Source organism: Limanda limanda, chromosome 18 (genome assembly GCF_963576545.1).
Source record: "Limanda limanda chromosome 18, fLimLim1.1, whole genome shotgun sequence".
Lineage (NCBI taxonomy): Eukaryota > Metazoa > Chordata > Actinopteri > Pleuronectiformes > Pleuronectidae > Limanda > Limanda limanda.
In genome coordinates, this window is record NC_083653.1 from 21,691,540 (window position 1) to 21,763,628 (window position 72,089).

A 72,089-nucleotide genomic window follows, 5' to 3' on the forward strand; every position below is an offset into this window, starting at 1 on the left:
TATCTCCTTATAGCTCTTGTCAGGCATATGGAGAAATATCCTCAGTTTCACGTTACACGTAACCTGAGTTTTTCAGGTTTCGAGTGTGTCACTTGAATACTGAGGAAGAAGAGGAAAACAATCTCTGGAGCTGTGGAGATCTATGTGAGCAGCCTGCTAGAAATAAGTGAGCTGAGAACCAACTGGTCGAAGCAGATGGTTGAATCTGGTTCTGCTAGAGGTTTCTTAAAGTTATTACTCTCCACAGTCGCCAAGGTGCTACTCATTGTAGGAATTGTAGGAACTGTTGAGATAATGCATATTATCATATGGTGCTATACAAATAAGATTGAATTGAATAGTTCTCTGAAAACCTCAACTAGCTCCTTGATTCGGAGGCTGGCTACTCTGCTTATGCATGAGGTCAAACGCAGTGGATGAAATGTGTTCTAACTTTCATCATACAAGCATGCACATATGGGCTCAAGATAATGCAGGTGTACACACATGCAGGCACACATCTACTAAAATATGGGGTGCAGCTCTGAAATCAGCTATTCCACTGTGTTTAATTTATCACCTGTCAGCACAAATTTAGGCTGCCTCTGAAGGGGCTGGAATTTACATTTTCAGATTGGCCATAGAAATCACCTGCCCTCACCCCCTCCCCTGTCATCCATTATAAAGTACAGAAAATTGAGGCCTAGCTTTCAATTTTCCTCATTTCCTTTTAAAAATTACAGTGATTTAGTTCAGTCTGTGTGAGGCAGCAGTGACTGAATGCCGGAATAGGAAGACTAAAGGATTTAGAAAAGCAGAGTTTTCTTCCAGCTAGAAAATATAGAAATGGATATATCAGTGCCATAGGGTGTAATTTTACAGTTTGAATGAAGATTTTCTTTGTTTAGGTGAGGACACTCACTACCTTTTTAGTACGAATATAGTAACAACTTTGGTGTCGTTTGGACCAACTTAGTATAGACACAAGCTTTTCTCAGTGCAGTATCCTGAAGCTTCGTTCACGTCCACTTCTTTCTGTGTTTATTGGCAAGTCGAACTGTGTAGATGCTGCCTGCATAGATGCTGCCTGCTATGTCCCAAGAATTTCACTGCTCCAATGACGCTGTCATTGTTGCATGTGACAATAAACTTTGATTTGATTTGATTTGAACAGTTTGATGGAGGTTTATCTCTGTTTTGCTGTGAGAGCACATATGCTGCAACACGTTTTTAGTGTTACCTAGTGACATGAACAAAACCATATTGGACCCAGGGGTGGACTGGCCATCTGGCATACCGGGCATAATCCCGGTGGGCCGTTGACCCAATGTGGGCCGGTCTGGTCCGCTATGTTGTTGTTTTGTTTTTTTTCTCTTCTTCCTCTCTAAATTCCCTCCAATTGGGCCGGCCAATTGGCTACAGAGGGCTAGCAGTGTGTTGCCAGCATCGACACATATTATTGGTCTATTGTTTGTCATTGTCAATCAATCATGGGCTGACAGGCTCAGAGAGCCCCGACAGTGCTGTCAATCACAACACAAACCGGGGGCGGGGGGGGCGGGACGTCATGGCATTGGCGGGGGGAGTCGCGGGACGGGCTGCTGCTGAGACAGAAACTTAAAATGGATAATAAGAGTAAAAAACGCATCGGGAAAAAAAGCTGAAGTCTCTGGAGGTGGAGGCTGCTAAATATGCCAAACTGACGGACCTATGTGGTGCCGGGTTCACCAGCCCAGCAGCAGCAGGTGCGCCGGGAGACGAGCGAGGAGGACTCGACAATGATGAGCGAGTGGAGGCAGACATGTGAGCGCGCATTTTCAATTTTCAATGCATTCTCAAAACTGGCTCATTACTTGAGCAGCGGAGGTGCGCCTCTACCCACGGCGCACCTCTCTCTCTCTCTCTCTCTCTCTCTCTCTCTCTCTCTCTCTCTCTCTCTCTCTCTCTCTCTCTCTCTCTCTCTCTCTCTCTCTCTCTCTCTCTCTCTCTCTCTCTCTCTCTCTCTCTCTCTCTCTCTCTCTCTCTCTCTCTCTCTCTCTCTCTCTCTCTCTCTCTCTCTCTCTCTCTCTCTCTCTCTCTCTCTCTCTCTCTCTCTCTCTCTCTCTCTCTCTCTCTCTCTCTCTCTCTCTCTCTCTCTCTCTCTCTCTCTCTCTCTCTCTCTCTCTCTCTCTCTCTCTCTCTCTCTCTCTCTCTCTCTCTCTCTCTCTCTCTCTCTCTCTCTCTCTCTCTCTCTCTCTCTCTCTCTCTCTCTCTCCTGAGATGTGCAGGTCCGGTGGCGTGTTTGCCGTCGGGGGGGGGGGGGGGTGCAGCGCGAGAGGTTGGTCTATCCCTCCGCAGGTTCACCTTCAGAAATCGTGTTACGACTTTTACTTCCTCTAGAATAGAGATAGTGTCTTATTTTGTGTGCCTATACTATAGTGGTTATACTGTGGTTTATTAATGTTCTTGGGCAGACACAAGAGGCACTTGTTTATAGTTAATTAGAAGTTCAGATGCACTGGTCCATTACTATTTGAACCTCAGCATCTAGGGTTCAAAATTGGTAAAATTTTTCAGTCAGTTGAGATAAATCTTGAGGAGAAACATTTTGGGTTGTTTTGTGTCTGTATAGGCCTACTATAAAAAGCACTTTGCATTTTTAATTTTAGTTCTTGTACTTTTGATACTTAAGTACATTTCAACACCAGATACTTTTGATATGAGCTACTTTAAGACATTTAGAAGACATAAGTTACGTCAATTTAATGGCAGATGTGCTCGGCTAATTATGTGGGTTAGGGTTAGGGTTAGGTCCCTTGCAATGAAGCTGTGTCTATCTGTCTGTTACTTATTTCCCTAAAGGAAGTCACAAATTCAATCAAAGATCATGTCTCTGTCTCCTGTGTAGGCCACTGGCAACAAGAAAGTGGTAATAATTACAATGACATCATTACCTCTGATTCAATGCAAACACCTAATGGCGCCTTACATCCAGGGCGCTCTTATCAGCCCCAGGGCAACGAAGGTGGCTGCCCTGTCATGGCTTAAATGTCTCAGGGTAACTATAAAAGGCTGAACGCTTTCTGCTCATACACCTTCGGGCATCCAGATATTTCACCCCGACATAATAGAAGACGTTGGGTAGTCGGCTTATTTATGGATTGATGCCGTTCCCTTCTAGCTTGTAGGGCAGAGCTCCGCTACGGTCTAATGAGGCATAGGACAACCTGAAATCAATACCTGCTCCCAGCACAATGGACCAAGAACAGTCCCAACAGAGGAGTCCAGTAATTAAACGTGTTTCACCGTGCATAACGTCTAGCTGGTTAAAGGTTGGAGAGCAGGAGTACTGTTTTGCAAAATTTGTCTGCATATAGATTTAGTCTATTTTTAGCTCTTACTTGTACCAGCTGTGCAGTAATGCATATTCTGGCCTTTTTAAACTAAACACATACAGGCTAAGTGTATTTCTTGTATTAGGGCTCTGATCCCAATACTAGATCTAACACAAAGGACTGCGAGCTGTGTAGTATTTACCTTGACAAATACACAATGGACATACACTGGCCTCATTCACTGATAATAGTTTTGCAATATGGGCGGCTTTTTAGCTGAAAACAGGTGTATGCTGCTGCTCCAGACTTGAAGTGTGTCTACACAGAAAGCATTTCAGACATATTGTTCAGCCAGACCTTTCAGATCGATGGATATCCAAGATAACACTGCCCACTTTACTACTCAGTACATGATCACACTTTCATTACGAGGCAATCGAATCACTCTTGTGTTGCTTGTGATCATAGATGTATTCTAGCTTTAGTTTCTACACTGGGGTCACTGTATAGCTTCACTCCTAGCGAGTCGTCCCTCCTCCCTTTTCTAAGAATCTGAAAGGCAATGATTTACAACAGAAAAAGGACAGACACCGATATCCATCTATTTACCATCACTGTCACTAATAGTTCTTGTCGAAACATTAAAATGGTTTACTCATGTTTTGTGTTTACAGTGATTATTGTGGAAATGTCCCCATTGTGCAAACAAATTAAATAAATGGAAGAAATATGCTGATGAAAATCACACAAAAGCAATATTGCCCGGGGCTCTGTGGTTTTTTATTTTTTATTATTGTGTGTCGCTGCTGGGCAGTTGAGACAAGATGCCATAATTGAAGTTGGTATTAAAAGACAAGAGCAGTGTGTAAGTCATGAGATGGACGCAGCTGGGTCATGCCAGCCAGTGTAACTGCGGTCACCCACTCTGTATACATGACAAACCTTCGCCACCAGGTTACACAGGGAACAGGAACACTCACATAAACCACTGCTCTTCCCACAAGCCCTTGACTTCAGTGCTTTGGCATAATGACAGTGTCAACATATAAGATGTGCTCACAGGACAATAACTAGGAGAGAATAAAATGTGAAATGACATCAAGCTGTTTGTAGGCTACTTGAAGGGTAACTGCTGCGTTGCTGAAACACCTGCTGGGAATGGGACAAAATATAGCTCCACCATCATTATTTTTCAGCAACATTAATCTTTGGCGATGCTGATTTCAGCCTGTATTGTGCTGATGGGAGGATTCCTACAGAAAATAGAAAACAGTGTAGTTCAGAGGCCAAAAAACCGGTGTGCAGCAACACAAAAGGCTTTACAGTCCCTATAGTCACACATTCCCAGGGTCACATTTATAATATATCTGCAATTCTTGCGCTGCATCATATGGTGCGCTGACTGCTTCTATTTATAGAGTCATGTGCTGTGAGATGGGCGGGCTTCAATCTGACATAGTGGTCTTCTAATGTCATTGGCATCCTACTCCAGCAAAACATCTCCCATAGCGTTGCAGTTTAAAATTCAGAAAATATGCTTTTCAAATGTTTTGACAAATAATTTAATCTCAAGCCTTTAAAAGTCATTTTTATGAAGAAAAAAACAACAAAGTTGAACTCAGTTTTACTTTTTTTACGTTGTTTGATATGCTCACGAAACAACTTTGTTTGCTTTGGGAAGTTGGAGCACTTTATTAAAAATTAGATTAAAGCCTTATTTGCTCTGTAGGTGCTTTTGAAATGTAATTAAACCCAAAGACATTGTGATGCGTCATGTCTCGGACTGGCTGCTAGAATCAAAATTACAGCTGTGCGTGATGGGACTTCACAGCACTTCATTCTGATATCAAGTCCTGAGGGTGGTTAGCTAGACATGACATCATCAGCCTGTCTTGCTGGTACTGTGACATTTATTTACCTGGAATTCTATGAGCTTACTCTCAGCTCATTCTTTGACACTATATATGTGTGAAACATTCACGCACAAAATATGTTGATTACTGACTATCATCCCATGAAGAGAATAGAAACCATTCTAAATGGGATGCCATCTGCCTGTGTCCATTCTGTAATTATTATACCCTCGCTTTGCCCTTTGGAGAAAATAAAAGGAACTATTGATTCATTTTTCCAAAGAATAGGTTATCCAGACCCTGCACACTACAGGTGGAGGTGACTTCAGGTTTAACTCTTAAACATTCAGTCCTACACAGCCAGTTCACTACTTACCGGGGTTCATCACCATGGCAACTTGTGCGGAACCACTAAACTGATCTGGGGCGGTTCAGAGGATCAGATAAAAACCTATCCAACAGCCCAACTACTGACCAATCAAATCACTGGTAGGCCAGTCATTTATCTACAGGATCATGACAGGGATAAAGTGAGAGATAATAAAGCTGAGTGCATATTTTTATAGATGACTGAATTGGTTTAACTGTATCAGACTTTCACTCTAGTTTTAAAACAGAGCTTCTAATAAACATATACGAAGAGTTTATAACACCAAGTGAATACATCACGACTGTTGAAGCTTCATTTAGATACAACTTTCTTTGATGGTGCCAGAATTCCCGACAGTGTTGATGCTTTGATTCTCATTCTTTCAGTACAGCTCAGAACATGATGAAAAATAAAAACTAATCCATCTGTTGTGTTTTGTTAAAATTATAGAACCACACACTCTTCGTAATTACAAATGAACAGTCAGATTGACATCATCACACATTCACTACTTCTCTTCTCTCTGCAGCTGCAGAAACACTCTGACATTACTTTATTTTATTTCTGCATCACATGTTCATGATAGTTTGTTCATCATCATTTCGTTGTGCTGACCGCAGACTCAGCCATTAGTCACCCGCCAGTACAAAGCCTGTTTTTTCTTATTGCATCCTCACAGGAATGTTAGTGTCACTGTACAGAAGGATGTACTAAATGTGCACTCTACACATATTGTAACATTTCCTTGCCTCACAGCAAAGCCCATCATGGACCAACATACCACTGTGGTGGCACAAACATTGAGAAAAGACTTATCATTGAAGCAGGAGACCTCTTGTGTGTAGCAGTTTGACTGGAAACTCGATATATATATATTAGAATCTATTTTTTGCAATGAGGGAGAATTATTGGATGTAATTATGTCCCTTCACCGGCTACAGCCAGTGGTCTGAGCCATACTGTTTTAAGGTTAACCATTTGTCAGTCCAGCGCTCTGTGGGAATTTCTTTCAAATTAATTACAAACATTTAATTGGACTCAAAGATGACCTGATTAGAATTTGGAGGTCAAAGGTTACTGTGACTACACAAAGCTCTTTTTTGCCTCATGAATGTGTTAAGAATGCTTCGAGAGGATCACATTTAGCACAAGTGTTCACTTAGATCCCCAGTTTAGCTGATAAGATTTGAGTGGTCAAAGGTCAAGGTCACAGTGGCCTCGCAAATCATGATTTTTGCTTCTTGATATCTCAAGTCTGGCTTTAAATTTTGACCATTTGGACTCAAAGATTAATTGATGTCAGTGGTCAAAGGTCACGTCGAAATAGAAACAGTGTGGTATTTATAGTTTTAAGTATATTTGAACTATACAATCGACAATGTAACTTAATGTAACTTTTAAGTTACGATCTGAAATTTATGGTAGTAAAATTTCATAAAGCAAAAAAAGTTTGCTGACCAGGCATTGCTGAAAGCAGCAAGTTCAAATTGTCATTTAAATTAGATTCTTCATCAACACAAATCACCAGGATTTACAGTCCAAGTCTACATTACTTCTTTAGTCCAGCTTTTCCCTGCAGTCAAAACTATGTCTCTGCTTCCAAGCCTTGCAGAAGTGAGAAATATTAATAGATTAAAGTGTTCAAGACAAAGAAGCATGATGTGTTGTGGTGTGTATTTATTTATTCTTTCACTGTCTCTACCTTGTGTGTTATATTGAATACTGTTGAGATTAAAAATAGTCCATATGTAGCTGTACCATGTTCAGTGAGCTCTGTGGTGATGCACAAAACAACACAGATGGATTTGTTCACATTCGACATCTGCATATGCCATCTAATATTCATAGTCCCTACTTTCTGCAGTCTTCATTTGTGGTAACAAGGCATTTTGATTCCATCTGCACCAGCTCTGATGGCAGTGCTCCTGCCTTCAAAACACACACACAGACACACACTATGCCTGCAAATTTGAAACTGTGGATTTTACCAAGTTAATGCACTCTGTGACATTACAGAAATGGCAAATGTGTCTCAGAAAGACTAAAAACAGTTGAGGTTTGTTTCCTCTGTGACTGAAAAACCTCTTCACACTCGAATGAGACTCCCAGTGTCTGGCTGTGTGAGACCTGGAGCATTTTAATGGCTTTACCTTCATTCTCTGCATTATAATCTTATCAAGTGTTTATTTAAGGGCAACAAGAATACTTTGCAGAGTCCAAAGGCTAATGCAGCCACTAAAGTGGAAGTGTGTGTTGCTTTGGGCACTGCAAAACACTCCTGAAGATCTCCAGCACAGCCACCTTTGTCTTTTACAAAAGATGCATTATCATCTGTGGAGTGTTTCTCTGAGGATCGAGCAAGGGCTGGGTGTTTAAGATGGATTCTTCCCCTTATTGTTACTTGCATAAATGTTTTCTCTTAAGAACTTTTATTTATCAGAGGCAACTACAACCTACCCATCCAAACTAACAATGGATCAGATCGAGGCGGGGCAGAAGCAGCGTCTGTGATTTATTATCCTTATCTGCTTTTTGAGCTCTCGCATACTCATGTCTCTTAAAGCTAATCCAAGCTTTAGCCGAGTTAAAGAAAATATAACTTTTTGTCCAAGAAACAAAAGTACAAATGAAATTTACTAACTCTGTTCCAGAAACTGCTGAGTCTGGTATAGACACAACACAGACTGTAAGGTAGTCTGTGTCCTAGGTATCAGCAAGGATGAATAACATTTTATCATGACTGACATTCAAAGAAAAGTAAAACATAGGTGTATATATATTTGGATGCATTATAAATGTAGAATCAGTATTTGAAGTGTGGAGTAAACTATAAGCTCCTGGCATAACTGGAAATGTGTTGTTCATTTCCTGCTCAAGAATTATACACAAGATTCAACTGTGAAGTTATTTAGAGGAGAAGTTGTCAAGAAATTTGCCGAGAAGAGAGACAAAAAGATTCAGTGATACAATGTTTCAAGACCCAATGATGCATTTGTAAAACTATTGTATCTTGGGCAAAACATTTCTTTTCCAGTTGTGTTTCTGCTTATCTGATTACATTAAAAGTTACTCAAGCTGATTTACTTTTGTTTACTGTTTTGCACTAAACATATTATTTATTCCCCTGTGCTCTAACCAAGTGCAAGTGTTGAGGACATTCCACAGTTATGCAGATAATATTCTGTTTTATATGTTATTCAGACCTCAAAACACAGCCATAAAGTGCTTTACCAGATTCACAAATTAAAACAATATAACATAATATGAAATTGTTAGAAACAAATCCTAACTGTTAAAAAAAGGCCATTTGATGAAAGTGAACCTTAAGACCAGATTTAAAATAAGATACTGAGTTTTGTCATTAACAGAACCTCTATCGATATGGTGTAAATTACACCGTTTCGAGTTAAATATGAATTTAAGGATATCGAAATAAGTCACAGAAGTCAAAATTGCTAAATATCCAACATTACATGACTAAAATACTAATGACCTAAATATTTGTGTTTTGTCACTGTGTCCTTGAGCATGACCCTATTCTTCCTGCACCCTTCACTGTACATCTCTCTGGATGAGTGTTAGCTGAATATAATTGAAATTCAGAAGATGATTAGTCCAACCAATCTGTGACTGACTGTGATCGAGACAGCTCTGGTCTGTAAACTTATTTATCTAATTTTAATAAGCTAAGATAATAACTTTAAACCTCAAGGTTTCCTTTGTAAAATGAGACCCAACAAAGAAAATGTAATAATGCTTGAAAAGATCAGACAAAAGAAACAACATACAAACAGCTATCTACAAAGATGTTTCCAATGCAATTATAAAAATCAGTTGTTAGTCACAGCCCTAATCGGTTCAGTAATAATCCATCATTGCAGGAAAAGTGTTTTCGCACAAGTCTTTAACATGTATTTTTAATGAGATGTTTCTCTGATTCTCTATTTTGTCAACACAGTTGTTGTTTTTTGCATCTGTCTGATTGTCTAACTGTTTGCAGTCGAGCTGTACTCTAATATCTGGCTTTTATCTTCAGTGTGAAGGAGACGTTCATTGCCAAGTCAAATTATTCTTTTAATTTGAAAGCTTCAGGCTCTGATCTGCAGAAATGTAATCAGGTCCTGTACCACTAAGCAGGATTTGCGGTTATCAGGTTAACTTTAAGTCACTGTCAGTGTTTAAATCCTACGACGCTCATTCCCTTCTTATCGGGGTAAATCACCATGGTAACTTGTGTTGTACAGCTAAGCAGGTTAAGTTGGAGATAAGAGATCAACCCCTATAAAAGCACAGAGCACTGACCAATCAATTGCTTTGAAACATGACATCACCGTTCTTAGAGGATCCCAGGGAGCTCTGTGCTTGGATTGTTGGAGGGGTTTGGAGAAGGACAGGGGTCTTCAGAGAAATCCTTTTACCTACGCCAATGAGAGTCTCTACGAATTATTTAAGTTTTCATTGGAGGGAATGATTTAACACAGTCAACTGCTGGAGCTCTATATATACAACTTGACACATAGGAGATATGTGCTCACAGTACCACTGACGGTCTGAATGGTTCAATTTTTCTTCACTTGTGGGAGTTACTTGTTAGTAAACACCACCCCTTCTATATGCACACGATCATATCTATATAAGGAACATTTGGGTTGACTCACCCAATTGATTACCAGCATCGTGTTTGCACTTGGCCTCATTGCATTTGCTAGGGGAAATCAAGACAGATAACGGAAATAGATCCTGGGTGTGTTGAACTCAAATCGTAATATAGGCCTGTGGGTGGATATGCTGATTTCATCCGTCTTTACATGCTGTTAGAAAAATTTATGTGGCAGAAATGAAGTATTCCAAGCAGCCACTGGCCCAACAGGTCCCCCAACATCACTGAGACCAACACACTCCTCCGGCACAGTTGACATTATTTTTAAAAAAAATCCCAAACTGACACAAAATGTTGAAATCAAGGAAGAAGAGTATTGGACCAGCTGAGTAGTGTGAGAAAGGGTTAATGAAACACAGAAGGTAGCTTTGTCCTACTGAGTCCTGCTACTTGCCAGCACTCTAATGGAGCAGTGATCCCGGGCAGTGATAGGCCTCTGCTGAGAGAGGTGGATAAAATTTTAAACACCCAAGCTGTCATCTTTATGCAAAGCAGAGCAGAGGGCCTGTCAGAGGGAATCACAAGGTGCTTGATGGCTGGAAACAGTTAAAAGGCTTTTGCGTAAGCGCTGTGTGGCTAATGAGCTGCATGCATATGTCTTCTCCCACCGCAGGGCTGCTCTTACACCGGGAGCCTCCCTTGCTTCCCTCAGCCCTGTCCTGAGCAATCTGCAGGGCATTCACATAGACTACAAACACCCGCTAACATCATATCTGCGTCAGTGTCACTTACATTTGTGAAAAGTGGATGGACACGCCTTGGCTCTTAATATGGTTTCCAAAGGGAGCATGCATACTGTAAATTATCTACACTGCATGATGGGCCAAGGTTGCTGCAGTTCTCACCAACAAAGGGGAGCTGATCAGAGGCTGAGCTGACAAACAAGGAGGTGAATGGTGTGAGCTCACTGTTCAGCAGGGAGATATCTCAGCAATCCCCGCAGTGTTTTCATGACTCAGAGATTCCTCACTTACACATTACTCAGCTTTAACCTCTGCCTGCCACCTCCCTCTCTCTGTTCTCCCCCAGGGCCTCTGCTAGTCCAGCTATGAAATGAGGTGACAAGATTTTTCCTGTGTGGATGGGCTGACCCTTCTTCAGCCGTAAAAGAATACTGATTTGATTTGTGTGTGCGAGCGCATGTGTGACTTTGTTTTACTACATTTGTGGTAAAATTTGTGGTTTATATTTTCCACCAGGTCAAAACTCTGCAACTCCCCAAAACTCCACAAACTGATCTCCAATCCCTAACTGGAAAATATTTATTGATTGTAGGCAATCAGAACCTTGTGTAATTTGTCAGAAATATGAAATCATTTAGGATATTTCTTAGCAGAGCTCCAGATTCAGATATTTCTGAGGTGTGATGCTAGGGACATTTTTTTTCCAACAGCTCTAAATTAGTCTTAGACACCAGACAAGAAAATAAGTATGTAACTGGTTTATATTTAAAGATTACCAAAGCCCTCAGGCATTAAATCAAATTGGATTACTACGTTGGAGGCCTGTCTAGCAGCAGTGGGCTGATTCCCTGCTGTGCCCACTATTTAACCTCCAAAATCTTCTTTCAACCCACATGGGACTTCATACAGCAGAATATCAAGTCACCCCCCCCCTTCCACCTGAGGCTACATACATAGCCATGTTTTTGTTTGCAAAGGCATTAACTCGACTAAAATGGAAAAGTTGGAAAACTCCACGACTGCGTTTTAGCTTGCACAGGCAGAAAGAGATGTTTGGACAAAAATAAAAAAACAACTGGCATTAACCAGTTGAATCAAGAACCATTTTAAACCGAAGCAAAACATAAGAAGTGTTAAACAGCAAGGTGCTAGTTGAGATGTTCTGAAAGCGTAAGAGAAATCTGTGAACTAATGAGTCATTCATGATTACAGACTAGCTGTCCCGTGACCTCCTTGTGCACTGCAGGAACCTCAGGGTGTAAAATCTCCTGCCCACAGACGTGGATCATCTTGGTGATGCAGTTGTTGTGGGGACAGTGCATACTGCTCACAGGTGTAGACTCTCTCAGTATTTTTTTTAACTTGTCATGTTTACAATTCTCATGAGAGATGATATAAGAATAGCTCCTAAACTAGGTATATATCTTCTGCTTAGTGGAGGGAGCGGTCAGCATCAGCGCCATGGCAAATAATGATACTAGTAAAAACTGATGGTAATATGGGTAAATAACAAATCCTGTAGGGGGGACACTTCATAATGAAGACACTTCTGCAGAAGCATGATGAGCATACCTTGACACCTTTTGTTCATCAGTGTGGGAGGTAACATTTGGAGCTTGAGTGCTTACAACACTTCATGAGCTCTAACAAACCAACATAGTGTCTAGACCAGAAGTGTGCTCATTGCTCATGAACTTGTAATCCTGAGTAAATCAGACTTCAACTGAATATCTGGATTGAGAGGTAATCAACAAACAAGCTTTTAGAAGGATGTCTATCTTGTAGCTTCTGCTGTCTGTACATGTTGAGGAGAGTGCCCAATGTTGGGAGCAGCATGTCAGGGTAAAATAGGAAAACTAGAAGCCACAGAGGCAAGGTGCTGCAGGGAGTTGTGGGAATTGAGTGAAGACACGACAGGTGGCGCTCCGAGGCTTGGCAACACCATAGGTCTGCCTGTCTGCCTGTAGGGCCACAACCAGACAACAGCAGCCCCCTGTTCCTTCCACAGCTGTAGGATGAACCTGTTAGGACACAGTCTCTTCCCTAGGCGATGGGGAGGGGGAGGTGGTTCACCAGCTGTTAGATTCACACAGCTGCTTCAGAGACCTGTCTGCTGGCAGGTGTTTGTACCTGATGTGATTCAGGATATCCCCAGAGGTGGAGAGACCAGAGTCCCTCCCAGCACACACATACACACACACACACACTTATTTTTCTTTCATTAGTGCACTTAAATTTAAGATTAAAAACAGATCTTGTTAGTTAATCTCATTGGGTTGCTCTGCTAGATAAAGGTGGATTGATCCCTCTGGGTTTGAGGTGAGTTACAAGTGAAAAAGTTTAAATATAGTTTTTATGTCCCGGAGGCATTATGTTTTCTGGTTGTCTGTCCGTCCGTCCTATTCCTGTGAACGGGATATCTGCCTTGAGCGAATTTCATCAAATTTGGTACAAATTTTCTCCTGGACTCATGGATGAATTGATCAGACTTTGGTGGTCAAAGGTTAAGGTCACGGTGACCTCACAAAGTACATATTATTGCCTCCTTCAAGGAATCCTTTGGCACAAACATTTACTTAGACTCAAGGAATAAATCCCCTGAGATTGGTAGCCGAAGGTCAAAGCTCAAGGTCAAGGTGGCCTCACAAATTATGTTAATGTTTTTCTTGAAGATCTTAAGATAAATTTGAGTGAACGTCTTCAAATTAAGTACAAACGTTTGCTTGGACTCAAAGCTGAACTGATCACATTTTGGTGACTGGCAAAGATCAAGGTCATAATCTAATGTATGTTTGTTGGGCAATATCAGGGCCTAGTCAATTACCTTAACATTATCATCAGATGTGAGTTCCAAAGCTCTATTTCACAAAATGAAGCAATTACTTATGTAATTATGTAATTGTAGAACATTACTGTGGTACTGTGGTATGGCATTAACTATGTACCGTTATGATATAAACATATTTTACCTTTGTGGTAATAATAGCTGTGTTGTTCTATAGCCTTTGTAGGATGTGGAACTGTGGTTTTACTTATAGCTCCCTGGAAGCAGGTTAATGGCAAGGAGTTGGAGACTAAATCAAAACTGTAAAGCTCCACTTAAACAATATGGCAAAAATGCTTAAAGGCAGTGTGGACTAGAACAGACAGTTTTATCTATTGGATTCATCAGAGACTTGAAAACTGAAAATAGCTGCCTGATCCAACTAGAAAACAAAAAGTAAAGTTATTGGGTGGAAAAAAACTGAACAATGAACAACAAGAGTATAAAAATCCTGTAAAGCTGACAGGGTGCTGCAGATTAGGTGCTATTGTTTTTAAGTGGGTCAAACCAAAACCTTACTTTGTTCAGCTTTGATAATGTTGATGAATCTATTTTCTCGTCTAGATAGTTTTGATGTCCACTGGCAATCGGAATGCCTTCCTGTTTTTATAAAACACATGATGCTGTTTCAACTGCAGTTTTTCTCACCACTCAAACCTACTTTGGGAATGTCTTATTCCAATTTGGCTTATTAAGACCAGAGAATCTGATGGCAAGGCAACATTTAATGTTTGAAGCTGTATGTACTGTGTGTTCTCTCACAACTCTTAAAAGGATATCGTCATTTATCGGAACCTCTCAAAGGAGCGACCTCGTGTTTGTCTTTGCGTGCAGCGTGCCTGCATATGTGTGGGTTTTGTGTGCAGGTTTTAAAATGGGAGTAGCTTAACACTCTACACAGAGCCTTGAGATAAAACAACAGAAACCTTGTGGGGATATGTCTCCCAACTCAAAGTTTATGACTGCCGGTTTATTTTGTGTTTGAAGGTCAGCGTCGGGAGTAAAGCCAGATATATTGCTTTTTTAACGTCTACGCTCGGTGTTGACATTCTCTGCTGTATTATTACTCGGGTTCAATGTTGTCACATCAGCTCTGTGAGACACACTCAAAGGCTCATTGTTAAATTGAGTAATTAGCCACTAGTTGCTGGGGATAAAATTAGTTTTCAGACAGTGTTCACATGGCAGGTCTCTCTATAATATGGATTTGTCAAAACTGTCTCTATAATGAGAAACTGCCACACACAGAACATCCCTTTCTTGTTTGTGTTTGAATCCTATTGGATAGTTAAGTCTGAAGTATGGATTCCTAAATCACATTGTCCTTACGTGTTGCCACTGGTGAAATATGCATAAGAGTTAAAGTTGGTGAGAGTTGAAGTTGTTGTCTCTCTGTCTGGCGCATCTGAGTTAGACATGAAAGTCAATAAGCAAAGATGCTATAATGTACTGTTGGTTTGTCCTTTATCCAGAACAGACCTGGGCAAAGTACGCCCGTTGGGCTTTTTAACCCGGCCCGCCGAACTTGTTCAAACAATAAAAAAAAAAAGGAAATTTAAATTAAATTTTTTTTTTTTTTTTAACTAACAATTTAGTAGCACTTAAATGGCACGTACTTATAGCACTTTGTAGTTTTGCTTTATTTTTGAAGAAATCATACTTTCTTGATTCTTGTTGTTCTGGGTTTGAACCCTCGTGGTTGAATGCACTTATTGTAAGTCGCTTTGGATAAAAGCGTCAGCTAAATTAAATTTGCCCGGGAGTGTGGTGTATAGGGCTCGAAAGGGCACATGATCTCCCTTCACTATTTCCCTTTGCCTGTGAGCCCTTCTGTAAAATGAGAGGATCAAGGAAACGAAAAGTGGACAATGAGTGCCGTGTGTTCAACACAGAGTCGACAACAAAATACTTTTTCAATGATGTCCAATCGAAGGCTGTATGCCTGATATGCCGAGAAACTGTCGCAGTTTTCATGGAGTACAACATTAGCCGTCACTTTGCTACGAAGCATGCTAACTAAGCTAGCAAGCAGTCAACGCAAGAACGGGTGGCTGCAGCTCAGAGGTTGGCAACTAATTTACAGACTCAGCAACATTTTTTTTCACAGACAAACTGCGATTAAAGAGTCAACTACCAAGGCATGTTTTATGGGGGGCATTCAAAATAGCAAGGGCTAGCAAGCCTTTCTCTGAAGGCGAGTTTTTGTTAAATGGCCTTGCAAATAAGTGCTTTGCTACTTGGTAAAGGCCAAATCCTTTCATGTAATGATTTTTCCATGTCATTTATATTAGTTCACAAAAAAACTCTATCCATCTGTTCCTGGCCCGGCCCCTCTGTCAAATTTTAGAACCCATTGTGGCCCGCGAGTCAAAAAGTTTGCCCACCACTGATCTAGAACCTGACATTGGGTACTGATAGAGAGAGAGGAGTATCGGTGATTTAGATGGGTAATCTTCATCTGTACAGATATAATATAATATAAAATATACATAATATATAGTGGCATATACTGGCATATACAGTAATGTGTGAGGACTGTCAAAAATTCCTCAACACTGAGGAAGTATACATCAGCACAAAAGAACAACAAATAAAAAGATTCCTAATTTATCTATATTTATAGGTTAGACACTCAAATTCTTTGGTTTTTGTGGCGATGATGGTAAATCGTGAGCATAGAACTCTCCAAAGTAAACCTCGCCCCTCACCCAAGGGCCTGGATTGGCATCATCCCCCATGGACAGGAGAACAGGACAGGACATCGCCACGGTTACACAAACATAGACAACTATCTGACGAGGACAAAGGGAAGCACAGAGGCTTATATACACAGGGAAGGCAGGGGCAATTGAACACAGGTGTAACACATGAGGACTGGGGAAGACAATCACAGACAGGTAGTGAAGAACACACACGAGGAGCAAGGCCTACAAAATAAAACAGGAAACAGAAAACACTCTTGAAAAAGAGGCTGAAAACAAAAACCAAGATGACAAACCGTTACAACGTATATATATACATATATATATATATATATATCTTACCTTGATGTTACTTATAAAAAAAAACACATTATCACAGGATAATATTATGCCAGTAGACTTGGAGCCTAAGGGATCTGTAGTGATGGGTGATAAATAATGTAGGCGCAATATCACAAAATGGACGCGAGTTTAGAGGAGTGGGGTGGAGGTCGGTTAAGAGTGGAGCTCTAAGCTCAACAGCAGAATCACTCCCTTGTGCATCAATAACAATAATAAGGCACATAGTGTTGAATTATTCATGAATGTTCTGCCCTCTCCATGTCTCCCTACACAATGTCCTCATCTTGCTCAACTCCAGCATGAACAGCAACATCGAGCCTTCTCCATCCAACATTGAAAAATATATTTTCACTAACAAAGAATCAAATGCATTAATATTTCTTTTCTGTTTTTCTTACATGTAAATGTTTTTTGATAACTGAATAACTTAATCTTTCATTGCTTTGGAGTGTGCACCAGTTCTGTCATAAGAGAATAGTTGTGAGACTGTGTGAAGTCGACTGTGGTGATGGCCATTTATAGTAAATCTCTGGCTGGCTTCGCCAATAAAAGATAAACAGTCAGCTATGTGTAGAAATATCCTGCAGTTCAAACTGTTGAAGGGAAAAAACTTGAATTCAACAGAAATTACCTCAATCACCTCCTGCTGAAGTTTGAAATCTCTGGGGTTGCGTTTTAGTCAGACGGGCAGAACCACCAGCTACCAAGCGGACCAATCACAGCTCTTCCAGTCTGCGTCGCCTCAACGCATAGTTACATTTATTGGGAGGTGGGTAGTGCTCTGAGTAGCTTACACGTCTACACGTACGTTACGACGTAGCTTTGATGCAGCAGCATGAATTGGCCTTAATACATTGCCTTTCTTACTGTAACAGAACAGCAAACTAAGAAAGGTTTGTGTGTTTGATAAACAGAGTCAGAGCTGCAGGTTAAAGGCTGCTGGGTGGGAGGAGATAGCGGCAGGTCTAACTCATATATAAATAGATATGTAAAATACCATATGATATAAATGTGTAGGATAACATCCAAGCTGTTTCAAAGCCAGGAAGGTTTTTTTTTCTATTGAAAACAATTATAAATGTGTAATTTTGAGGCAAAGATACAACCTTTAAGAAGTTTAATCAATGCCCGGAGAAGTAATTTAAAATAGTAATAAGGCTTTGGACATAATATTATTACTATCACAGTTCTTCAGTTCTGTCAGGTCCCTGTTCATCTGTATGGATACTGTGTGCTTCTATAAACACTAGGAAATCAACAGCTCCACTGTAACAGCAAAGCCCCTCTGAGTTATGTGTGAAGTGCAGGAAATGGAATTGATCTGACTTGATAGTTTTGGGCACAATAAAGCATTAGTCTCTCCAAAGATTGTTCCTGCCACCACCAGTTGTTAATACTGTTGCTGTCCTTACGACTGAGACCCCCGGCCCAACAGTTTACAGTGAATGTGTGTGATGAAGGGTTGGTGGTCTTCTTCCTACACCGGTATTTTCACTGACACAATAAAAGGATAGGAAGTAATCTAAGATGCTGTGGTATTTTACCAGGCTTTACCAGTGAGAACACAGCAGTGTAATTTGTTATTAGAATTTTACATGTTCCCAAATTTGGAAACTAATTAGCCCAGAACACTGTGCTCATGTATGGTTTGATCAGTAACGATGTGTCACTGAAAACTGTGTTACTGTGTGTCTGTGTGCGTGTGTGTGTGTGTGTGCGTGTGTGTGTGTGTGTGTGTAAATGGTCTGTATTATATAGAGCTTTTCTAGTCTTGATGACCACTCAAAGCACTTTACAGTACAGTTTTTGCTATTCACCCATTCAGACACATTTATACAGTGCATCTATGTGCAGCACTTTGGGTTCAGTATTTTGCCCAAGTACTCTTCGGCAGAATGGGGTAGACTGGGATCGAACCACCGCCCTTCTGGACGATCGCTTAGCCACAGACACGTGTGTACACATTTACCTGCTTTTCATTTCTTTCCTGTTATACGTGTGGTCAAAATGAATGAAGGCAGGGTGATGTGAGTCGCGTAGAGGTCAGGAGCTGAGATGACAGAAAATGCAAAATTGACAGAGGCGTGTGATCTTTGTTGGAGTGGACTGGAATGTTAAACTGTTTGGACAGGTGCTCGTAAATTTACAGGAACAAGGATGGAGATGGCTGTCATTTTGCTCTCCTACATTCTACACCTGAAGATTATCGATCCCCAGAGGAAGATTCTTAATGATTTTTGTGACCCACTGACCTTTTGTTCAGAACTAACATTACATCAAAGTTTCCACCTGACTTACACTTTAGGTATGGTCACCATTTTTCCATTGGATAACAGTAGATATTCATGGTTCTCAGATGATGAATATTTGTCCATGGACTTCTTGACTGTTCCTCAGTCATATCCCATATGTTTACATATTTTTTATACAAGAAATATCTATAAGTTCTAATGGTTAGTGATGATTAGTATGATATACATTGAGCCCATATACATTGCCAGCTTGGAGCATATGTAACTTTTGCAGAACAATGGTCACCTTGGCCAACAAATGCAGGATAATGGTAAATCCTATGGTGCAGCACTAATAAGAAAACTAGTAAACTAGTAATCATAGAGCAATGTTTATATAAACACTATATATCCTTCAGCAAGGGTGTTTATGAATTCGACTTTTGACTTGTAAGAGGTAGAGAGAGTAATTTCTTCTTCTATTTCTTCTACCACATAGTGTCACTTTAAAACCTCACAAGGTCAATTGGCGTTTTGGCAATGCTGAACACCCATTAGATTTCCTGCATCACTGACTGTATAGATGGATCACACCTCTCCACTTCCTCCCACTCTACTAAAGAAAGCCAAAATAGCTCAGATACATGCGCTACCATCCTGCAGTGGTGATGTTATATCTACCTATAGTAGATTGATTAGGAGGGTCAAATCGCTTATAACTTATACTGCAGCCAGCCACTATAGGTCCAATCAAGGTGTATTGGCTTTACTTTTGGGAGCTATCACTTTGTCCATCCTGATATATATACAGTCATTGTTTGGCTTATAGACAAAGCACTATATACATATTGCTTGCTGAGCACATTATTATGCATGCGATCTTTAAGCTGAGCACTAGCATAATTCTTCCAAAATTCCCACACTTATGTCAGCTTCCCAGAAACTGTTAAGGGCCGGGCTTGGACACAGAGGCAGAGGCTGAGACAGGAGTAAAGTCACTGAGTTTTATTGGAAAAGTCCAATAACTTAAGCAGGCAGGTAGACAGGCAGGTAAGCATGCAGGCAGGCCGGCAGGACTCTGGAGCTGGAGTCGGGGCTGTAATCCAGCTGCTGGTCCTGAGCAGGAAGACAGGCAAGGTTAGGATACGGGATCAACAGGACGTTTACAGAATCTAAATAGTACGATAGCAGCAGCTATAACTAGCTTGAACTGAGTCTATAGTCCGGCGCAGACTGAGAGCAGTAGTGGAGCTTATAAAGGCAGCTGGTCAATCAAGGCCCCAACTCCAGCACACCAGGTTCACATCAGTTATCAGCCACGCACCTACACACCAACAGAGAGTTCGAAAGAGGGAGAAAGAGAGAGCCTAGTAGGCAGGTGAGGAGGAGGGCATGACAGTACCTCCCCCTCTACGGGCACTACCTGGCGCCCTCAGGAAGCGGTCGGGGTGATCCCGGCGAAAGTCAGTGATGAGGGAGGGGTCAAAGATGTTCCGCCGGGGAACCCAACAGCGTTCCTCTAGACCATAACCCACCCAGTCCCCCAAGTAGCGAAAGCCACACCCCATAAGCCGCATGTCCAGGATGCGACACACCGTGTTAACAGGACCACTGTCCACCATCCGGGGGGGAGGGGGGGCAGCAACAGGGGGAGATAGGGGACTGGACTGAACAGGTTTCAACTGTGACACATGAAAAGTGGGGTGAACCCGACGAAAGGAGGCAGGGAGCTTCAGCCGGACAGCACAGGGGTTCACAATAGCCTCCACCTCAAATGGACCAACATACCGAGGGGCAAGCTTCCTAGAGTCCACTTGAAGAGGAAGATCCCTGGAGTGTAGCCATACTCTGTCCCCTGGAGCATAAGCGGGCGCCAGGGTGCGGCGACGGTTGGCCTGGACCTGAGTCCTGGAGGAAGCACGGAGAAGGGCAGCACGAGCGCGCCTCCAAGTGCTACGGCAGCGACGCATATTGTCCTGGACCGAAGAGACGGTGATCTCAGCCTCCTGATCTGGAAACAGTGGGGGTTCATAGCCCAGAGAACAGAGGAAGGGAGACATACCGGAGGAGGCGTTAGGGAGTGTGTTGTGGGCGTACTCCACCCAGGGCAGCCGAGCACTCCAGGACGATGGCTCCGCAGCGGAGACGCAACGGAGTGCCGCCTCCATCTCCTGATTGGCCCGCTCAGACTGGCCGTTGGATTGGGGGTGATATCCCGACGTCAGGCTGGCGGTCGCTCCAAGGGATGTGCAGAAAGCCTTCCACACCTGAGATGTAAATTGCGGCCCTCACACGATGTCTGATGGCAGCCCTTGGATGCGGAATACATTCTGCACCAATAGGTCAGCAGTCTCCCGAGCAGAGGGTAATTTGGGCAGGGCAATGAAATGGGCAGCCTTAGAGAAACGATCAATGACAGTGAGGACCACAGTATTACCTCCAGACGGGGGAAGACCGGTTACGAAGTCCAGGGCAATGTGGGACCACGGACGACCGGGGATCGGCAGAGGGCGGAGCAAACCAGAATTGCGCTTGGAGGAGGTCTTATTCGGCAACAGACGGTTCAGGCTGCTACGAATGAGCGAGTATCCGTGTCCATGGTCGACCACCAGAAGCGTCGCTTGAGGAACGAGATGGTACGGTGGATCCCCGGATGACAGGTAAGGCGGGAGGAGTGTGCCCACTGCAGTACCTGAGAGCGGACAGAGTCTGGGACAAAGAGACAGTTAGGAGGTCCAGTACCTGGATCGGGCCTGGTGGTCTGAGCCTGACGGACCGTGGCTTCGACCTCCCAAGTGAGAGCAGCGATGATGCAGGACGGAGGGACGATGGTCTCTGGTTCCGCGTGGAGCTCCTCCACCGTGAACTGGCGGACAGGGCGTCCGGCTTCACATTCCTGGACCCTGGACGATAAGTCAATGTTAAATTGAATTTACCCAGGAACAGGGCCCACCTTGCCTGACGCGAGTTAAGCCGCTTGGCTGTCTGGATATAGGCAAGGTTCCTGTGGTCTGTCCAGACAATGAAGGGGTGCTCCGCACCCTCGAGCCAGTGTCGCCACTCCTCTAATGCCAACACCACTGGGAGTACTTAGCTGGTGGAGGAATCCGTGGTTCGAGGGCAGCAGAGGCAGGTTGTGCAGCTGGAGGGGCTTGTTGAACCGGAGCAGACACCTGAGCGGCGGGGGCAGGATCCGTGTCCAGCCGAACGATGAGAGCAGACAGGGCGGTGGTGATCTGATCCAACTTGTCTCTGATATCCTTCAGAGCCTTGTCCTGGTGACCGAGATGTGCTCCTTGGTGAGCCATTGCCTTTCTGAGAGACTCAGCTTGCTCTACCAAGTCCATTGTGGCCGGACTATACTGTTAAGGGCCAGGCTTGGACACAGAGGCAGAGGCTGAGAAAGGAGTAAAGTCACTGAGTTTTATTGGAAAAGTCCAATAACTTAAGCAGGCAGGCAGGCAGGCAGGACTCTGGAGCTGGAGTCGGGGCTGTAATCCAGCTGCTGGTCCTGAGCAGGAAGACAGGCAAGGTTAGGATACGGGATCAACAGGATGTTTACAGAATCTAAATAGTTACGATAGCAGCAGCTATAACTAACTTGAACTGAGTCTATAGTCCGGCGCAGACTGAGAGCAGTAGTGGAGCTTATAAAGGCAGCTGGTCAATCAAGGCCCCAACTGCAGCACACCAGGTTCACATCAGTAATCAGCCACGCACCTACACACCAACAGAGAGATAGAGAGAGGGAGAAAGAGAGAGCCTAGTAGGCAGGTGAGGAGGAGGGCATGACAGAAACAACTTTTCAACTTTTTATTTTTCTGATCAGACACCCTGTTCCCATCTACTGTAGGAGGATTTCTCCCAAAGAATAATACTGACAGGGAACTTCATTCTAAATCATCTGCAGACATTTTTTATTTCCCCTGCTGAGCATTTCTGGGTTCAAGGTATTATGCCTAACATCTGTGAAAAACACTTTCACTACTTTCTCAATGCTGCTACCCTCTGGTTGTTTGCTCATAACATGCCACTTTCTTGAAGTTTATTTATTGAGTTTATTTAGGTCACACTGTATTCATTAAGGACACGATAAATCACTTCTACGTTTTCCTTTCAGGATTGATCTTACTTGGCAGGAGCAGATGTGTCAATTCTAAAGTGATCAGCATGAAACACTTTACCAGCTCTGTAGATAAGCAAACAGTGACTAGGGTTTTTGTTTTCACTATAGTACTGCATATACTTCTCTCTAATTGTATAGCAGAGTTAAATATGCACACAAAAAAATGTGTTGCTTTGTCCCAGTGCATACTTTATGAAAACAAACTGCTCCATAATTGATAATTCTGTATGAATCCCCTCTTGTGCACATGGCCTAATACAGCTGTTCTGGCTGCAGCTCCTTGACAGGGCAAACAATTAATTTCCATGTACTGTATGCTTATAAATAAGGCATAAAGAATGTGCAGGAAGTGGTACTCTCTATTCATTCGTAGGACAGAGAGGTGTCTGCAGAGAGCTGCGATGGGTATCTGCAGGTCAAAGACTCTGGAAACTGTCGACACAGTCCAAAAGAGTTTACATTTGAATGACTTTGGGTGTTTAGTATTTAAAACAAGACTATGCAACTTGGGCTGAACAGAAGTGTTGCCTTATAGTTCAACAAAAAATGAAAATTCACTCATCTAATAACCAATATGCAGACAGAGGGTTATTTTGAAGTCTTTGGTGTAAACAGAGTTTCAGCCGAATCCGATACAGTAAATGGCGACATATACTTCAGATGTAAAAAACATAACAGGACTATAGACATTCATAGCCAGGGAAGCACCAGGCTTACGTTAGCTAGCAAGAAGCAAGCAGCTGGCCAGTTTCCCTTACGTCAGACTTGGGGTTTGTAGTAAGGACATCACTTACTGACATCACTGAATGCGATGAAGGGCAGTCGTAGGCCTCGATTTTTACCAATGCAACATGCAGGTTCCAGTTTCCTGCCACAAGCGTTGGTGAGCTGAGGCGCGGGAAAGGTTAGAATATTTCGTCAGGTCTTGCGCTAGGTAGCCAGTCAGTGATATTATTTACAACAGTAAAACAACATTGTTGTTGTCAGTGTAATTTAATAAACGATCATTATACATACAAATATATAAAACTCCCGTTTGTCCCGGAGACATCCCTGGGAAGATCTTTGTCTGTCCCAAACATATTTTCTGCAGTCCCCTGGAGTCCAGGGTTCCCCGGACTTTTCAGCCTGTAACCCCCAAAATAACGGTTCCAGAGACTGGCAACCCCCACCGATCCTGGATGTGGTATATAATGTTGTGCACAGCCACGCACACGCATTATTAGGCCTTTGCAAATTCGAGCATTAACACAACACAAAAGAAGAACAGCCTATTTCTTAGTAATTTAAGAAATAGAATATAACCAGAATACAGGGAATCTCCCTGTATAAAAAGCAGGGCTGACTGAACACATAAGTATAAAAAAGTGTGTAGGTGATGTCTGTGTTTGTCTGTGCGCGTCTGTATGCATAACGAGCAGCAGACACCTTATTGCTGCCATGTGCAAAAACTTAAGGGTAATTTATTTTAGCCTAAACATTACTTTAATTTCTTAAACTCACTTATGAGATGGGTGGGCAATATGCATGGAGCAGAGCAAGTCCATTCTGGGCTCTATTTTGGAGACGGCGACTCAGAGATCATTCTCCACGTTTGGCTGTGATTTGTATTTATTCTTTATGTATGTCAGTGATGAGCAAGTCTTTTTGCACAAGCCCCTACACACACCAATACAATTTCCCCAAGATAGTTCCTCCTCTTTTAGTTTTGTAAAAATGTCCTCACCTGTGCATGTCCCCTCCAGCGCAGAGCAAAACAGCATTACGTTTTCCATCAAATCTGTATCTGATGAAAACAAGTAGCTGGGCAGAGTTTAATATATCTGTGGATTCATCTCACTGTAAAGCATATTTCCCTTTCTTAACTGTATCAACCAGCTGGCACTTTATGTCCTGGACCATGTTGGTGAAGAGCCGGGCAATAGTCCCGTTAGACAGCGGCACTGATTCCTGCTCACGGGCTAATTTATCTCCATGCATGGCCCGATTTTTAGCTACAGCAGCGGGTTTAATTAATGTTTCGCTGATTGTGTGTGGCTTTTTTGCCTGTGCAATTAAATATGCCACCTCATATGATGCCCTTTGAACTTCGCCTGGTATTGTCTGTTTGTTTAGTAAGGGCTTTCTTTTGGCTTTGCAACTCTCGCTCCTTCCACTAATCCGTGTCATAATAACCTCATGGGTCAACAAAGAAAAAGGAAAGACCAGATGAAAATGTTTTATTGCATGGTGTTATTCTAATTTCAACTCATATGTATGTATTTATTTATACAATAATGGGTTAAATATTCCATTTTAAATGATTTAAAAATTGTATTTGGATTTGTATTTTGGACGGCATCTCGGTACTCCCACTTTGGGAACCACTGCCCTCGACAACAGGACATCCTCAGTCTTAAGCCCTGGCCACATTCCTAGGCAATCAGCCATGTCAACTAGCAGGTTGGAGATTTTCTTGATATTTCACCGTAGCAAACCTCTAATAGCCATTGTTTTGCAACAGCATCACAAGAGTAATATCAGTTTAGAACTATCCAAGAAGTCCAGTGTAGCTAATTATCATATTGTCCAAGCTCAGTTAGCTTAGGTCGCTAAGTAAGAGGTGGTGAGCAGGACCACACTAGCAACACAATATTAGCTGTTTTATCATTATAACTTTATCTATAACCAGTAGCCAATTTGTTGGATGATAACAGGGGATGTCATTAGGCTACTTTTTAACTTAAATGACCAATGACCATTCCCCTTCGTAACAAGCCGTCACTGCAAGCACATAATTATAAATACACCTTTTTTGTTAGGAGAGAAGGAAGACAACCGTGCCAGTTCATACCAGTTCAGTAAGTCTGTAGCAGCAAAACACCAGATTGTATTGAATTAATTATGGATTCAACATTTTATTATCTCGGAATAAAATATCTTAAATTAAAAAACAAAATCTAGGTTACAGTCTAAATGAAAATATTATCAAATCTCCTTGAAATAAATTACACTGAAAGAAGGTGGATTACTTTAGAATAAATGTGTACTGCCCCTAAAAATGGACCGTATTTCCAATGGAAACCACTAAATGTATGGCTCCCTCTTGTTTCAGAGATATACTGGATGTAATGAAAAACATTTATTTTCCAAATGGGACTCCACAAACAGAGCTGGCCCCTGTCTACTGGCTTTATTCCTTTGCTCTGTCAGACTGATGCAATTGCAGATGCTCTGCTGGTCTCCCTTGTGAAGTCACCACAAGGCAATACAAGTGAAATGTTTTCCAGTCACACTGGGGTCAAAACCTCGCTCTACTTGTTTATGAGATGGTTTCGAGGATATGCTCTATTGGTAATGACAGGCAGTTTTAAGGCTGGATTTGAGTGCAACTGGTCGTTATGTAATAGTGCTATGACTTCTGTAATGATCGGTTATTCCATGATGTGATTTTCCGAGTCACACTGTGGTAAGCCGGCAGATGTCAAATGGTATTGAAAAACAAAAAAAATGTCTTTTCCCTGTGCTGTGTGGGAGTTTGGGATTGGGGGCCAGATTTTGTCAAATGTTGTCGTATTCCTTAAGAAAGTCTGTTCATCTTTCCTCTGTAGTATATCAATCTTTTAATTTGAAACGTTACATATTAATACTCTCAAAGCAGGGCTCTTACAGTACGTCAGTATATTAGATCAAATCCACCACTTGCTAGAAATAGACAAATAAATGAACGTAACAAAGTGGTGTTTGGTGGATGAGCGTTTTCTGTAAGGGCACTGCAGCACTTTTCAGGCTCGTTTGAATGTGGCTTAATCACTTGTAAGACTTGATTGAGTGTGTGTTAATAAACATTAGTCTGTCTCTCTTCCCCTGGCTATTAGTAGTTTATGTGCTCTGCTGTCTACAGGCTGAAGACGCAGTCCTGAAGATTGATGGAGGGCCATGCTATTCAAACAGCAGGCATTGCTGAGACAAAAGCTCTTCGTACTGGGCAGCCTTGCTATCGGAAGTGTCCTCTATCTCGTGGCTAGGGTTGGGACCTTGGATAGGTAAGTCATCACTGGCACTCTTAAGAATACTGCATATTTATTTGAAGCACTTTCATTGAATCTTGTATTGTTATTTTGCTTCATACGAGAACTTAACTGTTCTTAGAACAAAAAAGGGATATTTTTACAGGGCAGTGCCATGTCCCAAACATACCTGAGAGGTTCGGCTCGGTCTCCTAGACGTATACATACGTATACATACATCTCTGACTGTTAATTGGAATATGTTCCAAACCGTTCCCTCAGGTTGTACCGCGGGCTTGCTCAATATCCCTAAAACAAACTATAAAAAGTTTGTTTTGGGGATAATTTTATCTGTTTTATTTTTATCTTTCATCATTATTTTAATTTTTTCCTAAGACTTTGTTTTATTGCTGACATGTTCTTATTGATCTCTTATTTCATGTCTTTGATTACATTGGAAAGCACTTTGAGTTGCATTGTATGTATGAAAGGTGCTGTATAAAAAAGCCGATAATAACCCCATTTGTCTGTGCAAAGGTGTGATCTTGGGTTCATGAACAAGTTAGAACTGCACTAGTCCATCGTTTTTATGACACCAATAGGTCAAATGTGCAAATGTGAAGAAGTCGCTTTTTTGTAGTGACTGACTCCGAAGCTTCCCTCAGTTTTATGAACCTTTTTAGCATCTCTAAAGATTTTTGGGGTTTTATTGCCAGCAACTTTACAGCTGCCTCCAGTCTGCTGCTCTCATCAACATTGTTTTCAGTGTGTTTTTAGCAATACAAGCTCTTCTAAACCCACCCTTCTCTAGCACCAGATAGTTAATACTGGTTACAACCATATGGTAAACAGGGTGGAGCATTTAACAGCTACAGAAGCTGGTATTTTGGTGCAGACTTGAACAGAAAAGTAGACTATTGAGTATTGGAGCCTAGTCTGTTAACAAGAAACAGCTAGCTAACAGAAACCAGAAACACAAGTGTAAATATATGTATTTATTTGCTAACATATGACACAACACATAATGCAAGTTAATACATAACTGCTGTGTTGTCAGGTTGTTGTGAAGAAAATGTAATGATTTGGTGCCTTGTTCAAATTTGTGTTATTTAAAAGAAACATCCTCACGTCCCCCTCCTTTGCAGGTTGTTATGGCTATTATCAGTTGTCTATTGGATCCTAAGAATGTTATATAATACGAAGAAGGACAGAAAATAATATAAGAAAATTGCAAAAACAGATAAATATTGCTTGGGAAGATTTTTGAAGCATGGATGGCAAATTAAAATTAATAATATAATATAAAATTTGGGATATAGTTATGAATAGCTTCTGTAGATATGCTGCAACATTAGTATGAACCATATATCGGCGTTATCATGGCAAAACAGACAGAGGGCACACCTAGAATCTGTATTGAAATAAAATAATTTCTAATGCAAATTAGTAAATGGTTGTTTCAGGGTGTGTTGTACCAAAAACAAGTTTCACTCCTGATTTAACCAAAACATTCCTTTACAAATTAAGCTAGGAATCTTTGTTATAAAGACTATTTTATAAAGATGAGCCGGATACTCGGCTGAAACGAGTATCCGGTACGGATAAAGCACTTTTGCCGAGTACGAGTATTATCCGATTAATACTCGTCAATATCTGTGCTCGGACTGAATGAAAATCCTCACACAGCGTCACAGCGCTCCTCCCTTCACACACGGCTCTGCTCGCACACTCACAGAACAGCTCTCTGTCTCTCAGTCACTCAGGTTCACGGGTCTTTTCCGTTAACGTTTAGGGTTTCTTCAGCTTGAAGTTTGTTTTTATTTCAGTTTGTACTTACTTATTAACCAGTAGAGTTCTGTTAAACGTGGGTTCATCAGACGTGGTGCTGGTAGAAGCGACTCGCGTTGCGTCTCTGCCTGTCGGAGATTTTTTTTTTTTTCCGCTGCATCGCTCTAGTTCACATGAATGTGATTATACCGTGTTTGTTTTAATTATCCTCATCCGAAGCAGGAGAGACCCGCTGTAACAAATCGCCCTGCTTAAACCCCAGGGGAAATGTTCTAGGCTTTCATTTTAAGGACACGGGCGGACCCGACCCGCTGTGTACCTTGCGCGCTGCCCGACCAAGTTATCATAAACGAAATGACCGATGACCTTGTTATCGGTCTAACCCCTATTTAAATAAATATAAACGAATTTGACTCAAACAGGTTGCGTATTATACACTGTATTTAAACAAAACACCAATCAAACCCCACATATCCCTGCGCTCGTGCCCGCAAACAATGGCGGACCCGTAAACATAAACACGGTATTTACACACATTCAAACATCAATATTTTCCCACCCCAGGTCCATAACATAATCCCCAAACAAACGTCCAAACAAAATGACTGCAGGTGTGGCGAGGTGAGTGCCGCAAACAAATCCAAACAAAGTCCACGCTTTCTCACCCCCTTCCAGTGCCCAGAAAATGTTCAGTCCTTGAAATAATCCATTACGTAACTCCCAGGCAATAATCCCGTTCCAGAGAAAAATCCTTGCAAGTTGTTATTGATCTCCTGGCCCTTGAACCTCTGGCCGCACCGCCAGCCCGCAGCATCAAAAAACCACACACACCCTGTCGGGACGTCACTTCCCCATATTTAACACATTTCCCGTTACAGAACCCCATATATACATAATCACACAAATAATAAACAAATACATACACAGATCCATTCCCTCATTCTTATAGTTTTGAGGCGTCTGACTAATGACATATGCACTTTTTATCAATACATAAGGTGCCCTTAGGTGACCTTTACACCGTGTCTCCTGTCAATCTTGTCCCCGGGAAATAGCAAACAGCATCGGACACAGTCTCCCCGCCCCCCTCTCTCTCTCTCTCTCTCTCTCTCTCTCTCTCTCTCTGTCTCTATCTTACTCACTCATACACACACACACACCTGGTGTGGAAACTAATTTAAAAAAAAATAAAAATAAAAAAATCATAAAAAAATTTCAAAGTTTAAAAAGAAAGTTATGTTGAACCAGCCCACTTCCGGGTTAAATCACACCCACATCCGGGTTAGGCCCCGCCAACTCCGAGTACGGATACGGATACAGATAATTCATATGGTAAACAGATACAGATACAGATAATGCTGTACTCGCTCATCCCTACTATTTTATAATGTATTTTTAAATCCTCTTTTGCTTTCTCCCTTTCAGGCTACAGCCCATTTGCCCCTTTGAAGGCAGACTGAACCCCCCTGAGCCAGAGCAAATCCCTCTCCGCACCCTGCAGTTTAAGCGTGGCCTGCTCCATGAGTTACGTAAGGGCAATGCCACCAAAGAGCAAATTCACTTGCACAACCTGGTACAGCAGCTGCCTCGGGCTATCATCATCGGGGTTCGCAAGGGAGGCACCCGCGCCCTGCTGGAGATGCTCAACCTGCATCCAGCGGTGGTCAAGGCTTCACAGGAGATTCACTTTTTTGACAATGACCAAAACTATGCTCGTGGAATCGACTGGTACAGAGGGAAAATGCCCTTCTCCTTCCCTCACCAGATCACCATTGAGAAAAGCCCAGCGTACTTTATCACAGAGGAGGTCCCTGAACGCATCTTCAAGATGAACTCCTCCATCAAGCTGCTGATCATCGTCCGCGAACCCACCACCAGAGCTGTGTCTGACTACACTCAAGTTCTGGAGGGCAAGGAGCGTAAAAACAAGACCTACCACAAGTTTGAGAAGCTGGCCATCGACACCAACACCTGTGAGGTGAACACCAAGTACAAAGCTGTTCGGACCAGCATCTACACGAAACACCTGGAGCGCTGGCTCAAGTACTTTCCTGTGGAGCAGTTCCACATTGTGGACGGGGACCGTCTGATCACGGACCCACTGCCAGAGCTGCAGCTCGTTGAGCGCTTCCTCAACCTACCCTCAAGGATAAGCCAATATAATCTGTATTTCAATGCTACCAGGGGATTTTACTGTCTGCGATTTAACATTGTCTTCAACAAGTGCCTGGCAGGCAGCAAGGGCCGCATCCATCCAGAGGTGGACCCGTCAGTGGTGACAAAACTGCAGAAGTTCTTTCACCCCTTCAATCAGAAGTTTTACCAGATCACTGGTAGAACATTCAACTGGCCATGATGAGCTTTGAACCTCTCAAATGAGATTCCTGGTTTGGTGTTTTATTTTTTTAATAAAACAAAACACCTCACTTTAAGATCTCAAAAGATAGTAATAGCACTTTGACTGAATTTAATACAAAAACAAAATTGTGACCAAATATAAAAGGAACTTGATGTGTTTGTTTTTACATGTGTGAAAATATAACAAAATGGTTTGATTTGTTTGACTAGAAGATTCAGTTCAAAGCACTTGATCTCGCAAAATAATTCACTTGTCTGTCAATGTTCTCTGCGGAAAAAAAAACTGTGATTATTTTTGTTGCTTAAAAAAAAATCAAATGTCATCAAACACTGACATTTATGCCTTTAAGATAAGCTTTTAGTGTGATGCTTTCTTTTTATCATAAAACTCTATGAAAAATTACATCTCATGATCAACAAAATTGTTCATTTATTTCCCATCATGCTGTGATCGGTCCATTAGAGAGTGACCTCTTCTTTACCTAACGTCATTCAGACAAGGATCATCACAATAGCATAAAGTGATTCAAGTTTGGCTCAACACCTTACAAGCATTTTAGACTTGAGCTTGTGTTTTATTGTAAGTATGTTGTTTCTTCCCCTACAGCGTTCTCATTGGTTAGCGAAATACCTGGCAAAAAGCCATATTGAAAAAAATGTCCTGTCCTCTTTTCCGTCAAACCAACAGCTTATTCTTAGATGATTAATAAAATCAATCTGTTTCTGTGCAGATATTTATTCTGTATCATGTGTGTTGTTAAAAAAAGGTTAAATTAAAAGAACATGTAGACATTTGTCAACTGATTTATTGTGTTTTGTTGTTTACATTTTGGTATTGAAAGAAATCGTTTAACATTTTGGGAAATCAATAAGAAAACAGTTACCACTCTCCCATCTGCGTTGAGTGTAGTCTAGAGGGGATCAAGTTAGCTTTTGAGCTTTGGTCAGAGCCAGGCTAGCTGTTTCACAATGATTCCAACTGGCCATGCTAAGCTAAGCTAATCTTCTCCTGACTACAGCTTTTATTCATTACACAGACAAGAGAGTGGTAGTCTATTGGCCGAAACTGGACATCAAACGATAGCTGCTTTCAGACTTGCACTGAATTGAAGATAATCTCCTGACATTCTCAGAATGGGCTGTATGTGAGAACGCCAACTTCCGAGAGAGGATCCAGACTTTTCCAGGAGTCTTTCTGACCAGCGACCTAGAAATACGATTGCGTTGGTTTGTCGATGATGTTTTTAAAACTAAACCAACAGAAAATTTAGAAAAAACAAGAGAATACGAATATCCTTGGATGAAAAAGAGGAATTTGTACGTTAAGACTCTGTTTGCTGAGCCACCTGTGAGTTTTTTGAGATTCCTGTGTATTTTTGCACATGTCAGAGGAGAAAATCTCCGGCTATGTTGTTTATATGTGAAACGCAAACTCCCGAGAAAGTCAAATTGTTTGGACAGTGGCTATTTTGTATGATTTTTTCCACAGAGTATAAACATTTGAAACTAATAGATTTTTTGTGTTACCATAGAATGAGCCCTCTTATTTACATCTGTAGTCTGGCGTCCACCATGTTGGACTGCTATGTTTCTAAAGTAGCCCAGAATGGCCAAGGTGAAGTGCATTCATCCATACATGCATCTTTTATCTATACCACTTATCTTTTGAAGGCATTTACTATTCAGATGTTTGCAACATGCAACTATATCACGAGAAGTGACTACATCCTACAAACTGAACCTTTAAATCATGTTAAGAAAAGGGTCACCTCACAGGAAGAAGGCTCTAGGTTTGAAGTATTTCTGTGTGATCAAGTGAGTGGGAAGTGAAAATATCACCAATTGCTCATGAGATAAGACATAAAACCATTCGACGAGCCAAGCTGATACACTAATATGAGATTTAAAGAAATAATTCGCCACATGGTGTTAATCTGGTTCACTTTTTGTAGACAGGTGTAGACCAGAATATAACAAAAGATAATGCTGACATCTAGTGTTGGGTCAGAGCAGTAAATAAAGTGCTGTGGGTTCAGGACCATGGCCGGGGGGCGCTGGCCCCAGCAGAAATTGTATTGGCCTGTGAAGTGCCTCCTGTCAGGTGTCTAAAAATTTTTTGAATATGGAACAATTTCAAAATATATTCGATGATGTGTGGCTTTGCTCAGACCTATAGAGCTACCAGGAACTTTCACCTTGAATAATAATTTAAGCTAACAATTTAGTAGCACTTAAATGGCACTTATCTATAGCACTTTGTAGTTTGGCTTTCTTGAAGAAATTGTACTTTCTTGATTCTTGTTGTTCTGGGTTTTGTACCCTCATTGTTGAATGCACTTATCTCTCTTTGGATAAAAGCGTCAGCTAAACGAAATGTAATGTAATGTAATGTTATGAAACAAAGGATGACTTAAATGTGCACCTTAATGAATTAGGAACTGTGTTTGGATGTTGGACATGTAATTGGCCTCTCTGTGCGAATGGTGGCCCTTTTATGGCCCCTGAATTAGAAAACTCCTACAGATTTTTTGATAATCTGATTCATAAAATATCTAAATACAGATTACCTGTCAGCCAAATTCTCACTCATACCTGCACAAGTACTTTCTTTACAGCAAAAACCTACTCAGCCATGATATTCTTCTCCTTCTTCACTGAGGTTTTACCATACAGCAGCTGGCATGCAACGTGTTACAGTAGCGCCCCCTTCAGTTTTCAATCTTCCTCAGTTTCCATTTATTTCTTAAGTTGTCTGTCCAGTCCCGTCTCCCTTAAAAATCTAAACAACAGTTTTCTCCCTTGCTGACACTCTCCACGTTCTAATATGTTTTCAAAAGTGTTCAATATTAGTCCTATTTTGTGTTTTTGTTCCATCAGTTATTTCCTTTATCCTGTAGATTTCCTGCATGCTGTCAGGATGTATTCCATGGTTTCTGGTTCTACATATTGGTTCGAAAATACACATTGCATGTTTTCCTATCATATGAAGTGTACTGTTGAGCGAATGAGTGAATTTCTATTTTTGGGTGAACTATCCCTTTAATACCCTGCCCCTACTCTTCGTCATATTGACCTCATTCTGGATTGCATTGAAATGTCTTCCTTTACTTGCTGCCACTGTTGACTTGCCATCCCCCCACACGTCGCTGTTGCCCTCTGGTTCAGATCATTTGAGGCTGACCCCCTCAGCTCCATCCCCGGTGTCGTCATGATGACGGTGTGTTCACTTCCGGACCACTTTCTAACCCCGGACTGTTTAGAAGAGAAGAACCGAGAAGAACCACTATATCCATAGATATATATAAAGACTAGATGTCTCGTTCGACGGAGCCGGACGTCACCACATAGCGGCCATCTTGCCAGAGGTTGCTCGCTCACCCATAACATTGTGTTGGTAGTGGTAAATAACCATAACTTGCTCAATTTTCAACCGATTTTGAAACGGTCTGGTTTGTTATAAACGTCAGAGATGGTAGTTATGACACCTCTGGCAAGATGGCCGCCATGTGGTGACGTCCGGCAACGCAGACGAGACATCTAGTCTTTATATATATCTATGACTATATCAGTGAGGTCCGCCCCGCCCCCCGCTGCAGCTGCACCTCCCACTGAGCTGAGCTCCGCACCGTCTGTCGCTCCTGGTCGCGTTCATGGATCTTCACGTCTGCTGAATCCAACTCCAGCCAACTTTTAGAAGGAGACCAAGTACCGCAACATGGCGTACACGACCGCGGGTGGGACGAAGAAGAAGGTCTGCTACTACTATGACGGTACGGGACATCCGGAGTGTGTGTGAATGGAGCTCGGGCTAAGGCAGGCTAGCGCTAGCCGCTTAGCTAGTCCGCTTAGCTGCCGCTCAATAAATGGCGTCGCACACTAGTTAGCTAACAAGCAGGCTAGCGTTAATGACCATCGGTAAACTGGCGTCTGTGATCACTTTACGTGTTAAGTGGGTTTTAAAGCATGTAGCGAACCAAATATACACGTTGTTTTCTTTTTACTCCAAACCAACCGGAATGTTTAAATGAACGTTAGATGCGGTTAATTGTGTGTTTTACCTAGACGTTAGCGTGCGGGTAAGTGAAACCGCACCATTCATTAGCATCATTGTTTGAGCTTTGTTTCTGCGGCCGTGCGCCAGGCTTTGTGCGTCGTGTGTGTGTTTTTTCCAAGAGCATCAGTGAGTTCACGAAAAGAAGGATAAAGTGCAGAAAGTTAAGTTTTACAGCCACATCGGGTTCAGGCCTCAGTGCAGCGGGACATTAGTGACTGTGTCTGTGCCCGTTTCAGACCAGCGACATCTTACTGGAGAGGAAACCAAGAGAGGAAGGAAGCGAACCACCGGGTCCAGTTAATTATGTTGCACTTTGAAATAGAACGACCCAGATAAACGAGAATCTACAAACACTAAACCCTCCTGATTGAAAGAGACTACACATGATCTCCACTAGTGTTCTGTATGAGCTATCAGCTGGGCCTGCGTTTCTATGTATCTACTGTGCAGCAATGCTACGAAGGGTCAAGCGAGTTCAACTTTGTGTTTTGATTGATGTTGATGTTGATTTGATTGTGTTACAGCAGCAGGTCAACGGCATTGCACATAGAGAGAAGTGGCAATAAAACCGTAACGAAGAATTAAATTGACCAAAATAGAATGTAATAAACATTTAATTAAATTAAAACTATACATACACTTTAAATAGATGACGGCAATAAAGTACTAGAATATAATAGAACAAAAAATACGCTTTTAAATAAGAGATAAAGCACAAGAGATGACAAACTATGTACAGGGGCAAAGTGCACCTCAGCCTCTGTTTTAATTATGTCCTTTTTTTAATCTTGTAATGAGTCAAATGTTATATTGGGGCTGGTCTTATTTTCAGCTCACTTTATTTCACTATGACTTTCTCTTTTTAGACTAAAACACTCAGTGTGACACTTCAAAACATAAGCCTGGATAAATACTGTTTTGCTGAATTATATAACACCAAATAAATAAATCAACAGAGAGAAATGCTCAAATGAAAAACTCAATTTGTAGTAATCCACTGCTGAAAATATTCCCATAACAATGCATTCAGCACTCCCTGCTGATATTAAGTGCTGTGTAATTACTGCACTCACAAAAATATTTGTATTTATTTCTTCAGTAGGAACCAATAGACTTCGGTCAAGTCAGAAATTATTTAGAGACCGTCACAGACTCTTCATTCGATTTTTTTTGACAAATCTCACCTTGTGAGTGCATGTGAAAATGATGTAGAATTATAATTTTCTATGTGAAACGTAGTTTGATTGGCTTCAGCATGTATATATGAATAATGGTCCAGTTTGAAGTTAGTGATCATTAGCAATGGGACTGATTTTCAGTGGGGCAGACATCAATACAAAACCAATAGTTGAACAATATTGTTTGTAGACTTAACAAGACAAATGTACAATATTATCTCTGAATGTGGGCTTCACACTTTGTTTTCAATGTTTCTGTTGCAGGTGACGTAGGAAATTACTACTATGGACAGGGCCACCCCATGAAACCACATAGGATCCGTATGACTCACAACCTGCTTCTGAACTATGGACTGTACAGGAAAATGGAAATCTACGTATGTTTCTTTACACCAACTTTCATTATGTGCTGTACTGTTGAAGCAGAGCATGTAGGTGGACCAACTGCATCATTTTTTGTTTCAGAGACCCCATAAGGCCACAGCAGAGGAGATGACTAAATATCACAGCGATGACTACATCAAGTTCCTCCGGTACATACGGCCGGACAACATGCCTGAGTTCAGCAAGCAGATGCAGCGCTGTGAGTAGTCTGTGGGCTCCTTCGGAAGGCTTCTCAGCAGGCCCACATCTAACAACCTTCTTAATTTTTGATTAATTTGTTGATTATTTCATAGCTTACTCATTGTTGAGTTTATACATTGGCAGAAAGAGACCACAACTTCACAGTTCAAGGAGGCTTCATAAATTTCCAGTATTGTCTAAAAAACACTTCAAATCCAAATTAATTTAGTTAATGGCAGAATATAAATTTGATTAAAATAACAAAAACTCACAATGGAAAACCTATTTATAAAATGTTCTTCTTGGTACAAGAGCTTAACTCTCAGCTGAGTCATGTTCTCCAGACTCTTTTGGCTGTGGTTCACAAACGGGTCCCATTGTCTCTAACGCAATCTTATTTAATCACTACCGACGCTGCAGGACAGTCCGGACACCTGAGCATCCCAGCAGCACATGTTCAACTCTGACTCAGCTTTACATCTGTCCCCCTGTCAACTATGGCAGGAGGAACCAAAATGATTCGCTGCACACAGGTCTACAATGAAGACTTAGAGCTAGCAAACTGATTTTGTGTGATATCGGAGAAATGGACCGACTGAAATATAATGATGAAGTTTCCGACCATTCAGCCATGTTCAGCACTCCAAACATCACCCCAACGTTTTCTGTACTTCCCCCGAGCAGGGACTTTTTGGGTGTGAAGGTTTCCCTGGGAAATATTTCATTGCAGCCACAGCTCTGCCTGTCTGCCCCTCCAACACATTCTGTTGCTGAATCCACCATATCCCCACACAAAGTCCTGCTTTTTAAGGTTGTTGTAGCATTATGTTTTAGTGCAAAAGGTCAAAACAAAGTGATTATATCCATATTGCAGAGGATACTTTTTTACAAGAAAGCTTGTACTCCAAGGTGATGATGTGGTTGTATTCAGTGGATGATCTCTCACATTTTTTTCTTGCAGTCAATGTTGGAGAGGACTGTCCTGTATTCGATGGATTGTTTGAGTTCTGCCAACTCTCTGCTGGTGGCTCTGCTGGTAAGTCAGAAGAAACCAGAGTTGTCTTTGCAGTAGATGTTGTCCATATATGTGCAGGCTGCAGTGTCTGTCTCTCGCTGGGACTCTGTGTTGGCACTGCCACTAACCAGAGACACTTGCCAATATCAGCGAACACCTTCACAGCTGTTTTAAATCCTGATTTGCTACTACATGATTTATTTTTTCACTCAAGGCCTGTTAACATCCAGTTAGTAAGGAGCACAGTCAGAATGGTATTTTGGCATAATATTCCATATTCTTGTTAGATCCCAACCCTTTGAGAAAGAGGCTAATAAATAAAACAGTTTTTGTGGAGTTAAATTAATGAAACATTGTTGGGATAGTCAGCATACTGTCATTATTTCCTCCGTAGAGGTTGTCCTTTCTGAATGGCGTGTTGTCTGTTGCTGAAGCTGTGCTCACCATAAGTTGTAGTGGTCAGATGTCTTACTCTGTTTTATAACTTTTTATCAATGGTTGGATAGCACAGTGTACAACTGTGTCAAGCTAACATAAACAAGTTCTGTACAGTCACACATTTACTGCGTGGAAGCAGGGCATGAAATATAGAACTGATATTGAAATCTTGTTGGGAAATGAGAGAAGTACAGAGTTATATACATTTTTATGAAACTGTAAAAAGTGTGTTCTGTGTTGTGTTCAGCTGGTGCAGTGAAACTGAACCGACAGCAGACTGACATTGCAGTGAACTGGGCAGGAGGACTTCACCACGCAAAGAAGTCTGAAGCCTCTGGATTCTGCTACGTAAATGACATTGTGCTGGCCATCTTGGAGCTGCTCAAGTGAGTGTCACAAACGGCTCAATAAAACTCAACTTCGTGAGAGGGCATTTACATCCAAACGCAGGAAAAACACTTTTCTCCAAAGCATCGTCTTAGTGACCTTATTTTTCAGGTTGTGTCTTGGGAAAATACAGTGTTAACCAAACTAAGTATTATTTGTACTTTCCTCTACTTTGTATAAATGATCCGTCTCTTCCAGGTACCACCAGAGGGTGCTCTACATCGATATAGACATCCACCACGGGGATGGAGTGGAGGAGGCCTTCTTCACCACAGACAGGGTCATGACTGTGTCTTTCCATAAATACGGGGAGTACTTCCCTGGAACCGGAGACCTCAGGGTGAGGATCAGTCTTTGTTCTCACTTAGATAAGGGTTAAGACGTTTACATGAAAACAACAAGCAATAGATTGTTACTTCATGCCTAACATAGGCATTAAAGTAGAATAGGATTTTATTTGTGTAAGACAACAAGCTAATGTGAATTATAAATGAATTAAAATGCAACGTATTCTCATTAAAAACTCGAATAATTTAGTTACATGTCTGTCTGTGTTCTACTATACTCTTTATTTAGGATATTGGAGCTGGAAAAGGCAAATACTATGCGGTCAACTTCCCTCTGCGTGATGGTATTGACGATGAGTCATACGAGCAAATCTTCAAGCCTGTGAGTACAACTTTTTTTCATTGCAAATATCGTGGACATTTTCAGATTCACACTTAAACCTGCAAGCGTTGCCATTGTGGCACACGTTAATGTTGATGTGTTATTGGTTGTTTTTTCCAGCAGCATCCACATTGCACAGAGATGAAAAAATCTCAACCTTTTTCAAAGGCAGCAGAAGTGCTGTGAGTCATGTGACTGTTGATTACATCAGACACATGCAACTAGGTGTTTCACAAACTAGTCGACTATGAAAACCAATTGTTGACACTGCATCGTTTGAGACGAGTTGCTCATAGAGGTTTAGTGAGTTGTAATGATAAGGTAGTGGCAGTGGCATTTACAGCAGATGTGTAACATGGGGCGCTCTTGTTTTTGACATGCAGTTGACAAGTTATATTTTCATGTGTGCCATTTGACTGTCCCACCATATAATAGCGCATTAAAGCTACTCAGGGATTTTCAGTTCAGGAAATCAGTTTCTTTGTTTAACGTCTTTTTGCCAAACTATATTCAAATATATCAGCTTAAAGGATGGTGCACTGTATCTTTCAACACTTCCTAAGTGTGATTCTTCTGTGAGCCTGCAGGTGATGGCCAAGGTGATGGAGATGTACCAGCCCAGTGCTGTGGTTCTTCAGTGTGGTGCAGACTCTCTCTCAGGAGACCGCCTCGGCTGCTTTAACCTCACCATCCGTGGTACAGATGCATAGATCAACACGAAACTGTCTAAAAATACCTATATTTTGTGATTATTCAGTTTTGATCAGAGATTAGTCTAAAAACAGGTGAATGTATTGCTTAGGTTTTTAGTAGTCATGGTTACATTGTGACTTTTGGTCCACATAGGGCACGCCAAGTGTGTGGAGTACATGAAGACCTTCAACCTCCCAATGCTCATGCTGGGTGGGGGAGGATACACCATCCGTAACGTGGCCCGCTGCTGGACCTATGAGACCGCTGTGGCTCTGGATACAGAGATCCCTGATGGTTTGTAGTGGATTTCATGTTGATGAATGCTAGAAATGTCAATTCAATAGGGCAGTGCTGTGTTTTTTTTCAACCTTTTTTGCATCATAAGAACTGTGGCATCCTTAACTGGATGTGTTTAAGTTATGACACGTTCAGACAGCTAAAAGAATGTGGCCACATGTGTTCCAGACTACCTCCAATAATGGCCACAGTTGTTTGATCTTAAATTTAGTCCACAATGCATCTTGGGTGCATTCACACTTGGACTAAGAGCTTGTGATGGCATCACAAGTGATGTTGGTACGAGGCCTTAACATGGTCAAAATGTGTGTGTGATACCCAGCTTTCGTGCTTGACTCCACTTCATCTACAGCTCCCTCTGAGTGTTGGGGTGTTGGATGAATTTGAGGGGTCGTGGTGAGAGAATGTTAAATGAGCTCACCTCTGGAAAGGGTCTGTCTACCTACCTTTCCTCACAGGGAGCTGAGCCAGCAGTCTGTTCCACGGAGTGTGTGCAACATAACGACGGGGATTGTAATCACAGGCTGTTGAATGGACCAGAAGTTTTCTTAATGGTATTTTAGGACATTAACTGAAGTCTCCGCTTATTTCAATTCATCCTCCCCTTAGTCAGGTTGAGTGTCGGTTATAAACCCTCAGTAAAGGTGTGTTTTGGCTGCTTTTTCCGATCACTTGACGCTCTATCTGCAGCGTACATCTCCTCTACAGCTGTGTTTATCCTAGTTCTCACAGATGGGTGACTCTTCTCAATGATGTCTCTGTTACAGAACTGCCCTACAATGACTACTTTGAATACTTTGGACCTGACTTCAAGCTGCACATCAGCCCCTCCAACATGACCAATCAGAACACACGGGAGTACATGGAAAAGATCAAGTAAGTGTCGAGTCATTTGAATAGTAAGAACTAAGCTGCAGTAGATTTTTAATGTTTTATCACTGCTAGTTAATTAAACATTACAGTATATGTGGTTATAATCTAAGTCTTAGATCAAGCTTGAATATCCGGATTTTTCTGGAGCTTTCAGTCACATCTCATGGTCTTGATCAGTGGATTGGTCAGTGTGAGGCTGAGAAACCTCTGGTCATTGGTCATTTGTTGAAAGTATTATTAGATGCCCTCAGCCCCCTCAATGGGCATTTATCAACATATTCCTTTGACTGTGCTCCAGTGAACATACCTCCGCTTCTTTGACATTACCGTCCCAGCTGTTCTACTCTGAAGGTTATATAAATACTGACCATTTATCTTAGAACTAAGGTCAGCTCTTTTCAGGGTATTTACGGTAGAGCAAAGAGTGTTCTCTCAGGTAGTCTGTATGAACCAAACGCGTAAAAAACGCATACATGATTTCAACTTTTCTACATCAATATCACGGACTGCTGTCAGATCACTTGTAACAAGTATCCTTGTGTTATTTAAACTCATCCTGAGTGACCTGAACACGTTGGTTTGTGTGAATGTGACTGTTCAGGCAGAGGCTGTACGAGAACCTGCGGATGCTTCCTCACGCTCCTGGAGTTCAGATGCAGGCCGTCGCAGAGGACGCTGTCCCAGATGACGCCATGGACGAGGACACTGAGGATCCTGATAAACGCTTGTCCAGTAAGACAATCTCTCTTTACCCCACACTCAGTTGATTTATATTCAGTAACTAATGTGCCAATGTTTATCTGTAGCAGCTCCAAAATTTTATTTCGGTTTGAGTCTCCAAAGAAGTGTACTGCAAAAACTCAGAAGTCATTAACCCTAAGTAGAAATAACGAAAGGGATAAAAAGTGTGAATTTTTTTTTTTTTTTTTTTTCGTTTTACACAACCATGCATATTTTAATTTTAAATATGAAACACACACTGTTCATTCATAGTTGAACATTTTAGTTTACATACACACCAGCAGTGGTCAAAAACTAAGTCCTTAATACAAATACCACACTATAAGCATTACTCTGTTATATATAAATTTCTGTATTTAAACTGTTAAGTAAAACTATTAAAGTATTAAAATGATCTTAAAGCATAAAAAGAAACAAATCTGTGACTGTTCCGCTATCATATATTTTTATCATAAGAATACTCATGCATTAATGTACACACTGCTACACAAGCACTCTGACTGTCATGTTGATAATCGGTGTGCTGTTGTTGTGTGGTTGCAGTTCGTGCCACAGATAAGAGGATAGCATGCGATGAAGAGTTCTCTGACTCTGAGGATGAGGGCGAGGGTGGACGGAGGAACGTGTCCAATCAGAAGAAGGGAGCGAAAAGACCCAGAGCTGATGATGACGACAAGGAAGCAGAGGAGAAGAAAACTGGTGGGTGCTCTCAACTTGTTTTTCAAAAGCAGTGACAATTTTTGTTTCAAAATGTGACTTATTTGTTCTCCGTCTAGTTGTAGAGATTAAAGAGGAAGAGAAAACCAAGGAGAGCAGTCCTGAGAAGACTGAAACAAAAAGGTGACAAATCTCTCTGTTTGTTCCAAATCTTGTTTTCACAAAAGAGTGGTATTATTTCTGCATTTCTCCTTTCTTAATTTTTAACCGCTTTCATCCACCATGAGTTTAAGGCTGTGTTCACACCTGACTGGCCTCGAGTCCCTTCACGTTCTGCTAATCAGGCTACACTCAAAATGTTTTGATGCAGCTATTGATAAGTTTGTATTGATAACAAATTTGACAATTTTCTGCTTTGGCCTGGAGCAGCAGGTGTGACCACAGCCTCAGTTGTACTTAAATCATGTTCTTATGACAACTTGTCTTCATTTGGCCAATTGATATTTTAGCTGTTTCTAGAAATCCCACTTGAATCAGTGCAACTGCCTTGTCTTATCCAGTGTGAAGACCGAGCAGCCCAGCAGTGACTGACAGGTTCTGAGGCGAACCCTGCGGTGCTGTCCACCATCAAGGATCCAACTCTGCCACAAATCACCGTCAGAAGCATTATATTTATTTTGACTCCATTTTCTACTCGTAAATCTCTGATCAAGCGTCAGCCTCTCTCTTTGTGTAGTCTACCAGCGGATCGCCTGGATCCACTACTTGAATTTGACGTCCTCTGATACCCGTTTGATTCCAATGTGCTTGATCTTCTGAAGGAAACTGGCTTGTTTTTAAAGAAACGGCAGGTCATCTAAAGTGGAACCTGCAGTGACCATTGAATTTTGATATATTGCATTTGTCAATAAAACTTTTTATACTAATCTGTTAATGTGTTTTGTGTTAACCAATGAGCTGAGCTTTGTGTAATAACAATGTACAGCCACAGGGTGGCGCCTTGACCTAAGATATCTGAAGCAGCAGGTGCAATGCTTGTTGTAGGAGCCACTATTGTGTGGTTTTATATATAATTAGAAAAACACTAAAGTATAAGATGCATAAAATAGTAAAATAAGCTGCACTTCTCTTCACTGTTACATATTTAGGGAACACTAATTGAAGTTGTGTTCCAGGTTACGTCACCTGTGTCTTTAAGTTGTGACAAATTGAAAGGTTTCTCCAAATCATTTGCAAATGTTCAAACATGAGCTTCCATCAGCATTGATTCCTTCGTAGCTGTCCAAAACATTGAAATGTCTGAGATTTGGATGAATTTGAATCTGTGGATTAAAACTTCAGACCAGAGACGTGTATTAACATCAGTTTAAAAGTAAACATTTAATTTGAACGTTTACGTTTAAGTTACTTATTGTCTCCACATGCAGATCAATGCTGAACCATTCGGCCGTGACTTAATACAATGATGTCTGTGATGCAATGGAATAAAGTATAGCATATTAAAAAGGTGCACAGTCACTTTGCGGAGTTGGCTCTCTTGAGCAACTTTCTCTTTTAGTTGTCCATTTGCAGTTTTGATCATTGACTGGAAATAGACAGATGCCAGCTTGAGTAGACCGACTGCTGTTTTTAAGCCTTTCCCCTGCTTGCCTGTTCTCTCACCTCTCAAATTCTCCCTTTTCATGTCACAGTGTCCTGTAGGGTCCCTTGAGTTTCACTCTGGTTTTCTCTTGTTGACAGAACAGTGAAAGTAAGGAACTGAGGAGTCTGTTACCAGGGGTTGTGAGAGTCTGAGAATATGGGCCTCACCACAGAGAAAAGCTTGAAAAAAGTCCCCCGCTCTCCACACCTTAGTTTACTTGCCTAGTTTCACTCAATTTGTTGAGCTGTAGCTTATACTTATTGCTTATTAGTAGACAATTGAACAAATATTAATAAAGTTTGAAAGTTTTTCTTTGAATACATAAAAAGGTCTGTCCTGGGCATTTATCAGGAAAGAAAAAACATTGAGGTGTTTCTACATGATCTGCTTTTGATAATCAATCTCATATATTTTCACTTTACTGAAAACTGCTCTATTACGCGCTTTTGCCATTTTTTTTGTCATTAATAAAAACGGGGAAATCTTGAATGTTGGGCCCTGTGACCTCTGACTTTGATATTTTAGCTACTTCACCAGATCCACCTTGACTGAATGGTAATGTGGAACCAGATCAGATCTCCACTGACTTAACTAGCAAAGATTTGTGTATATGCAAACGGAAGGGTCGTAATCCCTGATTGTTGTCGTGGTTTGGGCCCTAAAGCTCCAATGACAGGAAACTAGAAGACTCCAGGGCAGCGGTGGCTCAGGGCGTAGTTGTCCTCTTAACCAGGTCGGTGGTCCGATCCCAGTCTTCCTCCTACCGCGTGCTGAAATGCCCTTGGGCAAGATACTGAACCCGAAATTGCCACTGACAGCTGTCCCGTTCCCAAGGTAAAAGAGCCAGCCATAGGTGAATTAGTGTGTGTCTGAATAGGTGACTGGCAGAAAACTACTGTAGAGCACAATGTGTCATCAAAACTAGAAAAATGCTTTATAAACACAGATTAACCATCCCTCCCCAAAAACTGTCTTTTACTTGTTTGATACTTTATTCCTTTGTAATCTTTACTGTGCAGAGCAGGGTGTGTTTGTGTGTCTAACAGCAGAATTTTCACACACACCTCCTGACTAGTCAAAGGTTCTGTCACTTACATCTCAGCCTAGGTAGCGTTTGTATAATCGTTTTGATGACATCACTGTTGGTTCAAATGACATGGAGATCAAATAGTATGGGTCAAATGATACTGGTGGACTTTGTAGTGAGACAGTGTCCACTAGCCAAAAAACTTTGAAACAATTATTGCTTTTTATGTTCCGGATTTTTCATCGAGGGAGAAGATGTCATTCTAAACACATGAGTATTTTCATGTCTGTAACATATCTGTATGGGATGTTTTACTCTCTAGCATAAATAAATGGTTTCCCCAGAGCCTGATCCAACACCTTTGGGATGAACTGGTTCCAAAATGTGATCTGAGGCCTGAAACCAGAGGGGCGGAGGCTGTTGTAGCAGCATATTAATGGCCACAGCTGTAGTCAACGTCCGCATGCAGGTGTGATGCTTTCGTCCATATATTTTAGGCCATACAGACTTTTAACCTGTATCTTTTACTAAATTCCCTGGGTTTCATCTTAACTGCCCAGAACCACAGGATATCGCTTGTCCATTTGGAGCCTGGAGGCTCAACAGAGGCACATGCACAAATAAAGACAGATGCAGCTCAAATTTTATTCACATTTATTTTTGCTTTTAGTGTGCTCACAGAAAATTAGAACACCTTAAGCAGAAAAGTTTAATAGCATTTTTTTGTAAGCAAAGTTACATTCCATCTCTAAGTCAAATTGGCCAAAGCTTCTCCAGTATTTACAAAAGGAAAGGAAAGAAAGAGACAAGATGCTGCACAAACATATGCATCTGATAGGTTTCAGTAAATTTTTGTCAAAGACCACTAAAAAAAGCATTGCCTGCTGTAATCAAAAAACATACCACAGTATATAAACAGTTAACCATTCCACTTATCACAGCTTGGTTTTTGAATTCAAAATTGCTGAAGCTCTTTTCCGGGGTGACTTTATTTTTATTTCTTGCGCGCGTGTTGGTTGTTATCAAAAAAGAGCGGGTGGAAAAGAGAGCTGCTGTCTTCATGTGCTTCTTGAGCTCCAAATTTCATTTTGTACAATAATCACAGTTAAAAACACCCCTCCTATACATACTTACATTTTTTATTAAGGTCATAAAACCAACAATAAACAATAAAGCCTATACAACTTGTATTTCTACTGAATCACTGACTGGAACAGCTAATGAGAAGTGAAAAGCTCCTATGAGTTTATATGTCCTAAAAAACCCTAACCCTGGGATGCTTCTGTCGTCTTATCGCAGGAATGACTTAGTGTTGTAAACCGCATGGTGTATGTAGGTGTTGGTCTAATCGTTTTTAAGACTACTCTTTCCGTAATAGTCTGCTGCACATTTCCCAGGACCCCTCCTCCCTCCCTGAATTCACCTCCCCCCTTCATTTACAGCTCAACCCCCTTTCTCCTTCATACCACGGGCATGTCCATACCATTTTGTTTACATTTTGTATAAAAATTCAAAAAGAAAATTTTAATACTGATGAAAAAATATATGGCAGTGTGGATGTAATAAATCTGCTGTACGTATTGAAGCCACCCATCGTCCTAGCCCGTATGAATGGAAGTAACAATGGACTGAGATGGGTTTTGTGTGGAGAGGGGGATGGAAACCAAAAATAAAAAAGTAAAGAAAAGCTTTAAAATATCCCTGCTTGTAGACAAGTTCTTCAAAGCCAGGATCTGGCATCACTCCCACATACAAACAGGGAAATGTTCTTTGATTATCTTTTTTTCATCCTTTTTTTGTTTTAATTTCTTCCTCTCTGTGAACTTATTCAGCAGCCTCTGCAGCTGCAGCAGGAGCCTCCGCTGATGCTGCTTCCTGTGAGGTGGGGGCGGCCTCCTCTGTTTTGGGCGCCTCCTCGACTGTGGGCTCAGCCGGCTTCTCCTCTGCCTTTGGCTCCTCAGCAGGAGCGACCTCCTTGGCCTCCTCCACTGGCTTTTCTGCTGCTGCTGCTGCCGCCTCTGGCTTGGCCTCTACCTCCTCCTTGGCCTGCTCGGCAGCAGGTGCGGCCTGCCCCTCAGCGGGTTTGGTCTCCTCGCTAGCGGCTGCTGCTGCTGCTTCCTCTGTGCCCTCAGCCTTGGCCTCTTCTGTGGATGCTGCTGGATCCGCTGCCACCTCCTCGTTCTCGGCTCCGTCTCCCGTCTCCTTCTTGGTTTTCTTGAAAGAAAACCCGCTCAACTTGAACGACTTCTTGAAGGAGAACTTCTTCTTCTTCTTCTTGGGGGTCTCGTTGCTGGTGGAAGGTGTGGCGCCATCCTCTGCTTTCGCTGCCTCTCCCTCAGCAGGAGCAGGGGACGCCGCCTCTACCTTTTCTCCTTCTGCAGCCTCGGCAGGGGCGGCCTCGGCCTTCTCAACCTCCTCCTTGGGACTCTCCTCGGCTGTGGCGCTGCCGTTGGCCTGCACCTCCTCTTTGCCGTTCTCAGCCGCCGCAGGAGAGGCATCCCCATTCACTTTAACGTGGCCGTTTTCCTAAAAAAGAGAAACAACATGTGTTACTGCCATGTACAGAGCTGGCATGGGTTCAGAACTCAACATGGACAGTGCCACTAGTGGACACCAGGGGCAGTAGACACCATCGAATCAGCAGTGACAAAAGCAGCGCTCCCCCCGGCCTGGAGTCAGCTGCTAGTTTCAACTTTTCAGAGCAAATAGACGAATGACACGGGAATTAAACGCGCACAAAAGGGCGGTCACGTGTGAGACTAAGATAATGCAACGTGTTTCCCCTTTCACCCTGGATCTCGTTCACATGCTGAGCGCAGTGCCTCCACCGGGTCGCCAGGGGTCGGTACGAGGCCGCTCCAACTGTGGAGCGGCGGAGCGAAGCAGCTGCTCATTAAAACAGCAGATGCTCATTAGTCCATCACAGGGCGCACACTCACTTCCTGAGAAATGTATCACAACCTCAGCCCGTTTGATAAATATCTTAACTTTTAGAATCGGAGGGCGCTCCCGGCAGAACAACCTCCTCTCTCTCTCTCTCTCCGGGGCGCACCACTGGCTCAGATACGCGCTCTCCTCCTGCGCCGCACACACACACACGCTCACCGCCTTCTCCACTTTCTAGTCGCGCATCTGTAACAAAAGGCGTGGTGCTCCGGGCGCACTCGGCCTTTTGTTGGCGGCATCTCGTCTCATTCAGCAGCCTCCAAATGACGATCGCGAGGCGACTGCACGATCCGCTTTTTCACAATCAGCCCAAACAATTCATTTTGGAGGTGGGGGGCACCAATCAGCCGTTCAGCGCATGGCTTCCTTCAAAGCGTGTGGGTTCGGAGGGATCGACAACAAATGCGGTTCCTTCTTCATCTCGACCATAAATCGGATTCGGTCACGTTTCTGTCATTCATCCGCGCATTTTTACGCACAGGTTTCCGCGGCGAGGCCATTTCAAATGATCAACTGTTGCTCATTCAGTGGCCTATAAAGTATTCATTATAAAATAAAAACCAAGTAGTTTCCATTTTGTTTTAACTCTCGCCGCAGATCGCCATTCAATCCAACCACAATTACGCACGGATTGCGCCCCCAGTGCGCGGACCCCCCCCCCCCCCCCACACACACACACACACCTCCCTCCCTCTCTCTCCCAGCGATGGATGGAAGGAGCTGGATGTTAAAATATCATTTACCTGTCCGTTGCTCTTGGTGGGTGAAGCAACAGCTTCCCCGGGCTTCTCCGAGACAGTTTCAGCCTTTCCAGCTGCCTTGGCAAATTGCGCTCCCATGCTTCGCTCCAACAAAGAAACTCTGATCCCCCCTAAAAAAAAATCCGAACAAAGACCCACAAGCCTCTTTGTTGAACGCTTTTCTTCACTGCTGTCTCCCCCTCTCGCTCTCCCCCGTGCACAAAGGGAAGATTCACGGGGAAAATGAAAAGCAAAGTCGGCCTGGAATGAGCAGAGTGGTTTTGAATAGCAGGGACGCGCTGGCAGGTGAGGAGCGGTAATAAAATCCCAGACCGGTGGCCGTGTCGCTGTAGGCAGGCTGCAAAATGGAGAAATTTCCCTTGTTGCTAATAAGATGCCGAGTCCAACGCCCAAGTCCAGAGATGAATGGAGGCTCCGGGCGATGACGGCACCGCACTCACACTCAGCCAATCACAGCCCCGGCTCCGGGACAGGGCGGGGCTTTGGGGAAAGGGAGTGAACAATAGATTGTGGCGCTGCATTCAATGTACGTAGGAATAATCATAGTTCAGCCGGCTGCAGTGGTTTAACTATTATTTCACAAAAACAATGGCTTTCATCATTAATTTTAAAAATGAACCAAATGGAAAGTCTTCAATATAAGAATACATTCCAGAAACATATTTGTGGTTCGTCTTCTTTACACTCTCACTTTTATCTCATCTGAATACGGTAGTATAAACTTAACTTGTCCTCTGTCTAACTTCCTGAAGCTATAATTTAAAACCATTTCAGTTTGCACACGAGATCTGACATGTTGGTGTCACAAGATTTTAGACTCAGGTGTACATCTATAAACAATGTATCCGAACAAACAGGACGAAGACAAGAAAAGTCAGACTGAGCCTGAGGCAGATCAGACCAGATGCAAAATGCTAACACATCACCTCTGCAGAGATTTTTTTCCTAACTGATTCTGATGCAACATGTGATGAGATCTATGTTGAAAGCAAATCCACTCAGATCCACTTGGGTATTAGGACACATTAACCCACAGACTGATTGGACTGAACATAAACCAATTTGACTGTTGGTCATTGGGAACCAGGTGGACCCATAAACATTTCTAGAATTCAAATGATTATGTATGTTTCACAGGTGAAAAGCTGTGTTCTACCTGAAAATAAAAATGCATTATCTGAATTTCATGGTGTGGGATAGCACAGATATAGTGGGACTTAATTTCAAAGTCATGATCCTTACTCTAAGTTGGATCTCTTTTTGTACAATTTTAGTTTGCCTTGAATAAAACACTTAAGACCATAGAATTAACTTATTGTGGCCACCACTGTTTTGGTTTATTAACCACACATTTCAATTAAACAACAGCACTTAACAACATTTTCATATGCTATGAAACACTTTCAGGATGTTTATTATGATACATTTGTTTACAGAGTTTGTGCAGACTTTCTTCGCCTGCCCCCTAAAGTCCACAGAAAGTCCAGAGAGTCCAATGTGAGAACACAGCCGTAAATCCTCCGCACGATTCACAGTGAGTAAGAATCGCATACGCAACAGATGCAAAAATGGGGTTAGGTATTAGACATAAAGGAAACAAATAGCTCAGGATGAAAAAGCAGTGCCACACAAGTAGGAGTCACCAGCTGTCTGTTGATCCACCCCTCACCTAGAATTTATAGTTGTTGTGAACGTGTCTGAGCATTGTGCATGTGTGAAATGCATAATGTGGAGAAAGTCTGGACCTAATTCTCCGGAACTCCTCTAAAGGACAAAACGGCTTTAAATTAACTACTCAAAAAGTAAGCTACCATCTCGCCCCACTTTTACTTTGTCACATGCATTAGGATGGGATCAAACAAACGTCTAACACACAATCCGAAAATATTGAACACTGGGTAAAAGGTTTCTGCCAGTGTAGAAATACAGAATTTTAAAAGGACAAATATGGAGCACTGGGAACAGTTACAGTTACAGTTTCTGTCAAAAGATAATGATCAAGTTTGGCTGGTTTCAGGAACTTTCTCAGCCAAACAGCAGTTGAACAACCCCCCGCTGTGTTTGCATGTGTGTGTGTAGAGGTTGTGGAAAGGTGGGGAGCAGTGTGTTGGGAGTGTGCACACCAGTGCGGTCTTGTAGAAGACCATGTGATGTGCCCCATGGGGAAGGTTGTTAGTGCTCAAACAGGTCCCTTAGCCCACATTTGCAATGCAAATCCAAAGAGACAGTCAATTGTCCTCTGCTGCACCGAGATGAGTGGAGCTGGAACAACCAGCCCAGCAATACCACAGGGGGTTTCAGTTGGCTGCTTTTAAATGTTATCGACTGAAACTCAAAACACCCCGACATCCTAACAGCATTTTCACTTTCTTTTCATGACCTCAGGTAAGGTTCAACCACAGTCATGTAGGTGTGGTCCTGCCTGTGTGTCAATGCACAGAAATAAGTGATAATATAAAGCTGCAGCTTCAAAACTTGGCATCAAATTGTCCTCTTACTTTTTCCTTTGGAGCTTTCAACCACATATTGCGGTCTTCATTGGATTTGACAGATTTCATCCTCTGGTCTGCTCATACACTGTATTCAGACTAAGTTTGCATTTGAAACCACAGAGACCATTTGTCTCTAGAAACCATTGTCCATTATCAACGGCTCAATAGACTCAACACCAATCTTAACCATAACATTACATTACATTTAATTTAGCTGAAGCCTTTATCCTAAGCGACTAACAACTAGTGCATCAACCATGAGGGTGCAAACCCAGAACAACAAGAATCAAGAAAGTACTATTTCTACAAGAAAGCCAAACTACAAAGTGCTTTTAGTAATTGCCATTTAATTGCTACTCAATTGTTAGTTTAAACCTTTATTCAAGGTGTAGTCGGAGGTATAAACCACCCAAGTATTGCTGTTATCCATACTGAATGCATCATTAAAGTATTCACAATGTAGGTTGAAAAAAGTATGTGAACTCATAGGCTACACCCATGCTACTACGTTTTAATTTGAAAATGTTTTCAGATGTGTTAGTAGTGACATGTGGACAAATATGGTTTCATTTTGAAAGGACTGTTTTCAAATTAAAAAGTAGTCATGTGGATGTAGGCTGAGGTTAACTGATTTCTGAAAGTGTCTTTAAAGAGTTTAAATATTCATCAGTCCACAGTTAGACAAACTATAAATGCAAACTGTTAGCTATCAAGTAGGGAGGAGGGAGCATCATTAGTTGTTTGGTTTCTGACTCTGGGTGTAGACAACCTGACATCAGGTCAGCTAGAGGGAGAGTAATTTCCCTCAGTTCATCAGTATATCTTGCAGGAAAATGTCCGGGTGAGTGTGATACGTTCAAACCAGTTCACATCATTCCCATCCTGAGAATATGTCTGATTAAAGAATGGTTGCTGAACATTGTACAGGTCTGATTCACTGATACTGGAAGAGATCGACTTTATTGCTACCAATGGAGGTTAGGCCAGTTATTAAACCATGGGGTTCAGCTCCTTTTCCACCAGCACTAGGGATATTTAATGGGTTAGGGTTAGAAACAAAATATTATAACTGTGTGTTATTAGCTTAAGCATAGAGTCTTTGTCTGTACTTGTGACTTAGATGAAGATCACATTACAATTTGTGACCGGTTATTTCAAATGGTTAACATTCTTCTTCTTCCCACTCTAAGTCCACTTTGGTTAGTGGTTATTTCCTGTCAGTTTATTCACTCAATGATTAATCAGGCATACAAGTAGATGTTTTCTGGAAAAAAACCCACATAAACTACCACTCAGCCAATGGAAAAATTGACTTTTGCAATAAAGGGAAGTGAAAAGACTCACTGTCAATTCCCTGAAAAGAAGAGGTTTCACTTTCACAAAAGTCTTGACTTAAAGTATGGAAAAGTTTTAACCTTGGAGGGTGAAGTGTTTGAGTTCACAAAACACTTTTGGATTCTCAGGGGGGAAACAGTGTTTCAACCAAAGTGACCCCTTCTTCAGAGATAATAAAACAACAACAAAAATAAAAGTCCACTAGCCAACGTGGCACTGCAAACGTGCACCCCACTTGTGCCATTGGACGATAGTGTAGGAATTTTTTCGGTGTGTCCAGAGTACGTGAACACCTCTCAGTGGAGGATATCAGAGGATATTTATGTTTAAAACACAGTGTAAATGATACTGTTTTGAGTTGAATATGAATGTCAGGGCTTCTGGACACTTGGATGACACCACGCGAGCAGTATGGAGGCATATGGCAGAGGAGTATGTTATTGTATTTATTTCTTTTGTTTTATTATGTCTGAAGAAGGGGTCCCGGCTGCAATGCTGCTTACCCCTGAAACTCTAGACGTGTTTTTTGGACTCAAACACCTCACCCCCCCCTCCATTGGCATAGTGGTGAGTTGATAATAAGTGAACTTTCATTTTTCAGTGAAATATCCCTTTAAAGACTGTCTGCGTGGACTGTAACAACCGTATGGACCATAGCACGAGCCTGCGGTAACTTGTGGTTGGTACTCCAGTCAGTGTCTGAGGCGCCTGGGTCAGTAAATACGTTTTTAAACGTATTTTGAGGCCACAAGAGTGAGCGTGGCAACACTCTCAGCATGCCTACATGTCATAAAAACAGCTGAACTATATACAACTCACACAGTGGTTCAAATGATTTGTGTGTGCTGCCTGAACTTGCCTGAGTGGAGGCGATGCATTTCTCAAAAGGAGGTTGTGAATAAGGATTTATTGTTGTGCTAATTACAGTATATTAAGTTTCAGATGGAAACCAGCTTTTCCCATCAGCTCAGTGATGCTGGGACACCTGGCTGTCATTGTACACCGCTAACTGGCAGCAGATGATGACATCACTGAGACTCTCATGAGTTCCATGTAATTTAGGCTACTTGACTAGTTCTTTATTTATCTCTTAATGCCACTTTATACATGAGCCCCTTCATTTCTGTGGCACGTATAAAAAAGGCAAACTATCAGAATTTTTATCTTTTTGGAAATTATTCAGGTCCCATGTTTTGCAAAACTTAATGTGTTACATTTTATTTTTAAAATAAAAGCTACAACAGAAATGCAGGAAGAACAAAATTCCCGTCATCTTTTGATTTTGGGGGTGTACTCCTAAACAGTGTTATCACTCACCAGCATCACAGCTTCCAGTATCACAATAGTCATGATGTGTTCACAACAATTCAGTGTTTGCCAACTGACGTGAAGTTTTAGTAAACATGTCTTTGTTTGACTGGACACAGAGCTCAGGATGGCCTGTGACCCAGCTGTCTGTCTGCTGGGTGACAGCTTCTTCCATCTCCGCTCAGTGTCCTGCTCTGTTTTCCAACAACTGAAGTGTGACGCAGTTATTTAATTGCTGCCCATAAACACTTCATGCTAGCCAGTAGTAATTCCCAATCTGCGGCCCTGCTAATAAAATCCTGATTTAATAATCGTCCAACACGTCCAACATAAATTCTGATTAATGACAGGAGCTACAAATTAAGAATTGATGTAAACTTAACTTTACTGCCCTCAGCACGGACTCTCATTGGCTGAGATTACTCAGTACAAACAGGAACACCAAGCCAGCAGAAACAATCATAGTGTGAATTCATATACATTTGTGAGTGTACTGTTAGATGTTGCTTACAGTATCTGGTTTAAATTAAATTTGTGTAATCAGAACACAAGATATTATGTAATGGTACAGATTAAACTACCCTGGAATTTAAAAATATATATCATATTTTCTGCCACTGCAATAATATATCAGTAACATGCTGTGGCAATCATTAAGAAATTTTGACACTTGAACTGTCTTGTGCTGATCCAAATGAATCCTGGGGGTAGAGGGGTTGTCCTTTAACCACAAGGTTGGTGGTTATCTGCATCCGGATGCTTTGGTAAAAAGCATCCGCCAAATGACATGTAATATAATATAATTCCATTAAGTTCCTTCAGATTCAGGCTCCTCATACTGGGATGACTTGAAGTTTTATTAGGAAAAAATAATGTTTTTTTGCACTTTGACAAATCAAAGACTCTGCTGTGAAAAAGATATACATCTGTTATTTTATATTTGTATTTCGTTCAGACAAACCATTAGCGTAGAACCTGGTGTATCGCACCTCACTAATACATTCAAGAAACTGCTCCAAATGATCTTTATAGTATGAGCTTAACATTAATTTTACTACAATAACCTGTGTTTTACTTGTGTCATCTCTTTTACTATAGATGACCTCTTTTAGTTTGTTTAAGTTGTATTCTCTTAATGACGTCATTGTCTTGATATGTTCTGGTTTCAGCTACATTTCATTGACAAGCAGTTTGCATTTTATGCTGGGAAGGGTGTTCTATAAATAAAGCTAAATATTACCATCAACATTAGATATTGGCAATGTCAGCTAGTAAGGCCTCCTCTACTTGGTTACCTCTGTGAACCACAAATTGGTAAACTTACCAAACTTGGCGAACATGCTGTTGGCGAAACTCGGCTTGTTTGATGTGAACCGTGCCTCAGGGCAGAGTCCTCTATGGGTCCTATTTTGCCAACCTGCACCCTCTCCAATTATTTGGAATTATTTGAAATCAAATCTTCACCTGACCCCTTACCCGTTTTGACCTGACACGTTAATTAAACACACAGGCTGCACAGTCACTCAACTTAAAACTTCATCCAGATTGTACTCACTTGCACGACATGTGAGGCTTTCAGCTGTTTTGTGTCCACACTGTTACACTTTAATTTTAAAAGATAAAATGATCTCTGAGGTTCAGATGCATCCAGATGTCCGAAGCGACTGTCCTGCAGCTTGCAGTCAGCTGCTATCTCCGTTCTGGTCTGATGATGCTGAGGGGACATCTTTTGTACTTCTGTCCAAGGGTCCCTCACATACAGATCTCAGGGAGGTGTCAGGGTTTTCCCTGTTTAAGTATTATTTAGTGTAGATTCTATGACTCTTACTTAAAGGTTAAGTTCAGGGGATGTCGCACCTTGTTAAGCCCTACGAAGCAAATTTTGATGTGTAAATATGCGCTTTACAAATAAAACGTGATCGATTCATTAATGCATCAAAAGAATTCACAATAAAATAAATGAGGATGACTCATTAGGGTAAAAAATTGATTGTTCTTACATTTATTTTAAATTCTCAGTTGTGTTTCATTTCTTTTCCCACACTGGAGCATTTAGATAAACATGTTTTTAGATGTTACACCAAATATTTAAAGGTTATCCGTCAGGTGCCAGAATCTGCCTCTGGGTGTGTGATAATATCACTTAAAACAACAGATTTAATGAATGCAAATTCAAGCAATAAGAGGTGACCAGTATCTTGTGTCCTCAGCTGACATAAACTTGACAAGTGCATTTGCTGAGGCTGCATAATAAAGATGGTGAATAAGACACTGTAGGTCGTGACCACTATGCAAACTGCTGTCTCATCACCACCAAAGATGTTTTCAGTCTAACCAGCAAATCCCAGGCCTTTTCTTTCACAGTGTATGTCCTCAGGCAAAACCTCTTTGGTGCCTATGTAAATTAACTGTCTTGGCTAAAATGTTACACCAGCCATTTAAGTTCCATACACACTAGGGGCAGTTTGAGTTCATAAGGGACCAGATCCAGATAAATGTATGTACTGCTCATTCAATGCATCTTGCTGCAAATGAACAAAGCTGCATGAATTGTTCTGCTATATCCACAGGTAAGAATGTTCTTACCCGAACCTGAACACACCACGCTGCCTTCATAACCTCCACCTGACTCCGGTTTTTGTTCCAATGAGTCGTAGTGCAGTCACACAGATTAGTTGATTAACTGAACTATCAAATCAAATCGAATTTTTTATTTGTGTAGCCCATATTCACAAATGACAATTTGACTCATCGGACTTTTCAAGGTGCGACATCCTGCTCCCTTAACCCTTGAGAAGTGTGAGGATTTATAGCTTGGTCTTAAATTATAAAAAATCGAGTTGTTCTCTGGATTTGGATGATTGGTTGAACTGGTTTTGTTGCCTTGTGCCTGATTATTTTCCTGATCACGTGTTAGGTGAGAAAATAACAAAAATGAGAGGTTGAGATTCAGCCGTTGGAAAAGCAAACACAACTGTCTGAATGAGGTTTCAGATCCTCAGCGACGAGCTCGCTCACCACAGAACATGTCTGCTCATTGTCTCTGACAGTGTCTTAAAACCACACAATTTCAGTTGCCGAAAGGTACAAATTAAAATTATAGCATGCTTTACTTTCTAGGAGATGATACAGAAGTGGAAACAAATACTCACACTAAATATTTTGAAGACTTTGCTTTGTTTCCAACAAATTAAACATATTTTCTAATTCAAATTAGTAGTCCATGACCTAAGTTAGGAAAACTATTCTCCATAAATGAAAAAGTAGAACTATTTTCCTCATTGACTCAAGTTTTTCAACCAGAAGTACCTAACATTTGTTGCGGTTGCAGCTTCTCAAGAGTGAGAAATTGCTCTTTTTTATCAGTTTTTGGAGTGTGTCAGGGTTTAGAAGGTGTTAATTTTTATTTTAGATAACAGGCAGATTAACCGACAACGGAAATTATAACTAAACACAGCCCTAACATGAACATATAATAGACTGGGATTGAACAGGGACACAATTGATATGAAACTGTGTTTACACAGATCAAGATAGTTTTTGTCTTTTCCTTCAGCCCAGGGGCCCCACCCTCAAACCCTCAACACTTTTCCTTGCTGGGGAATGTGCAGAGAACTGGGGAGAGAGTTGGAGGCACTGAGTGATAGAGGGATTTGAATGGCGTCGCACAGAACAGCAGGGAGGAGCCCATTGACCTGTCTGAAAGGGACAGGGACAGGGGAGAAAAGAGCTCTTTAAAACTCAATCTGGCCAAGCGTAAATGTTTGTCCTCAGCTTTTCTGCTGCCATTACAGGAATGCTATTAGCCGGGCCTATTGTGCCTTGTGGGAATAGCCTGAGTCAACCTGGCTGCTAAGACTGGAGATTTGTCTACGTGCTTGGTTTACAAAAGGTATAGGAATCGAACACTCGGACCCGCACAAAAGCTGCCGAAACGTGATCTTCTTTCTCACAAGCTAAAGTTCTGTGTGAGGAGGGAGAGGGAGCTGCTTCCGCTGGCTTGTATAATTGCAGGTCTCCACTCCCCACTGTGGCTCTGGCCCCAGTTCCTGCTCCCATCGCTTTGTTTCTTCCTCTGCTCAGGTCCCCCACCCTGACTGGGAGCATTCAGGGAGTATCTCCGTCTGTTTTGGGTGTGCCTCTGTACTCTACCACACAGATGGCGAATCAGGCACCATGCAAGTAAAACACCACGCTGGGCTTATCAGTGACTTCATGCGCCACACAGCACTTTTATTTGCATATACCACGTGTTCGAGCAAAATAAGGGCTGCTTTGCCTTGTGTGGTGGTGGGGTGTGTGTGTGTGTGTGTGAGTGTGTGCTGGGGGGTAGTTACCGCTCATGAATGACCGAAGCATGATGTTTGTATACATGTAAAATGCTACATTGTTTTACTGGGGATTCTGGCTTATTTCTTGGCTTTGACCAGAAACATCCTGGAGCTTCCATCCGCTGCCTTGCAACAGAGCCAGGAAATAGTAATAAAACATTTAACTCGCGAAACAACAAAATATTCCTGTTGCACTTCAGATTTTTGTTTCAATGAAACAAGACGTCAACATTTTGTTAATTAGTGAGCATCAGAGTCAAGCAGTTTCCTGTTGTGTCCACTCCTTCTGCCGGAGATTCATAAAACTCCACATCGAGTGGTGTCACTGGTCTCATATGACCCTTCTACAGACAATGGATATGTGTATTTTCAAATGCAGGTAACTGGAAGACTAAGTTAATAACTTCCTTGGTCAAATCAAATCAAATCAAATTTTATTTGTATAGCCCATATTCACAAATCACACATCGTCCTTAACCCTCAGCAAGAGTAAGGAAAATCTAGTAAAAACCCTTTTAACAGGTAAAAATACGTAGAAACCTCAGAGAGCCACATGTGAGGGATCCCTCTCCCAGGACGGACAGAAGTGCAATAGATGTCAAGTGTAGGAAAACATCATCGGGATTAAAGTTTTTAGCAGCATCGATGAGGGTAAACATTTTGAGGGATAACTTCAATACTATATGTCAAGCAGTCCTGGTGTAATCATAGTCCATGGTCAGCAGCCAGCAAGATCACGTTCTTACCTCCACCTTGGTGGATGCAGTTGACCTCATCTGTGAGTGAGGTCAACTGCATCCCAAAAAAATGCTCTATCAGTTTACTGCAGATATTCTCCCTAAACAGGCACCTGCAAGTAATAGGGGAAAGAAATAGTCCTGCATGTTTTCAAAGTTGGTACGGCTGCATCCTTTTAACCCGTCCCCAAGGCTAAACACCTACTCCGACTCTGTCTGCACCGCACAGCCTACTCCACAACCTTTGTCTAATAGCAGGTCACAAGAGCGTGCGAAAGTGATGGGTGAAAATCTGTATTTAGTGGCTGAAAGCAGAATAAATCATTGACAACATGCACACAGTTAGGGAGAGGAACCCGCAGCTGATCCGAGAGAAGTCAAATCAATCATATGTTCTGACGTGTCTGTGTGATAATTCATCGTTCCCCCTTTGAGGATATGATTTAAAGCAGGCGAGAGAGTGTGAGTTGTGGTGTGTGTCTGTTCTGCTGGGCTGTTGTTTGTGTGTGTGTGATGATAAGACTTTTGTCTGTGTGGATTGCTGTGTCAGCACAGACTGCAGCCACAGTGATGCCACTGGCTGACACATGCAGCCGGAGCGGCACGTGTGTCACAGAGTGGATGTTTAGTCTGTGAGCCACATGCCCAGCATAAATTTGTCATAAAAGCTTTGGTGCTCCCTTCTAACACTCTAAGTTATCTCAAACCCCTAACTGTGCGGCTGTGGCTGAGGGGTAGAGTGGTCGTCCTCCAACCTGAAGGTCGGCGGTTCGATCCCCAGTCTGAACCATCTGCATGCCGAAGTGTCCTTGGGCAAGATGCTGAACCCTCAATAGCCCCCCATAGAATAACAAAGTGCTGCAAGTAGATGCACTGTATGAATGTGTGTGTGAATGGGTGAATGTGAAACTGTACTGTAAAGCGCTTTGAGTGGTCATCATCAGACTAGAAAAGCGCTATATAAATACAAATCCATTTACCATTTACTAGTTAATGCTTTTTCATTCTGGCTTCAGTGTGACGGGACACTTTAATTCATGAACGTAATTGAATGAATCACATAACTACGTCTGCTTGAATTTTTTATTTAATCTAATCTTGATTAAGAGCTATCTGCTTATTAACAAAGATAAATGAAATAGCCGATAGCTTATACAGTTCAGTCAATGCGTTGCGCCTCTTTTGTTCACCACACAGACTGTTTACCTGCAGGAAACCAAAGCTGCTCAAACCTGCTCAAATGTGATTGGTCAAAGTAGAAATGGAAACCAGAAGGACCCAAAATATTGTCGCTCGCAGAGAGATTCTGCATATTTACATGAACAATCTGTTTATAGAGATTAGGCTGATCATAACTACTGTAGGTGCTCATCTCATCAGTTTCTTTGCTCAGATCTGCAATCAGCTTTTTTATCCTTCTGTTATAACGGTCATTGTGACTGGAGTTCTCTATTGTCCATAATAATGTGATGTCATGAAAGTGTGATACTCTATGTGGAGATGGTGGTAGAGTGGTGAGGATAGTTACCTTCCAAAAAGTTGACCTGGGTTTGATTCCCATTTGGATTTGATATTAAACACGTGTGTTGGGATGACAGTCTCGCTGCATCTCTTCACACCTCCACACAGGAGCTGTTGTCACTGTAATAACATATCCAGTGGTTGAGTCCATGTATACCCACTTATGTTTCAATCAGCATAGTGAATACCAACCACTAAATTGTGATTTATCATTCAGTACTATGATAAACGCCTTACTCGTTGCCGTTGGGTTAGTCGGTTTATGTATATGGTGATTTGTTTATTAGGATAAGAATATCAGAGTAACCCAATCAGAGGCAGAGTAGGGCAGCCCATGCCTGTGTTTGCATGCCTTGGAAATATACAGTCTAAGTAAAACTATTATTATTATATTTTTAATATTTGCAAACTGTAATATTTATCCAGTAACATTAGCAGACAACCACATGACAAATAATGCACATTTTATAATGGTGGCACCCTCTGGCCTTGCAAGACAAGAGAAGAATCTTCCAATTTCCATGAGTGGATGGACTGAGGAATAGTTACATAATTGTGTGGTTGTCTCACTCTATTTAAAGTGTGTGGGCCACTAGTGATGCAAAATATTAGCAAAATGCCCAGAAGTTAAGTGAAAATGTTCAAATAATATTGTCCCATTTCTGGGTTGAAAAACTATGCAAGAGTAGCCTTACATGTCACTGTGTAATACTAAGCTGGCCAAGCTGCTTTAAAAATAATAAGTAAATGGCATAAATTAAGAGTATACCCACTTTTCCAGGCATCACGACATCACTGTATCTATTCTTTAGTCAGCGGCCATGGACCAGGAGGTAGAGAGGGTTGTCCAGTAACCAGAAGGTCTGTGGTTTGATCGTGGGTCAGGGTTAGATACTTGTGTAAACAAGTGTGGTATGACTGGGTGGATGTGACTTGTACATAAAAGCGCTTTGAGAAGTCTTTAAGACTGTACAGCACAATATAAATACAATCCATTTATTATTTAACATATCTCTTTATCCACAGTGTCACTGTTCAGATCTGGTATTTATTCTGAAAATGGATTAATAAAAAACCCACGTCTCCAGTGATCAGATCTCACTTCCCGGCTCTGTATTCAAATAAACACATCCATACTTTCTGTTTGCAAAGACCAAATGATGTGGTTTTTAGCCAGTCTGAGTTTACAAATATTTCCATGATCAATGTGAGTTTGTGTTGCTGTGCGAGGGAGAGATACAGAGAGGGAGAGAGAGAGAGAGAGCAGAGCCAGGAGGGGCTGAATCAATACACAGATTTACCACTAAATAACTTTATCCATTTGAAAAAATGAAAATCATTATGTGGTGGTAGTTGTAAATATAGTGGTGGTGGCCACAAATAAATCTATACAACTCTGAGATGTGTGAAAATACCTAATTGTGAAACTGTAGCGCGTCAGATGATATCAGCTGAGGAGGTGGTCCCTCGATGTGTCCACACCCTTACTTACTGCTGTACACCAGTGATCAAATCACTCAGGAGGAATGTTAATACCCAGTCAAGTGTCAAAGTGGAGACTTGTCTGGTTAGTTAAACTCCCATTTCCATCCAATGGACTCGTCAAAATCAAAAAAAACCAGCCTGTTACGATCAGTTGGCATCAGAGCTGTGAGCTAGTTAACAGCTTATATGCTTTGCTGCACAGATGTTTTTTGAACGTGATATCTGAGGTGTCTGTAGTGATGTCAAGTCACATGACCGCCTCAAAATATGTGGAAGTTTTCTCATACTTAGGCCCCTTTTCCAATGATCAAACAGCACCTGCTAACATCTGGCTTCTGTCTGAAATGGGAATTTTAGTGGGGTTACCTACACATTTTGGTGTAAAAGAGGTATTTGATAAATGAACAGTGGGCTTTGTGAACTGATGGGACTAAGACTGTTAACTTAATTTGCTATACTGAGCCACATTAACTGGAAGTGAAACACAAAACTGGAAATGGAAGAAACAACAGCAATGAGTTGGCCACATATGGTTAAGAATAAAACTTTTAGCACAATTAGGTCCTAAAGGTTGTAGAGATGGAAAGACTTCTCAAAATTAAGATTACGGACAGAAAAGTCAAAATGAATAATCAACTGTCAGTTTAAGATATAAAGTCCTTGAGTTGTCAGTGTGCTGATCCAGCCCAATGCAGTTTCTCTCCTCAAAGTCCTGGACTGGGTTTATATGTCTCCAGTCACTTATTTTATTGTCCTTCAACCAGTTTCTCCCAATTAATGACAAACGCGTGGCGAGCAGCTCTGACCCTGGCTTCAGTAAACAGGACTGCTGCTGTGTGCGCTGCATCAGATTAGCAGCATTTGTAGCAAGAATGTAAGGGTCAGCAAGAAACTGGACCAAAATCCCAACTGTGAACCCCCCCAAGCCTCAGTCATTTCAACTTCGAGGACCTCCTGCAGCGTCAGGCCAACAGTTTGAGCTGTTATTGGATGTCTTAAGGGTCTGCTCCCTGAAATGTGCCTCATTCATCACTGTTAACGATTGCAGTAGTTTTACTACGTTGCACTGGGGATAATCTGGACCACATCACCCTGTGTGGGGACAACATATGATTAGAATACAACTTGTATTCCAAAGTGTTGCTCCTATGTGTGATTTGGCTCGAGGACCATTCATGTGGGTTTCAACATGTCACCTGCACTTTATCCTACTTTCAATTCACGTCCCTTCATCGATTTTCTACCACTCACATGGCTAAGGTATGTTTGTGATGGCATAGCCCTGACACTTTTATACATAGTTGATAGTAGTTTTACCTTGATGTTGGTTACCTATTGGCGTGAGAACCTAGATCACAACTTTTCCTTTGCAGATGATTTTAAGGCGACAACCACTTCAACACATTTTACTTTTGAAATGAATCATGATAGCCACATTTACACCTGCCATAATGAGTTTTTGAGAATTGAAAACAAAGAGGTTTGGAGGCTGTTTTAGTTGAAAACTCCAAGTTTGTGTTTTAGTGTGGACAGACTTATTACCAGATTATGTTTGGTAATGATGTCTCAGTCACCTGCATTTGCTTCTTGATTGGATCTCATCAGTCCCGTCTCAACGTCTACCAGCAGTGAATGCAGAGCATTGCTAACACTTCAGGCCGATTATTGGTTCTGTGTCGAAGCTACGCAGTAGCTACGCACGGGCCTACACCATTGTGAGCTTTTATAGTTGTGCGTTGGTGTATGTGCATCGATCTACAATTACACTTCTGAAACTCTAGTGGGCGTGGAGCCAAAGCGCTAGTGGCTGTATGGTTTCTATGCTAATGTGTTAAGTTTCTTCTGGTTCCTGGTCCTGATATTTATAAATCTCTGGTTAACCGTTCGACAAGAGCTGATAGATGTAAAAGAGAAAATACTTTTTCTTAACAAAACTGTAACAAAGACAAGAAAGACGTCTTAGGAGGTGGTCTGTACGAAATTCCAGAAATACTGTCTATCTTGCTTTTCACCATTGCTTTCTTTGTCCATAATAAGCAACCAACTGCAAGTAGACAACCTCTTTCTTATTCTCTCTCAAGCACATGCATTTCATCTCAAATGCTTTACGTGTGTGGCTTTGACAAACCCCTGGTGTTAGTAAAGTAAGTCTTCAGCTGCCAATCAACTGTACCATAGTAATCAGTGAAGGAGTGGTTTTGACGTCCACATTTCACAAGTAAGTGCTTCTCTGGTGGCATTTTTGGAGGTTTTCTTGACCTTTTCTTGAAGTTCTTAGTAAAGCTTTGAAAATATTTTCTGTGAAAAATCTGCTGGGATAAAAGGGTGCACTTTAGGCTCAAATATGCAGATCATGATCATGCAAGTGAGAATAATCTGAAATGCAAATCGGACTTGGCATAAGATAGTTGTCAAATGTTTGTTAATTGTTTCTTTTGCTAATACTTTAGCGAAGTTCTGCAGTTTTGAATAGTTAGATTGATTTTGTGCAGATTCTTACAGGGTCCAAAAAGAAAGAGCGAGATCAGGAATGTAATGCATCGGCTACAGATGCTCTGGATATTTGACCTTTTACTTATAATTGGATCCATAATGGATCCAGCCATCATAATCCACACCAAATCCTACTACTTGTGTTAATTTATGTTGTTGTAAGTCATATTATTATAATATTTGCAGATTCAGAACCAATTATGGCAACAAATAGCATTATGTATACATCTTTTGACTTTCCCCTCACTCATGCCAGCTGTTGGGCTGTTGGGGTGTAGACAATGACCTGGGCATGTGGAAGACATCAGCTGAGTAGTTTAATCTGATCCAGGTAGGTCAGGGTGGTGGGTGCCAGAGCTCCTGTGCAGGTCTGTGTATTGCGTGTTTCTTTTCATCGGTTACTGATAATCACTCAGAGGCCAGCTGGGGAGGGGTGAGGGGGATCTGAGAGGAAAGGCTCTGTGGCTGGCAGCCAGCTGGCAGCGTGCGAGCCTCAGAGGGGTTGTTTTGGGTGTTGGAGGAAGCACAGTTCCTGGATATCTGCTCCAGGCCACAGCACTGCCCTGCTGCACCTGGTATTTTTACACCAACAGGGATTGTGGCTGTAGTTCAGCTACGCCCACATTCACAGCACACAATGTTGTCAATCCTGCTTCAACTAAATTTGCAACAGAAAATTATGTAATAACGAGGACCTCAGACCTTTTAAAGCTATCTGTTGACAGCTTGTTAATGTTAGGGTTTGAACTTTTGCAGAATTCTCAATATAATTATCATAATGTTTAATGCTAACAGGCTGAGTTGAATAAAGCAAGATGCGATCAAATGTGGAAATAGATTGTTACAGCTTCAATGAAAAATGACTTGAAAGAGACCTTAACATATCAGATGTCACCATGAGGTTACTTGAAGCAAACAATATATTTTGCAAAATTAACAGACAAACTTACAAACGAATCTGGAGGAGTTTGGGGCTTCAGCCAAAATCAGAATTTGAAAAGGAAGGTCTATGAGCTTATTATTATTTTCTAATGAGGAAAGATATTTTTTGTGCAGGGGAACAAACTGCAAAACAACAGTGGCAATCACCGACACAGGGTGTGTAAAACATACAGACGTCACATATTGTTTGGTAAGATAAGAGCAAATCAAGTTCTCTTTTGGTACATATCTTCACGTTCATTGTGTCACCACATAAAACTAGGAAAGGAATCAGGAATGAGGCCAGTCCAAGTGATCTGTTACAAAGAGACAGGTTCACCTTTATGTGTGGCTTATGTCGGTTTATTGGAAAGGACTTAGAACAGAAATAACTGATATAAATCTCTTGTATTGAACTTTACACCTCTCAGGTTGGCAAGACACAATGAAAACTGTTGTTCAACCCACAAGCCACCTCATAAAGGATTGTCACAGTAAATGTGTGCAACAAATGAGATGAGGAATATGTTGTCAGTTTCACAGTGAAGCCTTTTTACAAAAAGTAATTACGGGAAGGGCACATGAAAATAACTTTGTGTGCTCTCCAGAAGTTAGACACATTGTGGTCCCAGCTGCATGTCTTTTAACCAAATCAAATCCAGACAGAGTGCAGGTATGGGAACATGTTGGCTCCAGGTGCCAAGAGGTCCTATAGCCTTGATTCTCTAAACCATTGGACCTGGCAGTGGTGGGATTTGAATTAAGTTATGCATGCTTTTACTTTGTTCTGGTATTTAAATAAATAACACTGGCAGACCTGTGATTGATTTATGTTTCCTAAGAAGCACCTATTTCTGTGAACCAAGACAACCATTTTCAAGTTAACAAATTACACAAGATATAAAGCATGGGAAAAAGATCAGTTTGTCCATCACACCAACATGTGATCAGTTACATCATACCTACACACCGACATGCAGTCACCCACAACTCCAACATCAAGGTGCTTTACCGCCATCTACTGTGTCTTCTTCTTCTTCTTCAATCTTTGCTTCTCGGCCTCCTGGCCGAGATCCGTCATAAGCGATGTTCTTACCATCGACTACTCACTGGACTACAGGGCCACACTGCTTATGTCTTTGAAACATGCACACCAAGATCAAAGAACAGTTTAAATTGGAACCAGCTTTCTGTTAGCAATGCGGATACAAGTCCACAGGGACACAAACAATTTCGCTGAACATCCCATGCCAGCTGTTTCATTCATCTTCACCTTTCTTTTGTTATACATATTTGAAAGGATATATATGTTGTTTTGGGACTTTTAATTATTTTTTCCATTGACTTGTTTTAGCATTGCCAATGCTAACTTAGATAATACATTATCTCTGAAGAAAGAACAGTAGGTTTAAAACATCCTGAATGTCTGATTAGTTGTCCTTAGTATGTTTCCTGATTTGTGTGGTCTAAGGATGCCAAGTTTTTGAGATATTACGATAATGGAGATCCTGCAAATACACTTTACTGCGATTCATGGGATTACATAAATAATGAATGCAAAGTCAATATTAAGCAGAATTCTAGATACCAGCAGGAACAGGAGGAAATGATTTCCCTCCACAGACAGAAATCAATGAGCTCCTCTGCATTAGCTTCTGTTCACAGGTTTTATTTATAGGTGAACAGATGAGATTAAAGATACAACTGATGAATACAGACTTACTACACAAGGTATTTTGTGTTTAGGGCATTCTGTTGAATATTCCCCTATTGAAATAAGACTGAAGAAAGCCTTAAAAAATCTCAACACACACACACACACACACACACACACACACACACACACACACACACACACACACACACACACACACACACACACACACACACACAGTGCTGAAGACAATACCATGCTTTTGCAGCAACATCGGTGTGCAGGTTAATTATCAGAGTTGTTTCTGAATAAGAATTATGTGTCCATCTACTTCTGGATTTGAAGCTCTAATCGGTCAAATATGAGCTGCTTGCTTTTTAATCCAAGGTTTTGTTCAGGCATGTGCACAGACATTTTGGGGGGCAGGTGCTCAAACCAAAAAAAAAGGGCAACCATCGCCAAAATTATTTATGAAATTAAAAACAATAATAATAAATCAATAAAACTTACTGATTCTCCCTCATTTGTTTTACTAGTTGATGTCCTGATCCAATATAAAAGAGAGCTGCTACCCTGAGCTGCTTGTTGCAGTTCCCTGTCCTTCTGCTTTTGGAGTCTCTCTTTTCTTGGCATTATGCTAAAAAATTCACTCACAAGCCGGTAACCACCTTGACTATATTTTCACCAGAAACTGTTCAACATCTAACCTCACTGTAACCCCCCTTCATGTCTCCGACCACTTCTTTATCTCTTACTCTCTCCCACTATCTCAAACTAACAACCCTACCACATCAACAGACTCTGCACCTGTTTGTTCCCTCTCTCCAGCCTCCTCTGTTTTATCAGCCCTCCCTTCCACTGACTCTTTCTCGCTCATGCATCCTAACTCTGCCACAGACATTCTCCTCTCTACTCTGTTCTCCTCTCTTGACTATCTCTGTCCTCTTACGTCACAACAGGTCCGTGGTTGTCTGACTCGGTGCGTACTGACAGAGCCACTATGCGAGCATCAGAAAGGAAATGGCTGAAATCTAAAAACCCGGACGACCTGCTCGCTTATCAGTCTCTTCTCTCCTCTTTTTCTGCCTCTATTTCCACAGCCAAAAGCACTTTTTACCAAACTACTATTCAATCCTCATTTTATAACCCCAAAGAACTCTTCTCCATCTTTTCCAACCTCCTTGACCCCCCCAGTCCCCCTCCTCCTGCCTCCCTTCTACCAAGCAACTTTGTCAACTACCTTACAAAAAAGACAGATGACATACGCTCCTCATTTTCTTATCCTCCTTCTATAACTACATTTCCATCAACTTCATCTTCATCCCCTTTGCCTTCCTCTTTCACCCCCCTGTCTCCCAATCATGCTCATTCAGAATGCAGCAGATTGACTGGTCGCACTACTCTTCTCCGCTCCCTTCACTGGTTTCCAGTGGCTGCCCGCATCCGTTTCAAAACATTAGCACCGTGCTGTGAATGGATCAGGTCCAGTCTACATCCAGGACATGGTCAAACGTTACACCCCAGCCTGTTCACTCCGCTATGCTTTGGCCAATCGGCTTGCTGCTCCCTCACTGCGAGCTGAACACTCATCAAAATCATAACTGTTTGCTGTCCTTGCTCCTAAATGGTGGAATGAGCTCCCCATCGACATCAGGACATCAGAAAGCTTACACATCTTCCGCCGCAAACTAAAAACACACCTCTTCCGACTATACCTTGAATAAAACTTTTGAAACTAACAATTTAGTAGCACTTAAATGGCACACACTATAGTAGTTTTGCTTGATTTTTGAAGAAATTGTCCTTTCTTAATTCTTGTTGTTCTGGGTTTGTACCTTCAGGGTTGAATGCACTTATTGTAAGTCGCTTTGGATAAAAACGTAAGCTAAATGAAAAATGTAAAATGTAAAATGTAAATGTACATCTATCCATAATCTTTCTAGAGTTCCTCCCACTGGGGACACACATTTTCCTTCTGTTGACCGAGAATGGACTGTAGCAACTTTTGGTGTGTTTAGCTCTGACAGCTGCAAACCTGTGGGAGCTCCTGAAAAACCCCTCCTCGGCATTCCTCTTACTGAAGATAAGAAGTGATTCTGCACAGCACAATGAGCACATTATGTCCCGTCACGCTTGTTATTCCCTTTGACGGATGGAAGGGAATTCTTCGTTATGTGACACACTTGCACTGCTGCTCATGCCTGGATTTAATCCCACGTCTGCGGCCACTTTTTCTGCGTAGGGGCTTATGGGAAACAGGTTGAACATGTGCCCCCTTGCTCCGCAGATCACCAGAACTCTTTCAGTCGACTAGAATTAGACAGTTAATCTCAATTGGGTTTTTTCATCCTCGACAGGACCTCTTAGACGTCTTTCTGTTGTACTCCATCAGAGGCTAATTGTGAGCGCTGTACGACTGGGAATGTGAGCTCTCCCCCTTTTTCACTCAAGGGCATATGTACATATTCTCTGGGGAATGCCGGAAAGGCATTGTTGTCTTCTTTTGAAAGGTCTTCCGAGGTCTATGGATGTTATGTTCCCAAGCCCTCCGCATAGAGCAACTCACAGTCCACTAATTGCTGTAGATGGAGTTTTCTTGCAAAGAATGGCAAGGATGTGGTCACAGTTGCTTTGGATTTGTCTGGACGGATAAAGGCATCAGTGGGCATGTGAACAATGTTGAAGAGGGACACAAAAGGAGCAGCTAGGAATTAAGGGACCATTAAAAATAGCATGGCTGCTGAGCTGACAGTCATTTACTTTGCTCCGGAAAGTCACTCACAAAGATAGACCTCATTGTATTAGTCATTAGACTCTGTATCTGTAATGTTGTACTTTCACTGTGCAAAAATACAAGAACCAATATCCATAATTAAAAGTTTCCTATAATGACAAAGAGAACACTTAAGATAACTTGCACACAAAACACATACGTAACAGCAAAATGTAACTTTTTACATTTTGTTTTAGGACCCAAAAGCATGTGTTAAGAATTATTCATGTCAGACAGTCTTATTTACGAAGGATAATCATGGCAACAAATCATCGGATGAGTGATGTTCAGAAATATCTTTGATTTGACAGCAGCTTTTCTTCCATTATTCAGAACCTTCAGGAAGATAACCATAATGAGCGATAATGACTTACTGCCCATGTACCCCCCCCCCCCTTTTATTATCCAAGCTGTCACAGATTCTCAATTTAAATAGGGAAATGAGACATATCCAGTGTATTTAGAATAATTAGTTAAGAAATCTTAAAGACAGGCAGATAACTATTAAGTCTGTGTCAGATGAATAGATGCTTTATCTCAGCTAATATTGTTTTGCTGCTCATTTCATGTTTGCAAAAGAAGGTCTCCAGGTTTCCCTGGTGATGGGGTCTTTGCTGGTTACACAATCATCTTGTGTAAATGGGGAATTCAGTTACAAGTGACAACAATGTTGGCTGAGAGTGCCTGGCTCACGCGTCAGCAGCGTCGTTGGGAAAGAAAAAAAGACAATTTTAAAAAGAGAAACTGACCAAGGCTGTCACAGCCACTCATCTATCCCCATTAAATAGAAACAATATGTATTTTGGCCTGGATCTATTTTACATCCATGCAGTCTATAGCACTTGATTGTATTTTATAACTAGCTTTTTTTTTTTAATTATGTTAAGTTGATAAGGACGTGTTTGTTGTAACCATGGCAACAAACATCAGCCTTTTGAATTTCATCAGCTCAACTTGTTCAAATATTGGACTTCATGATCACCTTTTGCACAACGTTATGCAGTTTTTCTTAATACTTAGATTATTTACTGCACAGAATGTAAGATTTACGAACAATGACTGATATTTTGTCAACATTACTTATTCCATGAATGAAGTGTACATAATTAAATTTATAAATTAATTTGGTGGCCCATGTTTCAAACAGTAGCTAAAACTTGGCACTTACTTATGGAAATTTCAAGATCAATATTCCATCTTGTTGAGTCTGACATTGCACTGTAAGCATTGATGATGCTAAGGTGTTCTGTTTGACAGCTCTGGCAGAGATGGCAAAGCTTTGAGGAGATGTCGTCTGGGTTTTCAACCATTGTTGGTGAGAAGGGGTGCCAAGAGATGGGTTGGGGAGCCTTTAAATTGTTCATCTTGATAGGATTTTTTAATAAACTGACGAAAAATATTATATCCCATTTTAAAACATAAAAAAGTATTTGCGCCTACTAACTTTTTTAAGTTTCTTGAGTGAAGTTGGCCTCAATACATAATGAAAGTTGGCCAAAGAAATAAATTTCACTTTTCATCTTACCTCCATTTTGAGTGAAGCCTGTTGTCCTGAAGGTGAAGGTTCTAATCTACTGTAGAAATTTAGTTTTTGCATTAAGTAGACTACATTAAAACTTAATAAGGAAGATTATTTTGTAATGTTTTGGAGGTTGATATTATCTTTTGAGAATTAACAAGACCAGAACGATAGACTTTGTGGAGTGTGTGGTTCACATTTCACATACTGGGACGCAGAGGCAGGTTAAGAGACACTAACTCGACAGAGTAAGATTATTTAAGTTTTTCTCTAGCCACCTGTTAAACAAACATGAAGAAAAGTGATATTTTCAGATGTTTTACACAAGCTAAAAATTAGTTTTTATAAAGAAGCTAAAA

At 41.5% G+C, this 72,089-nt stretch overlaps 3 protein-coding genes across 3 annotated transcripts; 2 read left to right on the forward strand and 1 right to left on the reverse strand.

Moving 5' to 3' along the window:
- Nucleotides 1-27,002: 27,002 nt before the first annotated feature.
- LOC133024695 (heparan sulfate glucosamine 3-O-sulfotransferase 5) lies at nucleotides 27,003-31,217 on the forward strand. Its single transcript, XM_061091861.1, has 2 exons — nucleotides 27,003-27,109; nucleotides 30,287-31,217. Exons 1-2 carry the CDS (start codon nucleotides 27,003-27,005, stop codon nucleotides 31,215-31,217), a joined length of 1,038 nt encoding a protein of 345 aa, XP_060947844.1.
- A 3,610-nt stretch (nucleotides 31,218-34,827) lies between these two features.
- On the forward strand, nucleotides 34,828-43,711 carry LOC133024090 (histone deacetylase 2). The gene is made up of 14 exons (XM_061091059.1): nucleotides 34,828-34,989; nucleotides 36,716-36,828; nucleotides 36,917-37,034; nucleotides 37,977-38,051; nucleotides 38,716-38,854; nucleotides 39,054-39,195; nucleotides 39,432-39,524; nucleotides 40,112-40,220; nucleotides 40,371-40,511; nucleotides 41,282-41,390; nucleotides 41,989-42,119; nucleotides 42,672-42,827; nucleotides 42,905-42,968; nucleotides 43,346-43,711. Exons 1-14 carry the CDS (start codon nucleotides 34,935-34,937, stop codon nucleotides 43,374-43,376), a joined length of 1,476 nt encoding a protein of 491 aa, XP_060947042.1. The 5' UTR covers nucleotides 34,828-34,934; the 3' UTR covers nucleotides 43,377-43,711.
- Nucleotides 43,712-46,091: 2,380 nt separating this feature from the next.
- On the reverse strand, nucleotides 46,092-49,547 carry marcksa (myristoylated alanine-rich protein kinase C substrate a). Its single transcript, XM_061091060.1, has 2 exons — nucleotides 49,144-49,547; nucleotides 46,092-47,980 (listed from the first exon to the last, which is right to left on the reverse strand). The coding sequence occupies exons 1-2, from the start codon at nucleotides 49,237-49,239 to the stop codon at nucleotides 47,279-47,281; spliced, it is 798 nt and encodes a 265-aa protein (XP_060947043.1). The 5' UTR covers nucleotides 49,240-49,547; the 3' UTR covers nucleotides 46,092-47,278.
- Between the last annotated feature and the right edge of the window lie 22,542 nt (nucleotides 49,548-72,089).

What these genes read in the sequence shown, in the direction of transcription:
- LOC133024695 (XM_061091861.1), top strand. Translation starts at nt 27,003, where the DNA reads ATGCTATTCAAACAGCAGGCATTGCTGAGACAAAAGCTCTTCGTACTG. An exon ending in AGGGTTGGGACCTTGGATAG is followed by an intron (nt 27,110 to 30,286) that starts GTAAGTCATCAC and finishes TCTCCCTTTCAG; the next exon opens with GCTACAGCCCATTTGCCCCT.
- LOC133024090 (XM_061091059.1), top strand. Translation starts at nt 34,935, where the DNA reads ATGGCGTACACGACCGCGGGTGGGACGAAGAAGAAGGTCTGCTACTAC. An exon ending in GCCATCTTGGAGCTGCTCAA is followed by an intron (nt 38,855 to 39,053) that starts GTGAGTGTCACA and finishes CGTCTCTTCCAG; the next exon opens with GTACCACCAGAGGGTGCTCT. An exon ending in CTTTAACCTCACCATCCGTG is followed by an intron (nt 40,221 to 40,370) that starts GTACAGATGCAT and finishes TGGTCCACATAG; the next exon opens with GGCACGCCAAGTGTGTGGAG.
- marcksa (XM_061091060.1), bottom strand. Translation starts at nt 49,239, where the DNA reads ATGGGAGCGCAATTTGCCAAGGCAGCTGGAAAGGCTGAAACTGTCTCG. An exon ending in CCACCAAGAGCAACGGACAG is followed by an intron (nt 47,981 to 49,143) that starts GTAAATGATATT and finishes TCTCTTTTTTAG; the next exon opens with GAAAACGGCCACGTTAAAGT.